General features: G+C 40.5%; 1 protein-coding gene across 1 annotated transcript; it reads right to left on the bottom strand.

Annotated features, from left to right (window-relative positions):
• Positions 1–9,699: 9,699 nt before the first annotated feature.
• On the bottom strand, positions 9,700–56,191 carry LOC142099232 (dimethylaniline monooxygenase [N-oxide-forming] 2-like). The gene is made up of 9 exons (XM_075182474.1): positions 56,126–56,191; positions 45,453–45,589; positions 42,548–42,736; positions 36,208–36,370; positions 30,464–30,606; positions 26,260–26,459; positions 23,630–23,976; positions 21,265–21,337; positions 9,700–10,501 (listed from the first exon to the last, which is right to left on the bottom strand). Exons 2-9 carry the CDS (start codon positions 45,582–45,584, stop codon positions 10,069–10,071), a joined length of 1,680 nt encoding a protein of 559 aa, XP_075038575.1. The 5' UTR covers positions 45,585–45,589; positions 56,126–56,191; the 3' UTR covers positions 9,700–10,068.
• Between the last annotated feature and the right edge of the window lie 6,737 nt (positions 56,192–62,928).

Raw genomic sequence — 62,928 nt, 5'->3', positions numbered from 1 at the left:
TGTGCTTCTTTTTTATTTATTTATTTTTCTATTCTATATCTAGGAATATCCAGTGGAAGATTACAGAGATCCACAAACGACACAGGATAAAATTGAAGTATTGTTTATTTACAGCATGTTATAGATTGCACACTGTTTAGATCTATAGGAGATATATACAGAGCTTGAACAATTCTTTAGATTTTGTTTTTGTGTGTATGTGTAAATTTGGGTATGATTTACATTAGAAAAATTCAGGCTGCCACTGACTGTGGGGCACTGTAAAAACTTGTTCACAATAAACAAACAGTGTGGACATAGACAAGCAGTACAGGAGAAGCTGCTGCATTTCAAGGGGGGATATGATGATCCCTTTACTCTTGAGTTGAAAATTAGCATCCAGGCTAGTAACTGCCACTCTGAGATGTTGTAAATTAAGAAGGGCAAGTTCTGAAAATGTAAGATTATCGGAACTTGATAAATTATGCAACATTACAGTCCCTATAGGAACCTATGGACACTGCATTTCAATACGATAAGACTGGGACCACAGCAAATTTATTTTCATAAATAGCATTGTAAGTTTTCAGGGGATTTTCCCCTTTTAGGATATTGATAAATAGGCCCCAAGCCTGAAACTGTTGAGTTAACCTGTTTAATAAAAAAAACTTTGGAGCCAGATAGTCTAAGCATAATAACTAAAAACAGATACCTGTTGTGTACCTGTTATGCCCCTTGTCTGGTGAAGGGGACAATGGGGCATTTGAGTAGAGTAGACACTGACCTAAGGCTAGAGGAAACATTGTAGTTCTCAACCCAATCATGGCACTGGTATTTGGGCTTCTCCTATACTTAAACTTCACCATAATTCATTTTAACTGTTTCCTCTCTTAGCCTTAACTCATTCCTCATTCTTTTAATTTCTGCAGTAGTTGAGTCAACTCCAAAACATGATTCAATGGTTTTATCAATTTCATGATTGATTTGTTTGACTAATATCCGTATGTGTCCTACTATGACCACAAAGACTATCAGTTTAATTAAATGCCTGAATAACCTAAATAAAGACCACCCTTAAGGGTTCCTTAACTCTCTTTGTATATCCTTTAATTTCTTAATTGATTGCTCATTGATGTCATGATAATTTTGGGTCTCTTTACTTTTACATGCTGGATTATTCCCATGAGACAGGTTATCTTCCAAATGTTTGAACGGGCTACTGGGGGATGCATCGAACCTCTTTGCCATGTTTTCTTGTCTGTGGTATTACGTGAGGACTTGGGGGTGTGAATGGTATAGTACATGGGTTTAATGGGATGCGCTTGTGGCCTGAAAATCCTCTGTCCAGCAAAGATTTGCAACTTTTCACTGACATTGCAGGAGCAGTGGGTTTTAGCACTTGACAGGGGATTGGGGTGCTGCGGGTTGGACATCTAACCTGTCCTGCTCAAATTGTTTCCTATTGTTGTGGCGTTGGAACTTTGGGCTTCTTGGGTGTGGTGCAGGCCATTAACAAGCAGAGGGCATCTTCCCATTATCGTCCTCCTGCGACGATTAATTTTCCATTGCTTGCAGTTTGATGTTTGTTTTCGAGCTTGGCATGTCCTGGAGGTTATCAGTGTGCTGGCTGAGGCCCTGTCCCGTGGGCACTGGGATAGATTTAGGGCCTTAGCACCACTTGCATCTCTCATTGGTATGCATTGTCCTGCTTCTGTCTGGCAGATTGTCAAGCCATCATAGAGGGCCTAAAAGAACTGTTTCTTGCTCCCCACACTTTAAAGAGGTATATAGTTTCCTGGAAGGAGTAGTCCTTATTTTGGGATCTATATTCTGGGCAAGGTAAAGGGTTGCACCAGTGTAAGTTGTTCTTCATTTGGGCTAAATATTGTGGCAGTAGGTCAAGTGCTGCGATGGCTGCTTCCTTAGCAGGCAAATCATTTTTATGAAGTTCTACAGACAGGTTAATCTGTCTAAAATATTTGTCATCACTAAAGCTTTGAAAGGGTAGTCGCACACGTGTCCTGTCCAGCCAGATCAGAGAAGGCTCATTGGTCCTGCGATGCTGGAGTCCAAGCTGGGAGTTATTAAAGAGGTTACTACTGATGGTTTTGATAGTTTGTTGTTTAGCATTGGGTATGCTATGTTGTTTTTTTGGTACTTTCAGGATTACCAAGTTTATTGCCTCCACCAAGTTGGCCCCATCCCAGTATGCTTGCCAAATACATGGTTATGTTTGTCATATGCAAGGTCCAGCTGTCTAAAATGGGCCTGTTGGGCAAAGGGTGGTGGGTTACCCTGTCTCTTCAAGGGAATGTTTTGATCTCCCCATTTACTATTGTTGGGGAGTTTGCTTGGGTTCGGCCCCAGGTGGGGGTTCACGGTTGTTTCACCGGGATCTTTCCCCCTATCAAATTAAAAGTTCTCTTTCGTCCTCAAATAAACATTGGAGAGGCTGTAGTTGGATAGTCGGTGTTTTGGCATGCATTCCTTTCAGATTGGAGGCAGCTGCATCAGTTAGATTCCCACTAACGCATTTCGCCCTTCGACTTATATCTCTGACGAAGTCTCCTGACGAAATGCATTGGATAGAATCTACACAGCACCCACACCAGAAGAACAAAAGAATCCCCACGCCACCATCAAGCAAAATCCACCCCCTGCACCAAAGAACAACTGCGGGAAAGAGCAGAGAAAGCCAGCAGACACATCAGTGGAACGCACAGTCATCTGTGCGCTCCACCTGAAACCCGGAAGTTCGACATTTGGAGCGCATAGTGTGTTTCAAGTGCCGCGTAAGGAAGCCACTTGGCCAAGCTACCCCAGCGCCCAAGGAACAAAGACAAAGCCCTGCACCTCACAGAACTCCACCAGAAGAAGGAGACGGGCATTAAACACAACTGCTTTTATAAGAGCAAACATTATAGAGAACGCCTACAATTACCGCTTTTTATAACCATATATACACGTTGCACATATTTTTTCACCTACACCAATTACAAGAGTTAATATTAAATAACCTGCACACTACATAGCATCCCACACAACAAACCTATTACCCTCATACACACACCACATACAACTACTGGCTATAAACGTTAGCTCTCAGAAAGAGACAAAAAACAATTACTAGGAGCGATAAACAAAGAGCTATAGACACTGCTATAAACACTGCTATAAAGTCGTAATTGCATCAATTCTTTTGTAGCACCCTCTGACACACACTCTTCATTTGATCCCACAAGTGAAGAGGAAGTTTTCTTATCTTCCGACTCTACCTCCTGTCTATTTGATCCCGTACCCTCACAAATTGTTAGGTCCCTGTCTATGGAGCTCATTCTGCCTCTAACTAAAGTCTGTAATCTCTCTCTCTCTCTCTACTGTACCTTTCCATCTCTATTCAAATTCGTATTCTGGAAAAATTTAATTCTGACCAAAACTCTCTCAAATTACCGCCCCATGTCTCAGCTCCCATGCCTCTCCAAGCTTCTTGAGAGAATTGTCTACACTAGACTCACACATTTTCTTACAGCAAACAACCTTACTGTATTCTCTTCAGTCAGGCTTTCACACTCCACAGAGACTGCGCTGACCAAGGCTGTCAATAATTTGATCAGAGCAAAAACTAAAGGCCATTACTCTCTTGTAATTCTCCTGGATCTCTCTGCTGCATTTGACACTGTTGATCACTCTCTCCTCATACAAATGATTCAATCCCTAGATCTTGAAGGCACTGTCCTACCGTAGTTCTCTGGATCCACCTTTGCTCCGCTTCCTTTATCAGTTTGAGTACCACAAGACTCAGTCCTAGACATTTCTATTTCTGTTGATAACATGACCACAAATCCCACCCAGCAAGCTCGAAGTCTAGGTGTAATCATTGACTCACAACTATCCTTTGTTACCCACATCAACTCTATGGGGTACATTTACTAAACTGCGGGTTTGAAAAAGTTTCCTATAGAAACCAATCAGATTCTAGCTGACAGTTTGTAGAATGTACTAAATAATAGTAGACTCTGATTGGTTGCTACAGGCATCATCTCCACTTTTTCAAACCCGCAGTTTAGTAAATATACCCCTATATCTAAATCATGTTACATGCATCTAAAAAACATTTCCAAAATACGCACATATCTCACACAAGACACTGCAAAAACTTTAATTCATGCACTCATCATCTCCCGCATTGACTATTACAAGTCCCTCCTTACTGGTCTTCCCCAAAAAAGACTCAAATCACTACAATCTTTTTTGAATGCAGCAGCTAGATTGATTTTCCTTGCAAATTGTTCTTCCTCTGCTGAGCCACTCTGTCAGTCTCTACATTGGTTGCCTGTTTTTCAACAAATCCAATATAAAAATTTTCTGCTAACATACAAGGCCATCAACAAAATTGCACTGACATACATCTCCTCACTTGTCTCAAGATATGTCCAAACTCGGCACCTTCATTCTGCACAAGATCTGTGTCTCTCTTCCACTCTCATTATATCCTCTTATTCCCAGTTACAGGACTTTTTCGGACTGCACCCACTTTGTGAATTCCCTCCGTCATACAATAAGACTTTCTTCTAGTCTTCAAACCTTCAAGCATTCTCTGAAAACCCACTTCTTCAGACAAGCTTATAATATTCCTCAGCCACCAATTTAATCTCCCTAGGTTACCCTATTACCATCCTCTACACAGCTAACACAATACAACAACCCTCTAAATCCATTAGAATTATGACAACCAGTAGCGTATGTGCTTGGTTCACACCAGGATTACATCAGATTAATTTACACCTCTATTTTCAATCATTTTTTATTTTTTATGTGAAATACTCAATTGCTATTATGCGTCACTAAAACCTCTCTAATACAGCTGGCACAACTCTCTGTCCCATGTATGAAATAAAACTTAATCTTATATATAAAAATCATTGATCTGTTTGTTTATCTGGTTATGCATTTGGACACCCTTGCACTGATTGGGATGAAACCAATGCAAGGTGTTCCAATTGGATCCTGGCCAGGTTTTAGGGGGTTAGGGTCCTGGGTGGACCTCCTATTACTGTATGTTGGGCAGAACTTTGACCCGGGGAGCCTGTTGTGTGCTTTCCACTGGATGGATTTGGATGAAAACTTCACAGAGGGGTGGTTATTGGTCTGGGATGCCTAATGGAGTGGTTGGGGTCCGTGTCAGACCTTCTGTTGGTATACACTGGGCAGAACTTTTACCCGGGGAGCTTGTTCTGGGCCTTCCACTGGATGGATTTGGATGACATCTTAGCTGCTTGTTATTTTTAAAATGTTGACAGTTAGATCCAACGCATTGATAACTTAATAATTTAAAGATTTAAACCCGGGCAACGCCAAGTACTTCAGCTAGTATCTAATATATCATGATCAATCAAGAAATTGCATATCAGATCACCAGTGCATTTGCAACCATCCAATCAGAAACGTTTAGCTAGCGCTAGCAAATTACGTCAGCATCATGTATTTGCACCTGCATTCCAGCATCCGCAAATTATATGACTTCTCAGGCATAAATGCATCTCTGTGCCAAATAAAATGCTTGTACCTTTGTAAAGAAAAAAACACCTCTCTAATAAAGGTGTAAGTTTACTGTAGAAAAACATAAAATTGGCAACATGCCATTCTACCCAAAATATTACCAAACATACCAGCATCAGCTATCTCCCTTCTCTCAGCTAGATCTCAGCACCTGCAATCTACACTGTCATCATATCCACCCTCATCAGTGTGTACATCATCTTCAAACAACATTAATTCATCCCCGATGGAATCCACCATCACAGAAGTCTGTGTACTTTGATGTAATTGCCATTAATGGCCTTCTTCATGGAATTTGTAGTTCATTATACGGAAAATAACTGTCACAATTTTTGGGCAATTCTTTTAGTCCAGACCAAATGTCAAAATGTTGTGCAGACTCCTCTGCATCCCCACTGGGTGTCTTGGGAAAGCTAAGTTGTTTCCTAGCAGCAATTTCCAGAGAAACTGAAGGAGGAGGCGTCATTGTGTCATGTGCCACTTGAGCTGTCAGCTTGCTGACCAGGAGCTCATTGCATCTCTTGAGATCTGGGTCAGTTGGAAAGAAAGAAAAGACATAGCTCTTAAACCTAGGATCAAGAACAGTTGCCAAAATGTAATGATCCAATTTCAAGATGTTGATAAGTCTTGGATCCCAGCGAAGCAAATAAAGTACTTAGTCTACAAGTCCAACATGATTAGCGGAATTGCTTTGTTTCATTTCCTCCTTCAATTTCTCTGGCTGCTTTTCAAAAAGTCTACTTAGGGGAATCACTTGACTCAAGCTAACAGTGTCTGCACTCTCTTCACAGGTGACTGCTTTGAGTGGTTTCAGCACCTTGCACAACACGGAAATTATTCTCCACTGCGCTGGACTAAAGTACATTCCCCTTAAATTCTATTCTTCTTGCAGCTGCTGCATTCTCCTACATGCTGTTGCAGAATCCCAAAAATGTTCACTAGAGTATTGAAGCAATGACAAAATTACCAAGGCAGCTCTTCTATTTGAGTGTATATTAGACCCTACACTTAGCAGTGCAAATTCAGAAAAAAAGCCTGCAAGGACTAGTCTATTAGTATTTCAGCGATGACAAACTTTGGGTGTGTATAACACCCTACACATTTGGCGCAAAATCAGAAAAAAAGCCTGCAAGGACTTGTATATATTTGTATTGCAGCAATGACAAAAATAGCAATGGAATTCTTGTCTTTGGGTGTATATAACACCCTACACTTTTTGGTGCAAATTCAGAAAATAAGCCTGCAAGGACTTGTATATTTGTATTTCAGCAATGACAAATTTAGCAATGGAGCTCTTGTCTTTGGGTGTATAGAACACCCTACACTTATTGCTGCAAATTCAGAAAATAAGCCTGCAAGGACTTGTATATTTGTATTTCAGCAATGACAAAAGTAGCAATGGAGTTCTTGTCTTTGGGTGTATAGAACACCCTACACTTATTCCTGCAAATTCTAACAAAAAGCCTGCAAGGACTTGTATATTTGTATTTCAGCAATGAGAAATTCAGCAAAGAAGCTCTGTGCTTTGTCACTATATCCTACCCCTTCTGTATCCCTCTCTCAAATGGCGCTAGATCGCTGTGGAGGGCGGTATTTATTGATTCAAAAACTTGCGAGATCCGAGATCCGACGACGTCACGATGACGTTTTGCCTCATTTTGGAAACCGAATAGGTGCGAAAGTACCGGATCCCCTAAGTTCGGGTTGGTTCGGTTTTCAGGAAACCAAGCCAGCCCATCTCTAATTATAACCTCCTTTTTGTTCTTTAGCTCATTACATCTCACTGTATGAATTGATTATGAAGCAGAAAGCACTGTCTATGAGAGATTTACAAAAATTAAAATATATAGACATTTCTTATCATAACTGGCTTATACCTGCTAGCTGGGCAGCACTATAGGTTTCAAATCACAATCCAGTGCTTATATTCTTCTAGCAACTCCTGGGACATCAGTTCTATTGATAAAATGGGGATTTCTTATGACCACAGCGCTGAGGGCATGGAAAATTTACATATTATAAATATCCCTAGTGGATTAATTATCTAATTATGCACCGGGAGCTATTCCTGTGAACAGTTAGTTAGCGTTGTTCTATATGATTGTGACAGGATGGACCGCCTAATCCACCTAGTCTGTTGAGTTGCTGGGAACCGGTTCGGCTTGCCTTGCCACCGTCCCATTTTCTTTATCCCAAATGCGCCTCTAACCACAGTAGGAGGGTGTTATGCTGCTGCCACCACTGGACTCCTTTGCGGCGCCCAGAACCGCGTCCTTCTGGGTAACTCTCACTGCTAATGTACCCCCATGCTAGTACACCTGGGCTGCTACCCCTGACCTCTTGCCTTCAGATCAGGGTTGCTGTGGATGGTTCCACCAAGTCTATTACACTGGCCAGAGCTGCAGGTAGCGGGCAAAGCATTGGTACTGGAATGCTGGGTCCCAACCTCAGAACAGCCAAATAACGGATTTGAGTTGATCTAATCTGCAGGCCACAGGAATTATAGCAGGAAAATAGGCGTCAAAACAGGTTTCTTAGGCGGTTGATGTTTTTTAACACAAAAAGTCCTAAAAAGGATAGTTACACACTCGTTTGAAGTACTAGTGATATCCAGAAAGGCATAGATGGAATAATAGATTTCAGTGCAAAACAGGTTTCTTTTTATACACAGAAGATGAAGCCAGGGACATGTCATGTGCAAATTGATCTGACAGCTTTGTCAGAAGGAGATGCTTACATATGTGGACATCTATGTCGGTTGGAAGGAAAGACATTACATATGACTACTTAAACCTAGGATCAAGCAGGGTTGCCAAAATGTAGTGATCCAATTTCGAGATGCTGCAAACCCTTGGGTCCTGGTGAAGTGAATAAAAAAACTTGATCTGCAAGGCTGACATACTTTGCAGAATCACTAAGTTTCATATCCTCCTTCAGCTTCTCCATCTGATTTTCCAGTCGTTTGATTAGGGGTATAACTTGACTCAGGCTGGCAGTATTTGAACTCATATCATTTATTACAATTGGTTTCAGTAGCTTGCTTAAAGCAGTAAGGATTCTTCAATGTGCTGGAGTAAGGTAACATGACCCCCCTCTCCCAATCTCATGATTTGATGTGTAGGTCTTGATGGCTTGTTGCTGTTCCTCTAGTCGCTGAGCATATGTAGTGTGGAATCCACCTTATTACAACCGTTTGCTTCAGTTAGTGGCATGGCAGATGGCATTTTTTTTTTTTGCAGCCACTGCAAATTTTCCAAATTAGATAAGCACTATTAGCGGTCTCTTTCTTTATATGGAATGGAAAAATGTATTTTGGATGCTTATGAAGCAGGATCTATGGAGACACAGCTCAGTCATTACACAACGCTGAGTCTTAATCAACATCTTGTAAGTGCTTGCACAAAACGTTGTGGAGTCGTTGATGCGATGTGAAGAATTGCTCATTTAAGTAGAATTCACTTATTACATTTGAAGGGAAGAAAATGTATGGAATATATTTATGAGTGATTTTGGTTAAACTGTATTGCACTATTATATATTTTTAGTTAGCTTTCACATATATGTTTCGCGGAAGGAAATTTGATACTACGGATCTCAAGACTTCTAATTACAAAACGTGGATTCGATATAGGATTGTATAGACCAGGGTTTCCCAAACCCAGTCCTCAGGGCTTCCTAACAGTGCATGTTTTCCATATCTCCTTGCTGGAGCACAGGTGTATTCATTACTGACTGACACATTGTAACAGATCCACAGGTGGTCCTAATTATGTCACATGTGATCTGGAAAACCTGCACTGTTGGGGAGCCCTGAGGACTGGGTTTGGGAAACCCTGGTATAGACTATATAAGGTCCTTCATCTAGAAAGAAACTGTTTTTGTTTACTGTTTATTTATTAATTTTTTAGATATTGGAATAGTGTTTGCTGATTTGGAATTTCACAAAAAGTATTGCAATTAGCAGTGCTGTCTCCATCTCCAATTCTTAATTTTAATACGTGGTTTTTGGCTCACATATGAATCAGATGCCAGGAGATAGAGGGCTGCCACTGATTATATTTGCGCTTGTTCACTAGTGATATTTTTATAGAACTTCATAATATAGTTTAAATCAAATAAGAGTTTGCATTATTTATTTTTACAAAAAAATGTCAATCATTTTATTATCAGTTCACAGTAACAGGACTGTAACAGAGCATCATGAAATCATCTTACATTTAAAATGCATTCTAAGCATTAAAACCAAAGGTAATCAGACTGATTCATTTGTGCTACAAAATATAAAATTTGAGCTGTCTTAAATGTTTCTTTTCACAGGCTGATATCATACAACAGATCTGTGTTAATAATTGGACATTTTTCTAGTGCCCAGTAGGCTCTTTGATAGGAAGCTTGAGTTTAAGTTGGGTTCTAAAATAGACTCCCTATTGCTGCCCCACTTACCCCCACACAAAAAATTCTTAGATCTTTTCTGATTTCTAAATCTTGACTGTTATTTGCTATATGCTGATTAATTGATGACTGATACATTTACATGGAACTTATGCTGATAGTTGGAAAAATCCTTGTCCAAAAGGACCCTCTGAAGCTCAGATATCCATTATGTTCTGCCTTTAAACTGGCCCTTGAACAAAACCACAGGGCCGTCAACAAAGAGCACATGACCAACAGCTTTTTACAGTTTAACCAAGGTTGGGGTTGTTCATGTAAAATGCGGGTCTTGGTTGGTTTTACTGTTCTCTCCCACTGTGTGAGGATGGCATTTCTGGCTCCAGACCATTTCCCAGTCCCAGTGAGTCGCAACTGGTAAGGTGTGCATGGCCCGAAGAATACCTGCCATGCCAGTTTTGGGTCTGTGAGGAATAGATATATCATGTTGGGCTGGATTCCAATCTCTTTAGAAACATCAGTAATGTAATCAATATAATGGGTCTGCAGAACTTGAGTCCTCCCCACACCAAACCTAAATAAAACAAAAACAAAATATCAATATTAATAGAAGATAATGTAATGTACAGTATGAAAACAATTATGCTATTATTGTAGAAATCTTGCACCGTTATATTGTTCACACCATCTAGTCTTTGCTAACCACCTGTATTGTACTTATGGGCTGTTACTTCTTTCATATTGTTTAACTGTATATTGACCCTGTTTTGTTTTTTACAAGTTGAAATTTGTACAGAGGCTAGTAAATAGTGTATACTACATATGCAAAAATGATCACATAATATTATGCAATAGAAGTGAAATGCATTCAGAACTTTTGACTAACTTAGACTTTACAGTCAGCTTATACAAATACATGCTACAAATGCAACATCTTTTTATGTATTCCTACCTTATGTGCTTGAAATGTGCATATATATATATATATATATATATATATATATATATATATATATATATATATATTATAGTATATTCTCATTATGTGACTGATTTAGAGTGAGCACTATGCCAATTTGTGTAATGTATTTTGCGAGAAATCACTCTACTCATGCCCGCACATGCACCCATGTGGATTTGTTTCAATCTGCCACTTATTCCAGTCTGCCTCTGTAGATTTGGGCTGGGGGCATTCTAATGTAGCCAAGTACATTAAGGACGTTTTAGCAATTGTGAATGGATGCAGAACGGAAAAAATAAGTATATACACTTTAGAATGCCGTATTATTTGGGGATGATTGGGGACAAGTGTAAATGGAGGATGACAATTATGACAGTCTCCGTCAATATCGAAACACTTGTGTTTGGCTATTTGCAATTGTATCGCTGAAGCTGACTAGTGCTTACTTCTTTGCTCAGACATATATTATGATGTTGTGTGTGTGTTTAAAGAAACCTTTTTTTTTTTTCTTGCACACGATATTGGGAGTTGTTTCTGCTGTATTAGAGACATTCTTTCAAATTGTATTGATCTGTTTGAGAGGGATATAAATGTCTGTGATGTGTATCTGTCGCAAACTGGACACATAAGCTTAAGATTTTTACAGCTCAGCATATGGGTATATATATATATTATAGTTCATCCACAAGGGATCTGAGTGCATCCTCTGATATATATATGGTAAATAAGAGTCTCTTGGCAAATAAGTGTCCATCTGCACTTTCATTCAGGTGAAACTTTCCCAACTCTACCTACATCATCATCATCAGCTATTTATATATCGCCACTAATTCTGCAGTTTTGTACAGAGAACTCGCTCACACCAATCCCTGCCCCATTGGAGCTTACAGTCTAAATTCCCTAACATACACACACACATACACACAAAGACCGAGAGAGACTAAGACTGGGTAAACACTACAGCTTTTTCAGCTGACTATTGGGTCAATTGAGCGATGAACGACTGTTCGAGCCAATATCACATTAGTGTGTATAGTTGAACAATGATCGGCAGACATTCCAAAGTACCAATCGTCGTTTCATTTGATTGTTTCGCAGCACTATAAATCTTGTTCCAACCACCTTCTGATCCTGCAGTGTGTAGAAATCTCACGACCAATTGCTCAACCGGCCGCCGATAGTTCCTCAAACCGAGACTCCTTTCTGGGCAAATAAGCTATCAAGTATTTGTGTGCTACATGAAAAAACAGGCAGTATTTAACTTATGTGCAAAACAGAATACTAATTTGCACCCCTTGCATTGTAACATGGTTTTGTCCAGGAGACTGAAATAAGAAGTTTCTCAAGTTAAGATCCTTAACGAATCAGGCACTACGTTCTTATATATTTGAAGTAACTCCAGGTAATTTTTATCCAGTTTGTGAAACTTTTTCTTAACATCATTGGTGTTAGCCTTCAATTGTTTAAAATATTCAACTTTATCCACCACACCTTTTCTATCACCGGAAGTACTATAAATATTAGTGTGTATTGCCTCCTTCTTTCCTTCCGAACTTTCATCAGCTACAACGATGGTGTCTATGTGAAGATTATAAAAGACATTATTATTGAAGATTATTGAAGACAAATATTATAATTATTTTTAACGAAGAAACTGGCGTATAACAAAAAGCTGTACTGCCTGTACTGTGAGAAGCCCCTCTTAAAAATTGTCCGGCCCATGGAGCACATTCACCGCAATGAGACTGAAGTAGCCTGGGCACTGAAATTCCCGAAACACTCTAAAGAAAGGTGCATGCAATTGGCACATATTCGCAATAGGGGCAACTTTGCACACAATGCTGAGGTAATGAGGGCAGGCCATGGCGTTCTGGTCCCATGCAAACCTCCAGACAAAGAGATGGATGCTGAAGGCTTCATGCACTGTGTAGCCTGCCAGGGCTTGTTTGCAAGGAAATACCTGTGGTGACACATGAAGAGATGTAAGCTAAACCGAAGGGGCAACAAGCTCACACCTGGCAAGAACAGAGTCCAGTCACTGTGCGCCTTTGCTCAGCCTGTTCCACCTGACATCAGTGATGGCTTTTGAAGCTCTTGAGTGACATGACCCAGGATGATGTCTTACTCGCAGTCAAAAATGATCTATGCATCATGCAGATGGGACAGCATCTGTTAAACCGGGTCAGATCAGATGTTGGCAGGCACGAGTACATCCGTCAGAAGCTTAGAGAAATGGGCAGGCTACTGCTACAGGCCAGAAGAGCTACCCCTTTGGAGAGGATGATAGACTTTACCGCCCCATCGTACTTTTTGCACATAGTAGACGATGTGAAGCTGGTAGCTGGCTATGACGAGGAGACAGGTACATTTAAGACGCCATCGTTGGCACTCAAGATCGGGCATGGCCTGCAAAAGATAGCTAGTATTGTAGGGTGCCGTGCCATGATGGAGGTCTGCACTGCTGCGGTTGAAAACAAATTGAACGAGTCTCATTGGCTGCCTTGAAAACTCTTAAGAAATCCAAGTGGAACATGCCTCAGCTCTTACCTTTCACAAGATATGAAAAAGATGCACTTGTACCTCGATGATAAGCAGCAAGCCTACCGAAATGGACTATCCACCGAGCTAACGGTTAACCACTGGGCACTACTTGCAAAAGTCACCCTGGCATAGGTGATCATGTTCAATCGAAGAAGGGGAAGTTTCACAAATGTTGCTGACTACCTTTTCCTCAAGAGATACCCTGGATCACCACGAAAATGTGTCCCTAGAGCTTTGCGAGGTTGAGAGGAAGCTCTGCCGGCCCTTCACTCGCATTGAAATCCGAGGAAAATGAGGAAGAACAGTCCCCATGCTGCTGACACCAGCCATGCAAGCTGCAATGGAACTTCTCACAGAAAAGCGTGACAAATGTGGAGTGGATAGCCAAAATGTCTACATGTTCGCCACACCAACTGCCTTGTCACACTTCAGAGGTTCCGATTGCATACGACTGTTTCCCCGAGAGTGTTTGGCAAAGCATCCCCACACGCTGTCTTCCACAAAGCTTTGAAAGCACATTGCCACTCTCTCGAAGGTCCTCAACCTAAACGACACAGAACTGGATAAGTTGTCAGACTTCCTTGGGCACGACATCAGGGTGCACTAGCAGTATTATCGCCTCCCAGAAGGTACCCTTCAACTCGCTAAGATCAGCAAACTGTTAATGGCTCTCGAAAGTGGCAGACCGGCCGAATTCAAAGGCAAGAATTTGGAAAAGATGCACATTGATCCGGACGGTAAGTGGAAAATCTGGTGTCTGATGTATGCTTTTGACTTTTACCTTGGTCATTTACATATCTGTTTCTTTTCAGAACCAGTCAAGCTACAGAGCGACATGTCGGATGATGAGCAAATCCTCTGTGACAGAGGGACAAGTGGCCAAGAGTTTAGTCGACACTTCCACGTCAAAAGAGAGGCGGTGTATGGACCTGGCAACACGGGACCAGTGCCAAGCCATGGCTTCCACAGGTAGTTGTAGCAAACAGTTTTGCTAGGCAGAAGAACTTTGCCTTCTCTGTATAGCCAAATGGACCACTCTACTTCCTTTCAGGTTGCAAAGAAGTGCGGAGGAAATCCTGGGACAGAGAGGAGGTTCAGACTGTGGAGAAACACCTGATGAGATTTATACAGATATGCCGGGTACCTGGAAAGCGAGACTGTGTTGCGTGCCTCATGGCTGAACCATTCATACTCAAAGATCGGAACTGGTTGGGGGTGGAATTCTACATAAAGAACCGCATAACAGCTTTAAAGAGGGATCAAACTTGTTGAAATGATGCAAAGTGGTTGAACAGGACTGTAGCGTCCATGGCTAGGTGTCGGAGTAAGCGGGCAATGCGGATGTCCTCAGATGGTCAGAATACACAAAACTTTCCCTACCATTGTTATTATGTGTTAATTTATGTATGCAGGAATGTGGAAAATACATGACACTTTCCCCATCTTGCAGTCCGTGTCAGTACTTTATGCAAAGTCAAAGTGTAAATCTCACATGGTAAGTCTGGTGACAAACCACTCCTACACATACACCTATGATTGTTCTGTCGACAGGACATTAGGAAAGGGGTGTCCCTACACGCCATGTACCAGACATGAGTCCTCACGATGCAATAAAAACAAGTGTGTGTGTGTGTGTGTGTGTGGAAATATGACAATATATATTGTTTATTATTTTTATGAACTAATTTGCCATGGTATCTGACAGAAGTGTGGAGCTCATTAAGGACTTAATTGAGGCCTACAGAGCTTATACCTTCTTGTGGAAAACAAAATCCAAAGAATATTCAAACAGGCAGAAGAGGACTACAGCTTTAGAAGAAGTTGTGAAAGTGTGCTATAATGATAATGTCTCAGGAAGAGAGCCCTGGGTGATGGATACACGTGTTATCCTGGTTTAGCACTGGCAAGGTGCGGAGTCTAAGAGGTCCCTTTGTCTTCACCAAGAACCGCCGTAAGGCAGGATGGACTGTTGCGGCCGGGAACACACAGGTCGCAGCCCTCTGATCAGCCACTAGGCGCAACATAACGGAGAGAAAGGAAAATCCGAAAGCAGGTCAGCTAGCCGAGGACTGGAACACTGGCGGTAGTGAGCTGCAAAATCAGAATACAGAACGGAAGTCTAATAACAGGCCGGGATCTGGTACACAGGCAATGGTGCAGTAAAAAAAAATCAGGATCCGAGACAGAGTGGTCAAAACAAGCAAGAAAAAATATGTAAGATAGCGCAAACCTCAAATCGGCACAGTTGTTTAATAATCACATATATAAAACCAATAAAAATCAATATCACCGTAAGCATGCATGCAAGATATTCCAATACACACTGGATTAATTATAGACAATCATTAGTATGAAATACACATATGGAGTTATTAGTGCAGCTTAATAATTGCCATTGCAGCACCTAATACAAGAGGTTGAATCATAGAGTAGAGTTCACCTGGGTTCCAGGACACCATGTATGATATAGATGAAATGTCATTGTATTCAAAAGAGACTTTATGAATAGAACCACACAACCGTGTGTGTTGTTGATGACGTCCTCCTTATTGTCTCCTATGTCAACATACGGGACCTAGGCGGCATGTAGCGCTATAAAGTTGTGAATGAGCTTGTATTTCCAGCATGTGTGCTGTGCTCGGTATCTTGCACTCACCGCTTTAAGCTCTTCTATTCAATGTTGGAATTTGTCAGCCCGCCTGCGGCACTGATTGAATGTAAAGGCATAAAGCGCTAGGTAGCTATGAATGAACTTGTATTTCCAGCTTATGCGCTGTGTTTGGTATCTGGCACTCCCTGCTTTGGGTTCTCCTATCCAATATTGGAATCAGTCAGCCCGCGTACGGTACTGAGGTGATGTAAGGGCGTGTGATATCAACCCGTGTGTCGGAGTCAGCGTCCTCCACTCGCGGCTTGGAGATATGCCCGTATATGCTGGGAACAGACCAAATGTAACAGCATGAATGGTAATAAAATTGCAGTCCTACCCCGGGGTATGCAGAATAGAGAATGTCCGGATCTTCAGATCTCCAGTGTATAACGTCCAGTGTGTGCAATCTGCAGTCTGTCTGACGCGTTTCTCGGCAATCTATTGCCGTTTCATCAGAGGCAAGCAAGGACTGGTACACAAGAGGATAACAGGCAGAAGCACTATCCAAGAAGGAATCACAAGGGAAGCCAAGGACAGCAGCAATATAGCATTATAGGGAGTCAGTCTGGGTATGAATACCTGTTGCTCTGACACAGCTGCAATGTCAGAGTGAGCTATATATACTCTGCACATTTGAATATGCCGCCTCCCAGTCATGATCATGTGACCACCCGAACCTGGAAGTGCTGACCTCTACAGAGAGGCAGAGAACATCAACAGTAGTGTGGAGCAGATAAGTTTTGTGCCTTCCACATTATCCCAGAGTAAATGTCAAGTGGGTAAACGGAAGATACAAAATCTGTGGACTGTCTTTAAAAAACAACCTAAAATGATTGAGGCTTTCAAAAAATCAGGGGCAGAGGCTGAGGATGTGTATGTGCCCAAATTGTGGTATTTTGACCACTTGTGCTTCACCCGTGATGAGGAAATTGCTAGACAGTCCACCTGCAACATGGAGACAGAGAGTAATTCCTCACCTGAACTTCTACAAACAGATGACATACCGGCAAGTGGAACAGTAAGTGAAACATACAACATTGTAATTACATAAAATATTTATTTACTTACATGTACCTCACAATACAGTTTACAAGCATACAATGCTACTGGCCATACACTATACAATGACATTCTACCAGGACACAGCACCCTCACCATTAAAATATTCTAAATAGGCCTCCCTGTTTAATTTTGCCATATGAATGGCATTTCTTACCTGGGATGACTCCACTGGTGTCAACCCTACAACTTCTGCTACTTCTAGAGAGTTCTCCATATTGCTAAGCATACTGCGCACACTGGGGCTTTTACGTTTAAGAAAACTGTGTAGGACACAACAAGCCATCACCACCTTGTCTACTTTTTCTAGACGCAGATTTATAGCTGAATGAAAACTTCTAAATCTGTTGCTAAAATACCAAAAGCATTTTCCACAATGTGCCTAGCTCTTAACAATCTATAGTTAAGGATCCTCCTTTCTGTTGACTTATTTTTTTGCTGATAAGGTTGTCATACATTGGTGTGTAGTGCAAACGCTTCATCCGCTCCGAAAACAAAATTTAGTCCATATTTCGTGTCACTTTGTGTTGGAAAATTAAGCTCATTATTTTTAGGTTCGGCATGGAAAGGAGTCTGCTCCAATGTCCCGCCATCTTACGCCTTCCCATTTTTTCCAATGTCCACAAATAGGAATTCATAATTTGCATCCACTCTAACTATCAGAATCAGGCTGAAGAATCCTTTATAGTTGTAGTAATAGGATCCACTTTTTCAGGGTGGCATAATTCTCACATCAATGCACCACCACAGTTTGAAAAATTCCAAAGGCTTTCAAAATCTTCAACAATAACTTGCCATTGTTCAACCGTTGCAAGAAACTGAAAGAGAAAGATTGTTGAAATGTGAAATTGGTACATGCATGTAATATTATACTAACTAGTTTACATTCTGTTTTCATTACACAGCCTGCTGTCTTATATGAAGCTGTATTCTGTGATGTAGCAAAGCAACATGGCACAACAACGCAAGCCAGCCAGCTGACAGTAGACAGCCAGGAGATCACAGATCTACCCTCACAGCCACAAGGAGTTCAAACTGACGAGAGGTAAAAAAAAAAGGGTCTTTGATCAAGAGCAAAGTGATGCGCTCACTTGAAAGATGAGTCTGCAACGAAATGCAAGTAGAGAAATGCGAATAGAGATGGAATGTGCCAACAAATTGACCCTATTCTGTGTATCTGTTTGTGTGTGTGTGTGTGTTAGGGAATTTAGACTGTAAGCCCCAATGGGGCATTGACTGATGTGAGTGAGTTCTCTGTATAGCGCTGCAGAATTAGTGGCGCTATAAAAATAAATGGTGATGATGATAAATGTCTGGTGTATAACATAATTTGTAGGTCAACAAGAGGGGATATCTCACCAGACACTGTATTAACACAATCCTCCCACACAGGAGCAAGGACATTTCAGGTCGACCCAATCATATACATTTCGGCCACTACCACTCCACAAGCAACTTCCCGTCATGGGAGGCCAATCTGTTACCCCACCAGCCTACAGGACTACAGCCTACACAATTATGCTACAGTATACAGGGAATCCATCCCCATTGGAAAATAGTGAACATTTGCATTATGAAAAGCTGTGACCCCTGTTTTATTTTTAGTACAGTTTTTATATGGTTTATGTGTTTATGTAATATGTTTAGCTTCTATTTTAATAAAAATATATATATTTTTAAAAAACAGAGTATTTCTTTTACCAACCTTCATAAACTGTCCACGCAGAACTTGATCTATAGCGTCACAGGTGTCAGGTATTATAAAACCCAGAGCTTGAGGTGAAATTGTTGTGTTGCATTTGAAATCAGCCAGTATCCTTCCCGTGGCCAAACATCTCAGGGTGGCAACCAGTTTCTGCTCTGTGGATATGGGTCTCCTTAAATGGGTGTCCTCCTTCTGAATAAGGTGGGTCACAAGTTGGAGCAGCTCCTGGAATGTGGGTTCATTCATCCTCTGGAAATTCTTAAAGTCATCAGGGTTGCTGTCCCGTATCTCCTGTAGCAGGGGCATATGAGAAAGAGTGTCTCCTATGGAACCACTCTTTGATCCAATTTTTCTCATTCTTTCCCTCCAGGTCTGCACTTGCAGTGTTCTTGCCATAGTGAGTAGCAAGAGACCACGAGCTTGCTGGTGTTCAATTTTGGCCATTATATTAAAATAAATCTTAAAATAAACCATAATAAATGTGCAGTTCCATACAACGTACTCTATTCACAAAGATGTGGTATAGAATCAATGGCGATTAATATTTCCTTTTCCCGAATCTGAGTTTGTGGAAGTTTTTGCCGGTGATGTTCAGCCTTTTATTTAAATTTATTTGGCATATTGCTGCAGAGAGGCCATATATCTTTTCAGTATGTATGGAATCACAATCTATTGAGATGATGTTATGTCTGACAAAAACCACTGGCCAGACAGTTAGTCATGCAAATATTGTTTAAAATGCATATAATGTGTACACATGTATTGACGGACTGATCGAAAATTCAATTGCTGGCACAATCGTTGTAGATAACACATTGGTTGGAAATTTCTGTAGTGTGTACCCAACCTAAGATTAATTTAACAGCAGCCAATTAACCTACTGGTATGTTTTTGGAGAGTTGGAGGAAACCCACGCAAACACGGTGAGAACATACAAACGCCACACAGTTAAGGCCATGGCCGGGAATCAAACTCATGATAAAGTGTTTTTTCTTTTGAAATGATCAAAAGGTAACAATTGCTCTTATAATTGTGGCAGACATTGTGGACATTTCATGATGGTCTCTACCACAGACTGATTAGCTTGATTAAAGAGTTCTACTCTGCTATGCGTTTTGAAGGTTATTTTCTTCAACAGGCTTTAATGAAGCACTACACCTCCAAGAAACCTGCTTACATGTAAATTATTCACTGACCCCTGACCCCAGAATTATTTGAAGCTATATATTACATAAAATAATTACATAAAAACATTAACAGGGTATATGGAGATAGCAATATACATATTGTTGTAATGATGTACATAATTGTTACATATCCTTCAAGCAATAATTTGGGTATATAGCTATAAAAGAAACAAATTAACCGCACATTAAAGATATAGTTTATGTCGTTTTTAATAGACATGAGGACCACTTAAGTAGCCACTGAACCCTTTACTTCAGAGCGTATGCGCATAATACAAAAGCTGATAGTTGGGTACATGATATAAATACATGTGTTAGAAAACACTCCAATTGTCTACCTCTGCGAAACTATAAAGTAGTCCACATACACTACACTCCACCCTTCTTAGACAAGAAATGCAATATTAGACACAAGTATATTCACTACAAATATCTACATATAAAAATGGCAGTAGTCCATAAACACATTGGGCCTGATTCATCAAGGCTCGCATTCTGAGCGCAAACTGCACTCAATATTACGTGCATGCATTTAGGCTTTACGTTCTCCCGAATTAATCAAGGCATGAATCTCAAGTGTTGGTAATCGCAAAATCGGGGGGTAAAAAAGCATGTGGTCCCCCCGATTTGATGAAAACCAGTCCCCCTGACATAATGACAAAGCAGACCCTGAATTCCCTAGGGAATGGGGTCTGCAAAATAAATGTGCGGATATCCCCCTCTAGGGACACCCAGCCCCATGCTGAAAGCACAAGGGCTCATCCCACACCCCTGGGCAGTGGGTGTGTGATAATAAAGTGTGAAAGAAAGAGAGAAAAAGATTAAAACACTATTTTACTTTGTGGAACTACAAGTCCCAACCACTCTTGGGAGCCAGAGCATGCTGGCACTTGGAGATCCACAAAAGACAGTATGCCCTGACGTCCGCTGAGTCATGTAGTCCCAAAAAGTTAAATTTAAATAATTAATACTCCTCTTTTAAACCACATTAGTTTAATAATAATAATAATAATATTATTATTATCATTAATAATAATAATAATAATAATAATAATAATAAACTAAACTAAAGTATAGAAAAAATCAGACACCTTGTTTACACCAAGTTTCATAGTTTATAGCGTACTGGAAATTTAGGTTACATGTAGGTATATATAACTTGAAAAATTCATAAAGTGCCATAAATTGAAGTAATTGTTTTGTAGGTAAGTCTAGTTCTAAATGTGTCTCATACCATTTGTTATTTCCATCTTTGCTTTTTGCAATATAGCTCTCCATCTTTCTCACCGGTGGTAGATAGGCAGTACCTGGAAAAAAAATAATTTTTACTTATAAGAATAGATAGCAAGATACTTTAAGTAAAGGTAACATTATAGAAGTCTGAATAATTACCCATTCAACAGAATTAATTATAATTATAATCACCTTCTGCTGCGTGTGTTAAACACTGATAGAGGTCATATACTGTAGATATTGAAATTATATACTTAGGTGGGCATATAATAAAAAGAAATATGTTAAGATCGAGGTTATAATTAATTCATTAAAGTAGCAAAAATGAATTAATTAAAGTAGCAAAAAACACTGTAGGCTACTATAAAATAAAAATGACTGAGAAACCATCTTGCCATCTTAATGGGGATGTCAACTATCTGAGATCCTCCGCTCCCTGCAGGCAAGCAATATTGCATTTTCATTCTCCTAGGTCACATCCTCATTCTATGCTATCCTCATTCCATCCTACATCACAACAGAACATTGTGGCTCTAATCCACAATATCTAATACACCATGAAAATAAGACCAAATTTGAAACACTTCAAGAGCTTTATATTCTGACCGCTCCTTCCCTCATGTATCTTTTTCCTGTCTCACCAACTAAACATGGCATCATAAGTTAGCATGAAATAACCTAAACCTCTCTATACTAAGAGAACTATCTTTTTTCCTGGGATGGAACTCAAAAGGCCTAGGTGCCGCGACAATGTTGGAATACTAGTCGAGATGGGGGTGGCTCGGCGGGCCTCAGTAGACTCAGTCTGATACATAAATGCAGGGGCATGATCAAAATCTTTCTAAAGTAACAGCAAATATGACCTGGCGAGTCATTAGTAGGGGTTAGTCAGCCGCACATTATGGGATATCCGCCATATGAACAGGTGTATGGGGCTGCAGAGCCGGCAACTGCCAAGAGTATTACATTTCCATTCTGCACAACTGTTATACATAATAGTCCTGAAGCCCTTTCAAAGAAAGTGCAAAGCAGCAGCTCAATTTAAGCCTCTAGTAAGGGTGCATATGTTCTATTATAGTATTAGTTAGTAATTATTTTCCTCTCCATTACTGTTTTCAGTGCCTCCAGGAGAAAAGAAAACTAGGAAAACTCAAAGCAGAGTGGAGCTAGTATTGGATTATGATGCCAGTATGTGCAGTAATTATATGTCGCAGACCTGTGAAGATATAGACCATTTAAAGATCTTATAAATTGGATGATGAAAGCCGTTGCAAATAAGGAAGACCTCAATGCATGCCTAGGAATGAATAGCCAGGTCTCAGATATATTTGGCACCTGATAATATACAAGTACCCTCTATTTATGATATAGAGGAGTATATAGATAGATATAATGAGTTATGTGAGAGTGATGAAGGGTAAATAATAGAAGGATCAAGGGCTCAAGGTCCTTTAATTTGGAAACAGTAGAAGTCCTACTTAAACATGCATATATTGCCTGGTGGAATATAGATAGATAGACTCCACTCCACACATCATTTCATCTCATCCTCTCAATAAATTATATTTCAAAGTTCCAGCATGGTACTATCTTAAAGTGTGTATCTTATCTTGCACAGGAGATTCAGTGGTAGGACTCACAAGTTACAAGTACACAAACTGTGGGTAAGGGGTACACAGGGCCTAACTATCTAATAGGCAGACTAAGCCTCAGCCCAGGGTGCAATTCTTTTGTGGGAGGTGGGTGCACAAAACTTTTTGGGTGTAAAATTATGACAGGGAGAGGTATAAAGTGAAATTCATTTTAAAATATACGAGAAAAGTTGTTCTCCAAAGTAAATAGTGAACATGAAATAAAAATGTAGTAAGGATTCAATCTTGATGTTTTCCCAATGTAAAGGCTGAAGACAATCAGTCATCCTTGGGCTTCATGAAATGAAATGTATAATGACTGCGCTCTTATTTAGCAAAAAAACAATAATGGTCGCATTCCTTGTGCATAAATCAAGTAGGGCTTCATTTGAGGATAAGTGAGTAGGGGATACAAAGATGGTGACAGCCCCTCTCCACCTTCACATCTTCAAAAAAAGATTTTAATAACCTCTGTAATATGGACACTTGCCTTGCCTGTGTATATATTAAGGCAGATTGAAACAGCAAGTTTTGGAAGGTACCAAAATGTAGGAAATGTGTAGTTTATGTAATAGATTAAATTTTAATTGTTCCCTATGGTAGCAAAATGTCTAGATATATAGTGCCTACGGGCACCATCAGACCTACTAATCCTATAAGGCTCAGCCAGCATAAAATGCAGCATCCCTAATACAACATACATTCCAAAGCTATAAAATGTATTTCCTCACTTACCCTTAAAAACTTTGGTGGCCCAACGAGCCTGGAGTTCAACAGTTGGCATAATAGGCCCAAGAGGCTGGACTAGTCCTAGAAAAGCAAGTGTTGGCTTTTCCAGATAAATTGGAAATATGTATTTATACAAACACACATCATTGTCCTTAAGTTTGATTATATCATCATCAAGAAAGGGAAATGTTGAGCTGTATCCTGTAGCAAAAATTATTTCATCCACTTCAGATTCAGTTCCATCTTCAAAGATGACAGATGTTTTAGAGAATGATTTAATGCTGGGCTTCACCATGATTGATCCCTGTAGTATTTGACTCGGGAGGTAATCATTTACAACAGGATGCTTAAGCCTTTTGAGAAGAAAAAAAAAAATCAGTATTTCAATTTAAAATTAGACATGATAAAATATTAGGAATTAGGTAACAATGTACATAGGAGTTTACAAATAATATAAATTATATTATATAAGTACTGCCTGAAACTAAAATTACATGAATATAATCTAAATGGTGAAATGCAACTGAAGAGAAAGAAGATGTGGGCTGTGTGAAATTGTGTTAGGTGAAGAAAGCAATGGTGACACCGTGGACAATAGGCTGAACAAAGGTAAACTTCTCTGAAAACATTTTCAGGAACTGCGCCCGTTAGAGAAGAAGTGCAGTTCTAGGGAAGAGGAACAAGAAATGTTAATCAAAAGGTACAGGTATAAGCACAGTAAACATATTGGAAGAGCACTTAGATATAAAGTTCCATATGTTGCAGATTACTGATACATTTTTTGAGATATTTGGATACATGTAAAGGACAAGTTTTGGCTAGTGACTAGAACAATGACAATATATACACAAAATAGACTTTAGGCCCTCTACCATCATACTTTGCCCCACCATGTAAGAATTATTATTTAAAGTTTTAGTTTAACACTCTCGGTCAGGATAAGAGCATAAATCTGATATGATGAAATAGAATACTGAATGTCAGGCCCCAAATAAAATATTGCGTTGATACATAAATGAGCCTGATTTCAACTCATAAAAATGTTTGACCAAATGTTTTTTAAAAGGAAACAATTAGCCCAGTAGGAGGCAATTAGGTTGAGCAAATGCTTTTGTGAGGAGACCTGCTTAAGATATACAGATCACAGACATCCATTGTTTTTTATCATGTATTCCACTTCCTAATTGACTTCCTTTCAATAGGTAGTGTAAACACAATGAACCACTGAATGTAAATGAGAGAGCCATATGCCTAGGTGAGAATCTTGGAGACAAAGGCCACATTTGAAAGCCTATACAGGTATATAGAAATATGGGCTTCAAAGCAAAATGTCTTCATAGTTCATATTTTGGGAAATCTGAGTGCCACTCCATAGCAAGGAGCAGAAATTACATCAGAGTTGTGAATGACAGGTACTGGCGGTATCCGGGAATAGCTATAATCACATATCTTTGGAAAAGGTATGTCACATTGTCATAATTCCATCATGTTTGGTATTTAAATGTGCATGAGATTATGACCTGTTTATTGAAGGGGGAGTTATGTCTCTGGGATATATCTGAGAGAAGCTACCAAAGTTCAAAACTTTAGAAATCATTTTGAACAAACCCTAGGTGACACCCAGGGGACATTTCCGACACCCCCAACTTTAACATCCACACTGTCCCTGTGAATACCGTCCCATTTCATTTTGCTTAAAAACCTGTGTTGTGAAAGGACAAATTGTCAGACTTGAGGGAAATCAATTCACATTAATAAGCTGTCCATCTTCCAAGCCAATTTCCCTTGGCCAGAAAATGCAACTCATGTAAGTGCTACTCTGAATGTAACACCTTTTATTTTAAACTGCTTTGCTTGTGTATGTTATCTCAATCTATTAATTGTTTATTAATTATTTTTTTATATCTGAATACACTGTACTTTTGTATATTAAATCTATAATTGAATATGTTGCGTCCTTGATACTCTAACAAATCCATTAGCCTGTTAAGAAATAGCTGGACCAAGTTAACCCTTTGAATGCGTGTGATTTGTGACACATTTGATTAACCAGCAGTGTGTGTTTGCATTTACATTTGTGTAACAGTTTGGAGGTGTGAAGAATTAATCCTTTGTTTCCTGATGTGGGTCTTGCTGGTCTGTGGGCAGCTAGAAGCCTTGTGTGCCAGTGTGGGACAGTATATGGGGATCCTATTGCCCGTATTCAATAGGTGGTGGCAAACCTGAATTGTGTGGAGGGTGTAAGAGCGCTGTTTGGGGGCAACTCAGTAGGTCTATAACATGTGTGGTAGGTAGAGAGAAAGACTGTGGGCTGGAATCGTATGAGACCTCATACAGCAAACACCCAAAGTCACGGCAGCTGGGAGCGTGTTTGTGATGCTCTCATTTGAGGGCCATGCAGTGCAATGATGTGCAAAGAGCACCATGAGAATTTGAAGCATATTAAAACACTCAACCTGATTCCTACTATACTTATATTTTCAAAATAGATTTCATTATTTCATGTACAGTGAACAGCAATGAGTGTATTTTTTTAATGGTTATTTTTAGGAAGGATATAAGAAGGATATATTACAATTACACTCTATTTATAATCTCTGTGAGAGCAAACCTAATAATAGTTTAAATTCATCAACCTGAATTTAGGTTCCAAGCCCAGGTTTGCATGGTCAAACCACTTTTTCATAGCCATCTCACTTATCTTGGCAGCAAGTGATTTTGGCATCATATTCTTGATCCACATTGTATAGCGTCTTGACAGTGTCATGTCAATAGGGAAGCCACCATAGGAGATTCGACTGACCACCCAGGATCCATGTCTGGTACTAAGATAAACCTAATGAACATAATATTAAAATAATACATATTAAACAATAATATGGCTGTAAGTATAAGATAACATTAACTTACAACTGGTTCTGAAATCAGAACTCATTGATTATTAGATTTAGCTTCTATCTCTGTTTTTACATTCCTAGGTTACATCTTCTATATACAAAATAGAGTATTTTCTGCTAAAACTGATGCACCCATGTAGCCTCTTGAAATCATTACTGAAAGCATGTTTAAAATACTGCAAGAGTTACAAAGTTCTATCCCCATGAGGTAACAAGTTTTATTTTTTAACGGACATGGAGTACAAAAACTAAAGCTACCATCCATGTTCTATTGTTGTCGTCATGTTATTATTCTGGTTTCCTCTTTTTAAATGGCTATTCTTTGGTATGGTGAAGAAAAGGACTCCTTTGTTCTGTGCTCTAGTGCACGGAAAGGGCATTTACTACAGTCTACTGTAAAGGGGAGTGATCGGGGCGGGGAAGGGTTGTGTGGCCGTAAACAATGTACTGTGTTGGCTTGCCAAACTCAAGCGCACACAGCTATGGCGTCAGCAAGCTCTACGGCCATGAGAGTAACTCTGTCTTTCTGCCGTTTCTCTGGCTCCAGCTCTGGGGCTAGTTTAAGATAGCCGGCAGGTCAGCCGGCATTACAGCCAGCCGATCCGCCATCAGCCATCACTATAAAGTGTCAAAAAATATTAATTTTATTTTCTAAAAAAAGCATTTGGTCCCCACCTCCTAATGCTATTAACCTTAGTGCTGCCAGTGCAGTGTTGGTTTCGGCAAACTCAGGGAAAAAAAATGCATGGGGTCACCCCAATTTTACAGAACCCAGCATTAGGCCAACCAGCCAGGGTGGGTGGCACTATAGCTGGGGGACAAGCAGCAGGGGTTTCCCTGCCATAGTGACAAGCCAACCCCAAGCTGTTCAGTACGGGGCTGGATTCCTTAGGGAGTTGGGTCCGTGAAAAAATGTTTGGGCCCCCACTCTATGAAGACCCAGCCTGTGCTGAAAGCACTAGGGCTCTTCCTACAGAAACATATTAAATTGCAGTTTTAGAAACCTATGAAATCAATGGAAATAAATCATTTCCATTTACAATTCAGGTGTAAAAACAAAACAAATAACATATTTATGCCTGTCTGATGGTAAAAACTAGAGATGCTCACTGACCCCCGTGTTTTGGTTTTGTTTTTGGTTTTGGATCTGGATTACCGTCGTGTTTTGGTTTTTGGTTTTGGTTTTGCAAAACCGCCACCGCCATTGCGTGTTTTGGTTTTGGTTTATTTGGTTTTGCTTTGCTATTTTGTTGGAAAATAAATGTTTTTGGGCATAAAATAACCAAATTTAGTGCTCCACCTGTTTCTTGGATAAGTAATATAATTGTAAATCCCTTAAATTATCAAAAAAACAGTTTAATTCCTGGTAGGTAGGCCTTCATTTATTCTACACACAAACCAGACTGTCTTCCTCTTCATCTATGCATATTGGCAATGCAGCCATCGTCCTTGGGTGTATATTACACCCTACACTTATAGTTAAATATCTATAGAAATGGACCAAGGCAGTTTGGTTTCTGTCTCTATAGCGCCCCCCCCCCCCCCCCCCTCCCACCCTCCACTTGTAGTTGAATAGAAAAAAAGCAGCCTGGATAGACTGAACAATATAAAAAATAAATGGACCAAGGTAGTTTGGTGGCTGTCTATGACCGACCTCCACTTGTAGTTGAATAGAGAAAAAGAACCTTGCATAGACTGTAGAATTAGAATATTAAAAGAAATGGACAAAGGCAGTTTGGTATCTGTCTGCATCATAAATATCAACATCATCATTAGCGCCCTCGTCGCCTACACAAATCTCCCCCTATCCTCTTCTAATTCCAAAGTGGCATCATCAATTTGTGTATCACCGGCTACACTCGGGCTGTTCAGGCACACATCAGCAGGACTGCTGAAAGGGCCCTTCTTTATGTGTACACTAACAGAATGCTCACGATTAGACATACTCTAATGGGATTAGACTCTTCACAGGGATTGGCCTTAGTGTTTTCTTGCAGCTCGGCTTTCACACGTAACAGTAGTTGTGCACCACTTTTGGAATTCAAATTACTTGGTCTTGCAAATTCTATAGACAAGCCTGCTTGTCTTCCTCTTCATCAATGACTCTTAGCAATTGAGCACTCGTCTTATGAGTGCAAATTAGTAAAAATACAGTTTAATCCCTGATAGACCCGCCACCAACCTTTGCATGTTAATAGTAGGATTGGTTGCAGTTATGGTCAAGGTCACACATTTTTTTAAAAAATCTTTCAAACCAGCCCAGATGTTAAACTGTTGTGCTCTGCCCCCTGCGTCATCCCTGCTTGTGTTTGGAAAGGGCATATTGGTGCCAGAACCTCACGTGCCAGAACTGCTGCCACTGGTGCCACACTGCTGCAGGACTTACACAATCAACCGCATCCTCATCGTCAGATACCCAAATCTCCCCCACATCCTCTTCTAAAGACAAAGTGTCATCCTAACTTGGTGTATCACCAGCTACACTCGGGCTGTTCAGGCACACATCAGCAGAACTGCTTAAAGGACCCTTCTTTATGGGTACACTAACAGAATGCTCACTTTTAGACATCCCACTGTTGGATGGACTCTCCACAGGGAATGGTGTCATTTCTGATTCAGAGCAAACATTATCCTCTAATGCTTTACTGTTATCTTGCAGCTCGGCTTTGACGCGTAACAGTAGTTGTGCACCACTTGTAGGCTCGGTAACATTTTTGGATCTGCCACTAATAGAGAAAGGTGAAGGCCTCATTCTCTCTTTGCCACTGCGTGTGTAGAATGGCATGTTGGCAAATTTATTTTTATCGGCAGTTAACTTTTCCTCAGTTACACTTCTTTTTCGCTTCAACACGGTAATTTATTTTTTGGGTGAGTGTTTTTTTGCCTGATTTCAAAAGACGGTGTAGTTTGACATCGCCTTTCCCAGATGACGTACTGGGAACACTACCATCAGGACTGGTGACAGAACCTGGTTGCTCATTTTGCTCATATGTGGACTGCTTTGAATCCATTCTGAGCCCAAATCACTTGTAGTGCTACAAATTGTTTTTGACACTGATGCCAAATAGGACTTTTTGGACAGGCAGAAAAATTTCTGCAAAAGAATGGGGGACACCCCAAAAGCAAATGGGAGTGCTAAATATATTATTTTGACACTGCTGCAAAATAGGACTTTTTTGACTGCCAGATACATTTCTGAAAAAGAATGGGGGACACCCCATGGAGTGCCAGAAACTGAACAAAAACCCTCCTCTCTTCTCCTCTTACTGCTGTAACAACTGATTACAATGGTATTGAATACAATCAATCACTGTCCCTGCGCTGATATAGCCAGTGTGACCTAACCCTGCTTTCTCCCTCTGTCAAATGGCGATGGATTGCTGTGGATGCTGGTATTTATGCTTTTCAAATCTTGCGAGAACCAAGCTCAGAAAAACGAATACGTCACAATGACGTTTTGCCTCGATTTCGAATCCGACTGGGTGGGAGAGTACCGAGCGTGCTCGACTCGGTTCTCGGATACCCTAAATTCGGTAGGATTCGGATCTCGGGGAACCGAGCCCGCCCATCTCTAGTAAAAAGCAACCTCTTCCATTATTTACTTAAGATTCTATAATAGAATGTATAACAAAATGTCTAGGGACAACTAAGAGCTAGTTGCTAAAAATTACTAATTTATTTCTGGAATCTTTAAGTAAAATTGCTTTCCTATAGGAAAACCTCCTGGTAAGATAGCAAATGCTGTAGTTGCTCTCCAACTGTGATACTGCAAAACCCAGCATTCTTACAGAGAATACAATACATTATAGCTCATATCAGCTGGTGATCCATAGAATGCAAAAGTATGGCCAACAAGTTAAAAAAAATTAAGTGATCCAAGTCCCATGAACAGGACCATCAGAAGTACTTAAAATAGTTAACCCTTTAAAACAAGATTGGCAACCTGTTTTGCAATATGACTGAGCTCCACCGCAATATCTCCAGCTGAATTTCCAGTCCCCACAACAACCACAGTCTTCCCTCTGTACTCCTCACATGTTTTGTAGAAACGGCTGTGAATGTAACGACCTTTGAAATTTTCTATACCTATAAAGAGAAATTACATCCATGATGGAATCTTTACAGACTATTTTATATTTAATTTACAGTGGTTTATGTTTTCAGACTTTTACACTTCTAATTATGAATACATGCATTGGTAGAATTCTGGTGCATTGGCATTTTCTATGGTTCATTATTGTTTCTACCCTTGAACTGGGATTGAAGACCAAGTATTGAAACCTTCATATTGCAGAACAACATTATATTAGCTAAATGATGCATAGTCTGTCATTTGACTTTTACCTGATTTATTCTGCTGTCGTGGATCACAGACTTTGGGCTAGATTTACTAAATCGCGGGTTTGAAAATGTGGAGTTGTTGCTTATAGCATCCAATCAGATTAGAGCTGTCATTTATTTAGTGCACTCTACAAAATGACAGCTAGAATCTGATTGGTTGCTATAAGCAACATCTCCACTTTTTCAAACCCGCCGTTTAGTAAATATACCCCTTTGTCTCTGAATTTCTACATATCTCTTAAGGAAGCTATTGGAAATATTATTCGCAACTATGAGAACAGTAGGGATTGTGGTTTTGTCAACGCACCCACTGCTTGGTAGACCAATTTCTGCATGAATGCACATTCTTTTATAGGAAAGTGCATGGGGTATATTTACTAAACTGCGGGTTTAAAAAAGTGAAGATGTTGCCTATAGAAACCAATCAGATTCTAGTTACCATTTATTTAGTACATTTTACAAAATGACAGCTAGAAGCTGATTGGTTGCTATAGGCAGCATCTCCACTTTTTCAAGCCCGCAGTTTAATAAATCTAGCCCCATGGATTTACGCGCCAAGATGGTGACATTTGGAGAGGTTCAATATTGTTCATCTTGTGAAGAAAGGAGCTGGGCATATTGGGAAATCCTTACTGAGTGGAGATAGGCATATGCATGTTCCCATATGCAAATATGAAATCTGCAAAACATAATTATTTAAATAAGATTCAAGGGTAGAGAAGGCATATTTAGGAAGGTGGTCATGGTTTAGCAGTGGGCCATGGAGAATAAGAGAAACCAGAGAGTTTTGTCCCTGCAATTGGACTTGTTTTTTATGTCTTCAGGGTTTGTGGCTACCATGTCTCAACATATATTTTCCAGGATTCTCTTTTTGTATTTCTAAGTGCACTTTACATGGGAAAACATTTTTATTGGTACAGACTGATTAATGGATAAACATTAATACAAAAGTGTTGCATGTAATAAAACAGACCCAATTTCCCCTCACTCTCATGATTAAATAAAGTAGGGGTGTGCACCGGCCACTTTTAGTGTTTTGTGTTTTGGGTTCTGATTAACTTGAGGTTTTGGGTTCTGATTTGTTTTGTCAAAACACCTGACGAAAGGTTTTGGTTCTGATTTACGGTTTTGGGTTCTGATTTATTTTTAAAAAAGCATAAAAAGTGCTAAAATCCAGTTTTTGGGTTTTTTTTTCACTCCTACGCTATTATTAACCTCAATAACATTCAATAACAATTATTTCCACTAATTTCCAGTCTATTCAGAACACCTCACACCTCACAATATTGTTTTTAGTCCAAAACGTTGCACCGAGGTAGCTGGATGTCTAAGCTAAGCGACACAAGTGGGCGGCACAAACACGTGGCCCATCGTAGGTGGCTGTGTAGGCTTGAATGGCCTTTTTCTGCTCCTCCATCCTCTGCAGCATATATAGGGTGTAATTCTAGCGCGTCACTACCTCTTGTTTTCGATGATGACAGGGCATTTTCATTATTTTTGGATTTGGCAGCAACAGTGAACGTAGTTTAATATCTGATACGCAGCTATCTGGACTGCGTAGTGGAGTGGCCCCGGTACCCAGTTTGGTACCGGGGCCACAATACCTCCTCCAACTGATCTGAATTCCACTGCACAGATGGCTGCTCCTACATCCTCTGCAGCATATACAGGGTGTAGTTCTAGCGCATCAATACCTCTTGTTTTCGATGATGACAGGGCATTTTCATTATTTTTGGATTTGGCAGCAACAGTGAACGTAGTTTAATATCTGATACGCAGCTATCTGGACTGCGTAGTGTAGTGGCCCCGGTACCCAGTTTGGTACCGGGGCCACAATACCTCATCCAACTGGTCTGAATTCCACTGCACAGGTGGCTGCTCCTACATCCTCTGCAACATATACAGGGTGTAGTTCTAGCGCGTCAATACCTCATTTTCGATGATGACAGGGCATTTTCATTATTTTTGGATTTGGTAGCAACAGTGAACGTAGTTTAATATCTGATACGCAGCTATCTGGACTGCGTAGTGGAGTGGCCCCGGTACCCAGTTTGGTACCGGGGCCACAATACCTCCTTCAACTAGTCTAAATTCCACTGCACAGATGGCAGACACCGGACGCACGTCTAACACCAACATAACTGTGCCGGTGACATGGCCTGCAGGAATATCTCTGATGGAGATAGAACTAGGCCCCATAGAGCACATAATGCCAAAAAAAGAGTTGCAAGATGGAATTGTCCTTGGGCCCTCCCACCCACCCTGATGTTGTTGAAATAGGACATGCGCACTTTAACAAACCAATCATTTCAGCTAAAGGGCCTACCAAACTTTGGCTGAAATGATTGGTTTGTTTGGACCCCCACAAAATGAGCTGGCAAAGAAAAAAAAAAGGTGCAAGATGAAATTGTCCTTGGGCCCTCCCACCCACCCTTATGTTGTTGAAATAGGACATGCACACTTTAACAAACCAATCATTTCAGCGACAGGGCCTACCAAACTACTGTGGCTGAAATGATTGGTTTGTTTGGGCCCCCACACAAAAAAAGCTATTTATCTCTCCCTGTACAAACTAAACTGGCTCTACTGAGGCAAGATGTCGTCCTCATTCTCATCCTCTGATTCCTGGCCCCCTTCAGTGTGTACTTCCTCATCCTCACACATTATCAATTCGTCCCTGCTGGACTCCACAACCACAGGTCCCTCTGTAGTATCTGGAGGCCAGTGCTGTACTTGATTGAGGAATTGATAATTCATTTTTATGAACTTCATTTTTTCTACGTTTTGCGGAAGCAACCTCTTTCGCCGCTCACTGACCAGGTTCCCTGCTGCACTAAAAACTCTTTCCGAGTACACACTGGACGGAGGACAACTCAGGTAAAATAGAGCCAGTTTGTACAGGGGCTTCCAAACTGCCTTTTTTTCCTGCCAGTAAAAGTAAAGACTGTCTGACATGTCTACTTGGATGGTGAATGTAGTTTGAGTTTTAAATAGCAGTACCTAGTATTTTTTGATACAGCAGCAACAGTGAACGTAGTTTGAGTTCTAAATAGCAGTACCTAGTATTTTTTGATACAGCAGCAACAGTGAACGTAGTTTGACTTTTAAATAGCAGTACCTAGTATTTTTTAACTAATTTTTTAATATTTTTTTTTCAATTATGTTTGGATAATTTTTTTATAATTTTATTTTTTTTTTTTTTAATTATTTTTTTATAAGTTTTTTATAAAAAATGTTTACATTTTTTAGAACTTTTGGATAATTTGAAAATAACAATGCCCTTAGCAGAACAGAGCACAGGACACAGGCAGCACCACTGGACTCAGCAGAAGAGAGCACCGGACAAAGCACAAAGCAACACTAAACTGAAAAGCAGGACAGGAGCTCCCTAACTACAACCTCCCTCACAAGTGATCGCAGCCAGAATGAAGATGGCGGCAGCGAGCAGTGAATTTATGACATCCGAGTCTCGCGAGATCCGACGCAAGACTTGGATGTCATAGCCTCGGTTTGGCTTCATTTGCCGCCCGGAAGTTCCCGAACAGTGCTCGGATCCCGTCGGATCCGCACTGTTCGGGTAGGCTCGGATTACCGAAATCAGAGCCCGCTCATCTCTAAAATAAAGGCCCTAAAAAAGATTCAGGATGGATTTTAAATTGACATTTTACTCTTTCGCCATGATTTTCTACTAGGAAAAATCTAAGCCTGATTTAAAGCGTGCAGTAACAGCCCTACTTCTTATTCACAAGGCATGACAGTCGGCCGCTGAATATTTTGAAGTTAGTAGTAATATACTGTTACTGTATCACCAATTTTTACACACAATTTGTAATTAGAACAAAATAGTTTAGACAACTCTCCATAAAGATCACCGAACTGAGGATATATTTTCAAACTTACTACTCCTGACATGCACATATTCTCAATATCTAACTTAGCTTCAGGTTACCAGCTCCACCTGTCACATGTTGAAATAAATACATGTGTAAATAAATGTCTAGTCATCATGTATACAAACTATATACTGCACAGTTATAAAATACTGATAGAAAAATGTTGAAAATTTCAATAAATAAGATCTGTAAAATAAACGGAGAAGGTGTCAGTAGCTGATGTTGGAAAACATCTCACAACCTTATTGTGGGTGGGATCATTTGAGGGACATATTTAAATCTACCCCTTTAAGACAATCTTTCATTGTTGCCCTTTGCATGTTTTAATATTCCCCCCCCCCCTTCCCCCCAATCTCCCGAGCTACCTCTTGCCAAAGTTGGCAAGTATGAGTTAGCCCTAACTGAGGAAGAAATCTAATTGTATGTGCCATTATTGTTGTTATATCCTGCTCTGGCTTAAGCCTACATTATGTTCTGAATAATAGGAATGAGACAAAGCTAAACGTGGCATTAGATGGCACGAACTCCAACTTTACAACTAAATAAAAAGTTTGTGTAATTAAACTGGGCTCTGCGCCATAAACACTGCAATAAAGTAATGACATATTCCACTGTGACTCAGGTATCTGAAGTATACGTACATTCATTTTATTTTCAGTGGAGATAATTTATTGTGCCCTGTAGAGGTCATATCAACTTATCTGTCTCTGTTGCCTTTTTATAAATCATTGGTAAAGGCCCTTATTTTATTGAAGCTAGTCTTTTTCCGCTCCTTTCTGTTTTTGTAGTTTTTTACTTAAGTAAATACAAAATATACAATTTAATTTTATATAATATTACACAGTGCTTTTTTTCATACCAATCTTTCTGGTAATTTGTCATATAGTGCAAATTTCAGTTGCTTTTCTTACAACACTACCCATGTGCTAGTAGACCTAATAATATGATTGAAATGGTGGGTGGATGAACACCTGTGGCCTGATTCATTAAGGATCTTAACTTGAGAAACTTCTTATTTCAGTCTCCTGGACAAAACCATGTTACAATGCAAGGGGTGCAAATTAGTATTCTGTTTTGCACATAAGTTAAATACTGACTGTTTTTTCATGTAGCACACAAATACTTGATAGCTTATTTGTACACTGAAATTTAAAGTTGATATTTGTGTGCTACATGAAAAAACAGGCAGTATTTAACTTATGTGCAAAACAGAATACTAATTTGCACCCCTTGCATTGTAACATGGTTTTGTCCAGGAGACTGAAATAAGAAGTTTCTCAAGTTAAGATCCTTAATGAATCAGGCACCTGGTTTTTGTGCTAATTTACCTAAAAGTCCAAGTTTTCATATTGTTTTATTTGTTTTTAATCATGTTCAGCTAGTCATAGCATTAAGTGTCTTTAAAACTGTTCTCTACCACAAAAATTGGTATATAATTAATTATAATACTCACCCGGAAAACAGTGTAGTGGCAAATAAGGATCAGTATAATGGCCATTGCAAACTATCACAGCATCAAAAATGGCTGAGCACATATTGCCATGATTTTCTATTAAAACATCCCATTGTCCTGTAGTGGCAAAATCTTGGCATTGCTTTACACTGCAAACTTTTGTCTGCACACAATTAAGAGAAAAGATTATGAGCATTAGTGAGACATGGAATTAAAACAACAGTTGATGATTTAGTATACATGTGGGATTCTCATCCAGACGGAAACTGTAAGAGCAATGGTTAAGGTAAATTATATATTTATGTAACCACGCAGTTTCATATATATATTATATTACTCTATGTTATGTTCTCTGGGTAACATCCTGGGCTCTTCAGGCTGGAGCCTGTGATGTCACCCATGGGCACATTTTCTGATATATAAAATCATCATCATCATCATCATTTATTTATATAGCGCCAACATATTCCATAGCGCTTTATTATCAAGTTAGATAATAACTTGATTGTGAGTGACAGTTATCTATTTTGGGATCTATAATGGAAATCTTTATTACTACCACTATATGATTTATGATGCCCACAATAACACAACTATCTAGTAAGATTTTGTTTTAGCTATATAATTATAAATTAAATATAATTATGTCTGCTATTATATATAGATCCAGGCAAATGTACTGTATTCCCTTGCACTGTTTAATGTGCACATGGTAGTGACATCACTAGCCTTCATTTGTTATATTTGACATTTCTCTGGGACTAGTTTATAGGTTTGAATTATTAACTGTCGTAGACTCTATGGGCCTGATTCATTAAGGAAAGTAAGGCAAAAAAAGGAGTAACTTTGCTACTGGACAAACTATGGTACAATACAAGGGGCCCAAATTAGTAATTAATATATATATATATCTATAATATAAAAGCCTAGTGGCGTGTGTCTGTGTGTGAAAAAAAAAAAAAACAAGCTGCAGCGCCACCTGCTGGGCGGAGTTATACACTGAACTACTAAATTCTTAGTGTGTGTGTGAAAAAAAAACTCAGAAAGGGCTGAAATTTGGTATACTAAGATGTTTTTAATTTGTTAATTTAATTTGTTAATTGTTAAAAGTGTTTATAGAGATTTTAAAAAAATATATATATATTTCTTGAAGGAGAGGTGACAGTTGGGAGTGGTTGGTGGTTGCCGGGGGTGACAGTTGGGAGTGGTTGGTGGTTGCCGGGGGTGACAGTTGGGAGTGGTTGGTGGTTGCCGTGGGTGACAGTTGGGAGTGGTTGGTGGTTGCCGGGGGTGACAGAGCGAGAGTAGTGTGATACTCAGGACCACTGAGAGAGATCCCTGTGTCTGGATAGACATCTGGATAGATGTGGCGATAAAGATGAAGGATGAGGTGATGGAAAAAAATGATGAGGTGGTGACATGTGGACAAAACCACGTTAAAAAAGGGCGCTTGCGTCGGGAAGTAACGCTCTTCCCCTGAGGAGGCCTGGGCTAGGCCCAAATGCATGACAAGAACCTTTTTAACACCTTAAGTAGCTTGATTTGACTAGAATGCATGAGTATCATGCACGGGTTAACTTGTATATATATATGTATATATATATAGATATATATATGTATATATATATATATATATATATAGATATATATGTATATATATATATATATATATATAGATATATATATATATATATGTATATATATATATATACATATATATATATATATATATATATATATATATATATATATATATATATATATATGTATATATATAGATATATATATGTATATATATATATGTGTGTATATATATATATATATATATATATATATATATATATATATATATTATAGGGGTTCAAATGGCAAGTTTTATGTTTAAAACAATGCAAACAAGTAAAATTGATGGCTATATACTACTATGTTTACACTAGTTTGTTACATAAGTCGCCTGGCGGTTGATTTTACATTAACTGTTCCCTAAATGCCCTTATCAAGAGTTATCTTACCTAATAAATAAAGACACTTGACACTTGTTTAGTGAAGAAATGTCACAAAATTTTATTGACAATAAATTAAAGTGGTGGTAAATAAAAAGCACGCCCATTCAGATACCAGCCATTCCAACACTAAAATTGTGTCTACCAAAAACTACTCAGACACTTCTAGGCAGCAGAGCCCCTACCTTGTTTGGCTCAGTACCTAGGACCCTCCCAAAAAGGCAGTGCCCCATAACTCCCTAATGGGGAGTGTTACTAACGATGACCCTCCCTTATAAAGGACAGCACTCCACTGCCACATGAATGTGTCATTTATGGCTGTTGATTGACATGCTTTTCTGCCACTAAGACCCTTCTGAAATAAAAATTATCAATTACACAATAATGCAATTGGATGATCCATCTTAGGGGACTGGGTGGGTGGGGATTTTTCCAGTGGCAAGAGAGAAACCAGCCTATGCATCTTCTTATAAAACCTCCCCAGCTAAGGCCATCCCCGAAACCTTTACTGATTGACTGGCTAACTATAACAGTCCTAGTAATATTAACTCTTGAAGGGCTCAACTATTTCTTCTTCACCACAACCTGGGAAGTGGTTTAGCAACATCAGGCTGGTATGAGCTGAGGGGATGAGAATCTGCACAGAGAGAGGAAGAGACAGGGACCCAGGACATAGGGGAGGAAGTCCTGGGACCCCCCTTATAATCTGGGGAGCTGATCCATCGCCTGCTGCCACTGGGAACCATAGTACAACAACACTGACATAATACTAGTGATATGGGGCAGATTTCAGGGATAATTTACCTCAGAAAGTGACAGGATGATAGAAAGGAGCAGCACACAGGGAGTGTGTGTCAGCATCCAACTGAGAGATATTACCCACGCAGAGCATGTGAGACAGATATTATCCACGCAGAGAACGGAAAAGAGATATTACCCCCGCAGATGAAGGGTGAGTGAACACTGCTGTGAGATAGATGAGGGTGAGCTAGAGAGCCACCATTTTGGATGTGACTGCCCCATTAATATTCTGTCCATGTAGCCCTTAAGAACTGTGTAGGAGGAAACAGGAAATATATATAGGAACTGTACATATTTATCACTGCAATAGTTTAAGAATGTGCTGGAGTGAAGAAGGCGTGTAAATAAAGAGTTTATTTGAGGGGAGGGGTATGCAAAATAGAGATAGTCTGGCGCCCAAATTAATGAGACATTTGATTGCACTGCACCAAGTTACATCACCTATGTCCTAACATCATCACAGAGACTCTGTAAAAATAACCTGCATGTGTGGGGACCCTCTGGTCATCTACATCCATGCCAGGAGCTAGCCAGGGCTGAGAAGGAGATGCACTGCCTAAACTGTGAACCTCAACACTACACAGTGTCAGGGGGTTACACAAGTTTAGTTAATATTTTTAGAATTATAATTTTCACCATCATCGTCATTATTTTTCATTCCACCCAACCTTTCCAATTTGAACATTTAGACATTATAGACTAAGCTCTGATCAATGCAGACCACACCCCTTAATCAGTCTCCAAAGACAGGGACCATTAGTGGGTTTAAATAAATAATACAATTGTGCACTAGTGTTTTTTCTTAAAATAAAGCAACAGCTAGTATTATTCAGGGACAAATGGTCCTTTGATGACACAGTTTTAGATACATTAGATATAAATGTACACTACTGGTCGAAAGTTTTAGAACACCACATTTTTCCCGTTTTTATTGATATTTAAATAAATCAAGACTAGTGATTAACCTAAAGCAGTACAAAGGTAACCCTTGAAAAAGTCTCCGTTCGAGATGAAACGCGTTGGGTCACCTTTTTGACTCATTCCAGTATCCGTGGACAGGAAGTGACTCTGTGCTCCACTGTGGAATGCATCTCACCCGCGGATTCCGGCATACACGATCCGACTGTTGCAACCAGCCTGCCTGTTCTGGAGTTCCATTCTGAAGGAGATCATTGGACCTTGATTCTCATTCATCCAGCAACGCTTCCACGCCGTTTACCAACACTAGCGTGAGTTCGGTGGTGCACACTCCGGTCATTACTCCATTTTTCTATTTGTATTTTAGTTAGCATTTCATGCTGTGCATGGTTTCATTGTAGTTTATTGTTATGGCCAATATTGGGTCTTATTAAACTGCTTTTTAGTTAACCCCTCCTGGTCACATACGTTTGTTCAGTCTGCAATTGCATTCCTTACTACAATATTATTGTGTACCAATCATAGCACATATTACCAGCTGATATCACCCTCTTTTTCCTTCTTTTCTCTTTTCCCTCCTATTTTCTCTCCCCCCTCCCTCTTTTCCTTTCTTTTCCTTCTTCTTTTTGAGGTTTATCCTGACAAACGTGGACATGTGTGGATTTCTGGATTGATCCCTAATTGGTTTATACTCCATTGACAGCAATTCCATATCCTGCAAGTGTTTTTCAGAGACTTTGTGTGTTTTTTTGTGAACTCATAGAGCCAAGGATTTTTTTGCTTTTTTTGCTTTTTTTCTCCAATCAGACTATCTTACAGTTCAATCTATGGTATGCATTGATACACCACCTTTATTTTTGTCATATCCAGCCATTGTATGTGATGTGTTTTATTCATTCTGCTGCAATATTCACCCCTTTTCTTTATTAACACTTCGCGAGCGCAGTTGGAACATATTTATTTGTACAGTACAAAGGTAAGCAGAAAAATGCTAGAGGTTAAAAAAAGTTTAGGGTAGCAAAAAATGAAAAAATAATGTTAATTTCAGAGCTATACAAAAAGATATTTCGGGAAACCAGTAGAGGGTTAACAATTTACAGTTGTTCTACAGCAATAGAAGTACATTATGCTTTAAAATTTGATGCAAACAACTCCTATAGGTGTCCAAACTTTTGCTGATTACTTGATTATTGTTGAAACAGACTTTAATTATATCCTCTGAAACATTGCTTGGACAATATTGTAATGCAGGAACCAGGATGGCGAAAAAAAGGCAATTAACAAAGGAAGACAGACAGACCATTTTAACCTTTTGTTTAGAGAAATTGCAAAGAAATCCAAGGTGTCAGTGAGTACAGTCTCTTACACTAAGAAAGGGTACTTAGAAACTGGATGAAACTCTGACAGGAAGAGGTCTGGCAGACCCAAAGCCACAACAGAATCAGAAGACAAGTTTCTGAGGGTTAACAGCTTGCATGATCTGCAGTTTACAGGACAGCAGTTTCAAGCACAGCTTAACAGTGGTCGAAGTAAGCAAGTCTCAGTTTCAAATGTGAAGAGAAGACTTTGAGCTGCAGGTTTGATATTTTTAGTGGCAAAATAATGCCATTGCTTAGATGGCAAAAATAAGAAAAAGAGGCTTACCTGGGCCATGAAGCACCGACTGTGGACTATTGAAGATGTTCTTATGGAATGTTGAATCTAAATTTGAATTCTTGGGTTCATCACGTAGGGTTTTGTACACTGTCAAGCAGGCAAAAGGATGGTTTTTCCATGTGTAACATCAACTGTCAAGCATGGAGGAGGAAGCATGATATTCTAGGGCTTTTTTGCTGGATCCACAGTTGGCGACTTGCTTGGCGTTGCACTCTGAACCAAAAGGGCTACAGCATCATTTTGCAGCACCATACAATACCCTCTAATCTATGCCTAGTTGGTCAATTCATCCTCCATCAAGATAAGGACCCAAAACATATCTCCAGGCTACGTCAGAGCTACCTTTGAGGAGAACAACAGATGGTAGTCTGCAAATCCTGGAATGGACAGCAAAATCTCCAGACTTAAACCCCATCAAGCTGGTTTGGGATGACCTGGACAGTAGGATGAAAGCAAAGCAACCTACAAGTGCAACACATTTGTGGGAACTTCTGTGACAGTGTTGGAAAGAACTTCTCAAATCATATTTGATGTCTGTTGTAGAATGAATGCCATTAGTGTGTTTGGCAGTTATATCTGCAAAAGGTGGCTACTTTGAAGACTACAAAATTTAGAATAAATTTTGTTGAACAAAATGATTCTGTGATTTCATTTTTGTCTTCAATTGTTTATTTGTACTTTACTTTCATTTCAGAGATACATTGAGACATTAAACTTCATAAATTTCAATAAAAACTGAAAAAATGGGAGTGTTCTAAAACTTTTGACCAGTAGTGTAGATTGTGTAAATCATGTCTTATCATTAGAGCCATTAATATGTTTACAAAAGATACTGAACAAACTTGTATTTGAAAATGTTGCTTTGAACACCTTCTTTATATCCTTAAAATGTCCAATTACTTGTCATTTTTAACTATTTATTTAAGATAAATATATTGATTAGCCAAAACTCATACTATTACCTGAAGTTGAATGTATTTCAGCAGATCGAAATACTCTGCGTATAGATGGATGTATTCTAAGACCTTGGAATGATGCAAATATACAGGGAAGTCCTGTGGCATTGGAAAATCACTGTAGCACATCATCTCTTTAGAAGTATTAGTGAACACGGATTTGTAAATACTGGCTCTGCCTTCTTCCACGGTTTCCTACACAACATAGATACATCGGCTGTTGTAATTTTGGTCACTTGTTGTACATGTGAATTTTGTGGTAATTCACAATTACATATGCAAACATTTCCATAATTTAACAAAACGTACAGTATTTTGAAACTAACTTCTTGTCTGAAATGGACTATAATGTGTGATATTATACTGGAAATATAGGTTACAGGGAGAGACTGTTCCTCAGAATGAAGAGAATGATGTAGCTGACTGCAATGTTAGGGGAATTTAGAACCAGCAACATTTGGCTAACAAGGCCAGAAGTATTGGTCAATGTTACCACAGCACCAGATACATGTTTACAATAACAGGAAGGAATGTAGAGGATTTTAGCCATCATATTTCTGTAATGATGTCTTTCTGTAGGATAAGCATGGTTATGACTGCTTCTTCTCTTACAGGTTTATATATACATTCAGTATTCACTTCTGAATTGAATATGTGCTAGTTTACAGAAGTTGCCATAATTTTCTCATAGCTGACCTTCATCTGTTAAAATATCAGTGACCAGTATATCCAGAGACTATTACTCTACCACTGAGAGGGTGTATATTTGAGCTCCTTTCCAAACAATTGGGTATGCTTTATGTGCACATTTATTAGATTGCCATAGGCTATGTAGCCTGCATGAAATATATGTCATCACTATATTTATTTGTTCTGGCCAGGACGCTATATTGCATAATTTGTTAATATATTTTTCTTATGTTAATACCTATTCCATCCAAGTAATTTTTTTACTTGGATCCTTGCACAATACATCTCTTGCGCCAAGGGAGATACTGCTTGAATTTGACTTATAGGGAATATAGGAATCCCTCTCCCCACCATCTGTCTATGTGGCTGCACCATTTAGGAGTGTAGTTGACCCATTCTGTATAATTTTTATATGCATTGACTGACCTCCAGTTTTGAGTCTTCTTCTATCTCTTCTATTGCTGATTTTTTCTCTCCTTATGTTTGAATTAGTTCAATGGTATACTCTGCTTTTCAGCTCACAGTTCAGAAGCATATCAGCTAAATAGACTTTTCAGAAAAATATCTTTACAACAGTTCACTACATGTTTTTATCTATATTTATTACAATTTGTCTATTTTAATACATACTGCTTCCTGAGCTATAGTTACATTTTTATAGTTACATTTGTATGAAGCTCTAATTTCTGCAAGTCACCGAAAATCATTTATCCCGATTTCAGCTAATGGAAGCTAGAAACTTATACAAGGCTGGCGCTACCACTATGCAAACTAGGTGGCTGTCTAAAGAATCAACATGTTGGGAGCACCTAAAACACTGAATAAGATCATGTCATTACTGTTACCCCAGCAATTAACTCTCCCAGCATTTCTTGTGACTCGGTCAGTTTCCTGTGATTCATTCCGCAGCACTTACCATGGTGTGCAATTTGGCAGGTCAGTGCCAGGATTCTTTGATCCTTCCTGCAGTGTACATTCCAGCAGGTCAGGATTTAAAGGTCTTGCAACAATTTTGCATCTGGTCTTGTAATCAAGAACTCTATATAATCTGGCTGAGTCTGACACTCCCTGGCGGATAATTCTGTGTAATCTGCCTGGAGTAAGCATCATCCTGTCTTTTCCCGGGCCAAGGTCCTGGCTTGCTCATACGTTGCTGTTGGATTTAAAGCATGCTTTTTTGCCTTGGACTACTTTACTGCCTCCTGGCTAGTGATTTATGCTCTGGACTCCTCATGTGACTATAATTTTGAACTTACTTTTTGTAATTCACAGCAAGTATCTGTTATGTTCATTATCTTTTGCACATTCCTTCGCATTGTATTTTGCTTAGTGTTCCCTCTCTTGCATATAGACCCATATATTCATGTTTTGTTCTGGCACATACAATAAACATATTTTATTCACATCTTCTGTTCTGTCAAACCTTATAGACTCTAATTAACAGATACCTCACACTGATTGCCCAGAAAGGAGAGGCACGATTAGCGAGCTTCCTAATTAGCGGATCAGTATTCGTACAATGGCAAGAAAAAGTATGTGAACCCTTTGGAATTACCTGGACTTCTGCAGAAATTGGTCAAAGAATGTGATCTGAGTCACAAGAACACACAAACAAAATCCAACCAATTTATGCAGAAATCCAGGTAATTCCACAGGGTTCACATACTTTTTCTTGCTACTATATATATATATATATATATATATATAATTATATAGCCTTGTTAATCCTAAAAGTGTAATTATTTACATAAGAGTGCCTTAGCCTCAGCTGCCAGCATAGCAGCATTGAAACTGACATTATCTTCCTCTGCACAAGGTAGTAAGTGGAAGTGAAGGACTGAACTGCACGCAGCACATGCTCAAATTAATTTAAATTGTTAAACAGACACCTCTCTATTACATTGTCAGCCAGTGAGGATAGGGATGTTTAATGTAAATCCCTGAATGGCGCTCAGCACTGGGGGAAGGCAGACAAAATAAAAACACTAAGTAAGTGATCTGAGAAACAAAATGTTGGCGCGCCAAGCAGCCACCTAGATTGCATAGGGGTAGCAGTAGGCCAGGCTTCAATCCATTCATTCAGCTGACCCTCATTTGATTGCTGTACAGCGGGATCAAAGAAAACCAAAAGAAATCAAAATCAGAACATGCATAACATAAGATATGTGTTAACTTTGATTTCTAGCTAATAAATAATAGTATTAATATAATGTATTCATACTGTAAACTTCCAGAGGCCTCCAATGTCATTACTTCTTTCAAAACATGTGGGCTCCAGACCATCTTCCAGGCAACATTTGATAGCTGTAAGTCCACTGCACCCTGCACCAATTATAGCCACTCTCTTAGACATAGTCCCTGAAACATTAAAAGAGACCGTTAACCTACATTTGTGAAATTAATGTAATCCTAGCATTTTAATTGCATTACAGACATCTGCTTGAATCTGCACTTTTTTTTATTTTTATAGACTTTTGTATAGTACGCTTTCTACTATGGGTTAGTAGGTTGTCCTAACCATAAAATTGAAACTAATCTTTAAACATTTAAATATGATTTTTTTTTTATGTTTATCTAAAAACTGAAAGGCACTATTATAACTAGGGATGTGCACCGGCCACTTTTGGTGTCTTGTGTTTTGTGTTTTGGATTCGGATTTGCTTGAGGTTTTGGGTTCGGATTTGTTTCGCAAAACACCTGACGAAAGGTTTTGTTTCTGATTTAAGGTTTTGGATTCGGATTTATTTTGAAAAAAACATAAAAAGTGCTAAAAACCAGTTTTGTGGGGTTTTTTTCCACTCCTACGCTATTATTAACCTCAATAACATTCAATAACAATCATTTCCACTAATTTCCAGTCTATTCTGAACACCTCACAATATTGTTTTTAGGCCAAAAGGTTGCACCGAGGTAGCTTGAGCACATAATGCCAAAAAAAGAGGTACAAGATGGAACTGTTCTGGGCCCTCCTTCCCACCCCTCGCGAGATTCGATGCGAGACTTGGATGACAGAGCCTTGTTTTCATTTTTTTGCCCGCCGGAAATATCCGAACAGTGCTCGGATCTCGTTCGGATCCGCACTGTTCAGGTGGGCTCGGATTAGTGGAATCCGAGCCCGCTCATCTCTAATTATAACTTAACATTCCTCCTTTTTATACCTGTGAAATTCCTGGTTAATATTTATCAGCACACAAAATAACTGGCTGTGAAGATATCCTAGTGGGCTCATGTTGTGTTTTATTATAATATATACTGTATATTTGATAAATTGTGTTTTTTAACATTGTACATAGTTCTTAAAGCTAGTCGCTCTTGATTATAGTTGCATGCACTTTAGTTTTCATCCTTACCTGCCTGGTCCTTGAAGTCATTACCAGAGAGGCTTTGCTGTAGATTTAATTTTTTGGAGTCTTGGTTATCTGGCCAGCATAGAGCATAAGCTCTCTTGGAAGTATGAATTCATTCTATACTTTCAATCACTCTTGGACAGAGCCTGGAACCAAATTCTAACAGAAAACCTATCATTGATCTTAGTGCATTCACTGGGAGTGCCATTTAAAACTCCACTCAGACAATATATAGTGCTACATATCATAATAAATGGAATTTATATTATTATGGCCCTCATTTTGGTGCCAAAGGACACCATCACCAGGACACAGTATAATTTAATAGGGGAAAATAAATTTAAGTTAATATGGTGTTCAGCACCATTCATTAAATATGTATCTAAGTGTAGGGCTGCCTTTGACATGTGTATGTGCAGGACCAGATTCACACTGGGACTGATGTTTGGTTGATGACTGACTGTTTTTAAATGCCAGATGGGCCATCTTCAGAGAGCCCGTGGTGTTGAAGGTTAGTTGGGAAGGGAGGCACTGACCAACAGTAGTGTCCCAATTATAACCTCCTGCTTCACTGCACTGCTCTTGCATGGGAGCAATGGGAGAAGCTGCTGATTAAAATTAAAAAACACATTTTCTCTTCCCTGTACTGATTGGTCAGAAAAGGAGCAGAGGAAGCATGTATTATTTTAATTACCCTCCAAACACCCTTTCCCCGCAGCACTGTGCCTCAGTATGGCATACAAACATGATTTTACCTCCACACAACATGTCATAAGTTCCCCTTCATCTGCATACCACACATGCCTCTGGTAAGTATGATATTGGAGAAAATTATATGATATTTTCTGCTGACCCTATTCAGCTTGAATTTGTCATTCACATATAACCCTGTCTCTGCAGTCGGCATGTCTGAGACTTCCCAGAGAGGTGTTATATTTCACTGTCCTGAAAGAGATATTTTCAGAGGTTTTCACGTTTGCGAACTGCCATAAATGATAAAATGGGCTACCATAGATCTAGGCTGTTATCTACCAGCACCCTATGGGTCGTTTAACATAAATAAACACATTGATTTAAACAGCTCCTCTGAACCATGTCACACTATTCTAGGAATTAATTCACAAACACATATTTGCAGATTTATATTCCTCAAAGATTAGCTTGCACATGACACTGATACCCCATTCATACTGCACCAAAATCCCGGGTCTTTCCCGGGTCGAGCTCAAACGAGGGGTTGCCTGCACTATGAATGGAAAAACCCGGGTTGCACAGAAAAAGAGAGAGAGAGAGAGAGAGAGAGAGAGAGAGAGATGACTTCCACAAATTGCCAGGGCACAGACATGTGCAGTATGAATGGAGTCAACCCGGGAAATTCCCGGGTCCGAGGTGCAGTATGAATGATGTTTCTGAGCTGGGACGCTCAGAGCCCCTGCAAAAACCCGGCTTCAAAAACCCGGGATATTGCAGGGGCGGCAGTATGAAAGTGGTATTACCTTTACCTACAAAGCCCTCAATAACACCAGCCGTTTGACTGGGGGCATTTGCCCCAGAGCTGTTTCTATATTATACTGCCTGGGCCAGGCTTAATTATCTCTGCTCTTCTCCACCAGATATTACCTTGCTTTGGTGTGGAAGAGGAGATAAAAGAGCTGTTGTTTAGTGCTGCTCACACACGGCAACTCTATGTGTGCAGAAGAAAATTGTGCAGAGCAGCAATGACTTCATTCACAGGAGTTACTGACATGTACACAGTCTCCTTCCCTCCACATGGATGAGCTACCATGTGAACATCTATGAACTGCAACCCTCTGATTCCCTACTCCATCAGATTCCAAAGCAAGGCAAGAGATGGTCGTAGAGAGGGGATTAAAATATGACAAGGGGGAGCATAGGCAAACCGAGTGGGGTTTCCTAGTGTTTGGAAACCCCCCTCCAAGCCTGCGGCACTGTATAATTGAGGTGGCTGAACCCTGCCATCGCTTCACATGACTCTGCTTGAAAAGGGAGAGCATTCCCCATGTATATTATGGGGATAGGAAGAGTTGGAGAGCAGCCAAGCACTGTCTAAAATTATAGCCACGCCCCCATGCATGCTGGTCACGCCCACTGGCTGCGTGGTGTAGAAACCCCCTCTACAAATCCTGCATTTGCCCCTGGGGGAGGTGGAATTAAATAACATTGTGAGGTTTGAGTGGGAAGGTTGTAGAGCATGATGCATGACAAGGGGAAAGTTGAGGGGAAATGATGCATTTTTGGGTGAGTATGCGTGGTATAATGTGTGAGATGGGTAAGGTTGGGGACACATATGCATATCTCTAAACGGTCCCAAATCTGATTGGACAGTCCTCATTTGGGGGAATTGTCTCAATGTTCTGAGCAACCAGAACTTGGTCCTGATTGCAAGTAGCTCCCTTCACACCTCAAAGCTGTACTTACAATGTAACTAGTGCTGTCAACAAATTAAGAGAAGGTTGATGTGTCGAGCAGAGCAGAAATCTTCTGTAATACACAGTAGTAGATAGAGCAAAAGAGGGTTCATTGGGGAGCAGACATGTGGGAGCAGAGTTAGTTTCATATATTGCACATGTATTGTAATATGTGGACCTAACATTCCCAGTTTTTAATACAGTGTATAGCTTGAAGTATCTAGACTAGCATTAATAATGTATTTGGTGAGTGCAGAGGACCACTGTCTTTTTGTTTACACAATGGTCACACCCCTCTTGCACTGCAGTTTTCATTAATTTTTTATACATTCAGGGCCTGTTTCATGTAAGGACATGCGTCCATTAGCATTACGTATTTTGCGTGAAATAGCAGGCGCATGCTCAGAAATGCACCTTACGTCAATGAATGCATTTGCATGTAATTCATGTATGAACAATGAATGACATTAGTGACAACCAACTTGAGGGGCGGAACTTGGGGAAGGAAGGGGCAGACTAAGGTAGGCAATGTACAGTATGGGCATTTTTATGCAAATGCAGCCGATTCAAATCCTGGGTTTCTCATAAGTACGCTTGGTTTCAGCCGTATCATTTGCACCAGCTACAGGGCAAGTGTAAGTGTAAAGGATTGGGCTGGTGGCCATAGCTACAATTACAGTCAGTACTTTCTGCCCCGGCTAGCTGCTGGATATGGGCAACCAATACCAGAGGACCCCCCCCCTGAATACACAGGTGTTTAACACAGTCACATGTGGGCATACTCTAGTGGACTGCAAATGAAATATTGGGCGCCAGGCCATCTCGGTTCAAAACAGGAAAAACTTTATTACAACTCCTCTTCTCCTCCAGCACAAAATCATAATGCTTGCAGGTAAAGGTTATAAGACCAGTTCAACTCCTCCAGCACCCACTTTGCAGCAATAAAATATTTCTGACAGTTCACACACCCAATGTTGTAGGAACAGTCATTACACAGCACCACCAGAGCCAATCATTTTCACAGTAGACAGTAGGCATTGTCCAGAAGTTCTTGCACTACGCTTGTGCACACCATCCTTTTTATCAGGGACTCTCTTTTCCGACTTTTAGCCACGCTGCAGTCACACAACGAAGTCCCCTCAAAGTATGGCAGGTACTTCAAAGGGGGCTCCTGCTGCTACTATATGGAGTAATTCCCCGCTATTCAGAGACCTCTCTTCATCCCTCTGCTGAAGCTGCCTTAAGCTAATTGCGGGAACCCTTCCAGATTATTTTATACTTGTCACATATCCCAGTTGTCAGGGACTTCTCCTTCACCATCACATACTCGTAGTCACACGCTGACTCACAGTACTCCCCTGACTGCAGGGTCCAACTGTACTGCTTCACATGGCACTCTCCCTCCTGCTTAGGGAACCATAACTCAGTCTCACAGGGTATCTGGCCATGAACTCTCTTCCCGGTTGCTGACACTCCTCCGAACTATATCCAGTTGCTCTCTTCACTCCCTGCTATCACACAAAGTTTTATCTGTGGCTGCAGCTATGCACTCACCCCTATCCAGGGTCTCTGACTGCCATCCATAAATGTCTTTCTCTTTCAGGCACACTTTTCCAGCAGCATCTCATCCAAAGACTCTACCTTTCTTCTGGCCTCTATAGTGGGAGACTCTCCCCCTTTTGTCCACTATCATCCAGGGGTCACTCTCATGTAGGGCTGAACCCTCTCATGCTCTCACCTGCACTGGTGCATCTCCTGGTGGTGGGAATCCCCCCACTTCCCCTCTCTCTGGGGTTCTTTAATACCCTCACTGGACCCTTAACTTTGCGTCTCTTTACTTGCCCTAACTGGGCTCTTACTGCTGGGGACATTGTCCCCCTTACAGGGGTGCTCAAGAGGTGGGACTCTACTGCTATTGGACTGTTTCCTGCCCCTAGTAGGCTTTCTAGGATGTCCCCTGGTGCCTTGTGGCACCCGCTGCGCCTCTACCCCTTTCTCTTGCCGGGGACCTGGGACTACCTCTTCCCTCCCAGGTCCCAGCTAAAAAATGGCTCCCCTCTCTCGGTATGTATCCTCGTTAGCCACGCCCCCGTCCGCAGGTAACCACACCCAATCAACTGTTAGCTACACCCTCATCGATGACACGATCACTCGTGTCATCAGGGGGTGAAGCCTAACGGCAGCTCTTCTTACATAAGTACCAACTGATAGTGACAACTGACATGGCATAGTCTTTGTTTTAAAAACTACATATATATGCATGCCACTTGCTATCACAGTACATGTCTATGCAGTACCGTTTAGGCAGAGCATAAATGCACCCAGTTTCAAATCAAAGTGCATTTTGGGATCTGTTTTGATTTGAATATGGTTGGAACTACTCTCAAGTTCTGTGCTGTTTTTTAAAATGCGATCAATCGTAGTCAGTAAACAAGGAAAGGGTCAGCAAAAGTAGTCAGAATAATCAGAGAGCAACAGAACACAGCAGGCTAGTCTGAGCAAAGAGGAACTATAACCGGCAGGGAGGGCTTGTCCCTTCCTGCCTTATAAACAGATGTCCTCTAATCAGAACTTCTCCTGCACCGCAGGTATATCTATCCCAGCTGGGCTATAATTATCCAAGATGGGCGCACGCACCCGGCTGCCCTAGATGCCGGGGCGCGGCGCTGGGGGCAATGAGCGTCCCGACCGTTGCCTAGGAAATGACGCCCCGGTCGTCATGACGACGGCCGAAACGCCGAGCAGTTCCCGGAAGTGAGTCGCGGCGGTGGCCAGAGCCGCCGCGGCTCGTAACAGTAAGTTGGTCAGTTTAACATGTAATGCAATATGTTGAACTAACATTCCCTGTTTTTATTACAGAGTACATAAGAAAGGCTGCCATTAGGCTCCACCCCTAATGACACAGGTGGTCGTGTCATTGAAGGGGGCATGGGCAACGGCCAAAGGGGGCGTGGCCAACAGGGATAAGCACCAAGAGAGGGGAGCCATCTTCTAGCTGGGACCCGGGAGGAAGGAGGAAGGCAAAAGTGGTAAGCACCCCTGTAAGCAAACATGCTAGCCCAGTGAGGGCAGTTATGAACCCTTGTATGGGGAATGGAGCCCATCAAGGGCAGCAACAGCCCCACATTAGCCTGTGAGGGCTGGTAAGCAAGAGGGTAAGAGCCTTTAATTATGCAATAGAGCCCTATAGTAAAGAATAGGGTTGCAGAGGGGATCCCCACCTTCAGGGGTACCCCAGAAGTGGCACCCATGCAGAATGAGAGAGAGCATGGAGAGGTGCAGCACTGGTATGACAGTGGACAAGAGGGGGAGAGTCCCCCACTATAAAGGCCGCCATAAAGGTAGAGCCTTTGGAGGAGAAGCTGCTGCAGAAGCATGCCTGGAAGAGAGAGGCATGGATGATTATCAGCCAGAGATGCGGGATAGAGGTGAGTTAGTGGCAGCTGTCACGGGAGCACATTTGTTCGATAGCAGGGGGGAAAAGACTGCCCCTGGCTAGAGTCCCGATAAGTGTCAGCACCCGGTGTGAGAGTTCATGGTCAGATGCCCTGTTAGATTGATTCATGTGTCCTAAGCTGGAGGCAAAGTGCCATGTGTAACAGTACGGTTGGACCCTGCAGTTAGGGGAGTACTGTGAGTCAGCAAGTGAGTGTGTGACTATGATGAGGGGATGCAGATATATTCTATTTGACTCAAAACAAACAATATGACACATAGAAAAATGTTACAGCTCTATTGAGAGATAGTGGCAGATCCGGATTTGTAGCTGGATAGTGTCGGCATCAACTTCTTCTACTCTTTTGGAAACATCGTTTATTAAAGAACCATTGCTACAGTGAGGGAACCATCGCCATTATACCAGCGTGGGAAGGACATTCACCCTCGTAGGGAAAGAGCAGGGTAAGATCGCTAACTTTTTTCTGCCACTATCTCTCAATAGAGCTGTAACATTTTTCTATGTGTCATATTGTTTGTTTTGAGTCCTCCGTGCGCTGAATCACCTTTTGAAATTTACATACAATATATTCATTCAGCAGCAGGAAGTTCTTACATTAGAGAAGCGCCGATAATTTTTATTGCATATATTCTATTTGACTGTTTAAACCTCATTAGAACAAGGCTCTGGTTTGCCTTGAATAAGCTGTAAAAGCGAAACGTGCGTTGGCGTTTTAGCTCTGTGTGTCTGAATTTTAACACTATGTAGGTAACGCTTTTGTTACCTTCCCCATATCTAGAAAAATTGCATTACCATTTAAATGATATACTACGTCCGGGGATAGTTACATTTAGTAACATAGCGTTTCATTTTAGAGTCTTCAATTTGTATCAGACTCAGATTACTCTATCTACTATTGTCGAGTGATTCGATCTATTTTCAGATTCACTGAATCAAGACCAGCTAATTCAGATTAGATCCATTATATGCAATTACAATTTGAGATATCAGCAGTGGATAGTAATAAATATGGGAATCATAACAGTGCGAGATTTCATGGATAGCAAATCAGTCTATATGTGCTAGATAGATTAGATAATTCCTTGTGATTTATGAGATTTATACTATACTTCAAGATCTGAAAGTTATGGAGCTTTAATTAGTGACAACAATAAGCAACAGCACAATCCTACATTAGTGTTAATATTATATTCAATACTGAATTCATATATTTAATTGTTGACCACAGAGCTACATTGCAGTTTGATCTGCAATTTTATATATTTTTGTTTTTTAATATTTCGCTAGCTTTTTGGGTATAGGATGACCTATTACTAATTTTAATGAATACTAATAAAAAATATTTTTACCTTTTAATATACATCCATCCATTATCTTGAGTGCCCCTTTAGTCACCTTCTTTTTTCCTTTTTTTCTTTCAATAGTGATGCAGAAATCTCTGACAAATGGGATGTGCAACAAATATAAAATATTCTGAAAGTGTTCTCCAAGATAGTTAAATGCAGCTTCAGTGGAGAGATGAGGAGTGGTCCCTGGATAATGAGGAATTGCTCTGTACAGCAGCAGTAGGAGCTCCCTTGGAAAGCACCCCCATACTTAAGGGGCGGTTACTGCATGAAAGCAGTGTGGCTATAAGGTATGGTGCGCACGAGCATAGTGTGAGAACCTTTGGACCATTCCTACTGTTCCTATACCATTGGGTGTGTGAACTGTCAGATATATTTTACTGCTGCAAAGTGTGTGCTGGAGGGGTTAAAGTGGTCATATAACCTTTATCTGCAACCGTTATGCTCTTTTGTGCTGGAGAAGAAGAGGAGTTGTAATAAAGTTTTATTCTGTTTGAACTGGCCTGGCCTGGCGCCCAATATTTCATTGCACTGCACCACGCCACTGCACTAGAGTCTGCCAATATGTGACTGTGTTAAACACCTGTATATTCAGGGGGGGTCCTCTGGTATTGGTTGCCTGTACCCACCAGCTAGCTGGTCAGAACGTATTGACTGCAATTTGTAATATGGCCTACAGAGTATCCCTTCACAAGTATAATTTGAAGTAGTTAGAATGGCATTAATAATGTGAGAGCAGACATGGGAAGAAAACATGGTATGAAGGTCTTTTGGAAAGCAGGAAAAAGATGGGATAGACTCCAGCATTCACTGTGCAGAGGACCCCTTAAAGCACTGTACCGATTACCGAGAGGGATGGGTTAGGATAAATTTTAGGGTAAGAATTCTTTTATTGTTACCGTAATACTTGGATAAGTGCCAAGCTATTCAACTCAACACCATTAATACACTAAAAGAGCTTTAAACATTACTATTTTACATCTGCCTGCATGTATTAATGTTGTATTGTGATACCATTTTATCGTCTTAAACACAACTGATATATATACACATATATCAACCTTGTCTCTATTTTTAAACATTTATTTTGTTAACCAATGCCTTTATAAAATCTGTCTACTTATTCTTATCTGACCACACTTTATTATTGCGCTTCTTTGTATTTTATTGGCCCAATGATATATGCCCAGGGCCCCATTTTGTATAAAATCAGCAGTGTTTGCGGGCCATCCACCTATGTAGCTGCACATTTATTGACCTGCCTCCTGGAGGCTGCTTCATTTCATCACTCAGGAAGAGAAGTCACAATCAGCTGCCTCCTATACTCTTTACAGTGGCGCACGCCCCCCTCCGAGAACCAACGGTACTGTACAGCAGCCGCGGCGCTGTCAAAGAAGCGTTCGCGGCAGTGCTGTATTGTAGTACAATAGAGCACTGCCTCGGATGCTGCTTGACAGCGCCGCAGCTGCTGTAGAATTCAGACTCGCCGAAATGGAGCTGCTGCGCATGCGCAGCAGCTCCCTCTCGCAATTTTTTTTTTTTTCGGGGGGTGTGGGGGGGGAACCCCACCTTCTAAATCCTGCATTCGCCCCTGCTTTAACATGAAAAGGAAGAGCCCAAGACCATGACCTGGAGAACGAACTCCACCTGGCAAACTCCACACCAATGCAGCTTACTAGGATTGTCAAAGGAGTCAACCATGTTAATGGGAGTATCTAATATTATATTTACACGTGCCATTATTACACAAATACCCACTTTACTATGTATAAAGACCATTATGTCCTCAGTATTGTATATTGGTCATTAAGATCTTCTTTGTATTATATATCAGGCATAGGTTGCCAGTCCATCCCTTCACCTGAGATAGAGATGGCAAATTCACTAATAGAATTTAGCAATGAACTGGATTTCTTTAAACTTACTAATGGTTTATCTATGGAACTATAAGTAGTAATACACAACACATATATTTAAAACTACACTGCAAGAAGAAGAAAACACTAAGATATCTAAATTATTATCCAAGATATTTAGCTATCAAACTTGTTCTCTAATGTTGGCAGCATGTTTATAAACAACTTTGTCCTTAGAATATTCTTCTACTTAGTTTTATTAGTAAGAAAACTAATATTTATAATATCTATTTATAAAGTATAGTTTTTTTGTCAGGTGACAAAAAGAAAAGTTTCTTCTGATTTAACCACAGAACCATTATCTAACTAAAGGAATATAATACTTTATCAGTATGTACACACAATGTACAATCTTGTAAAACCCATAGACAAAAATATAATGATTTTCTGGTACAATACCTTATTATCAGCCCGCTGTTTCTTAATGAGAATGCCTCAGTTGCAGAAACACATGTAATGTTAATGTTAATAAGTAATCTGATACACTATCTATTGTAATGTTTATATGAGAACCTTGTGTCATTCTTATTATATGTGTCATCAGAATGGTTAACCATTTCTTGTAGTTTGTACTGGAATTGCAATGACATTTTTCTAAAGATTTTTATAAATATATACTAAATATTCTAAATTAAAGTTTGATACTTATAAAATAGAAAATAACAGATTTTTATTTTAGAAAATAAATAAAAATTACATTTATATCACCAAGATCATTTAAAGACATTTGAAGAAATGTTTTGTGAAATTGTGAATTTCGGTGGATAAGGTTTCGGGATTTTGAACAAAATATACTTTTTGAAATAATGTTTTGAGAAAAAAACGAAAAAATTTAAATTGAACAAATGTACATTATAAACCATTAAACATAATTTTAGATAAATTTGCTGAAAATAGAGGTATTAGTCCAAAATTTTCACACAAACTGAACCACAAGAGAGGCTTTTTTTGTCAGGGGTGTAACTGAATATATGTGGGTACAACAATGGGCTTTAAAAAGGGAGGTGGGCCTAACCAACTGTGGTCCCCATAGCAGCGGCACCCCTTTTTAATTTGGTAGTTATATCACATTTATTTTACCTATCATCATCATCATCATTTATTTATATAGCGCCAACATATTCCATAGTGCTTTACAATTGCCAAAACATAATTTTAAGAACCTGAGTAGGGACAGAATGATATACAATATCATTGTTTATTGGTGAGCAAAACAGATCAGATTTGTGTGTTTGGAAGTGTTAATTGGCAGATGATATGACTTTATGCACAATCCCTGGAAATTGAGCCCAGCGCCGTCTTAACGCATGGGCATGCTGGGCAGTTGCAAGGGAGCCCCACAAGCATAGCAGCCAGGGGCATAGGAATTAACATTTTTATTGCGGGAAGGCAAGGACTACTGTAGGGCCTGGAACCCATTTTTCTCACGTTTGGTATCTTGTTTTACAACAGTTGCAGCAGTGACTGTAGATATACAATGACTCCCAATCCTATGTATAATTTTGTCAGCCAACCCCAGTTTCATTGTTTATTTTCCTATAGAAATATATTTATACATTATTATTATTATTATTATTATTATTATTATAATTATTATTAGCTACCAATTAGTACAAAAGCTGCTAGAAAGATAAATTCAATGGTTCATCTTAAAAATTTACATTTTTCATAGTTATTAACCTAGTTTTTATTCAGTTTTTGTTGACAGCCTAATCTCATATGATTGGGAGCATTTTTAAATCTATAGTCACTGCCTCACTGGTTATGGTATTGTTGTAGCTGTTTTCAAAGAAAGAGTCAGATGATTTGAGAATAAAAAAAAAAATTTTATTCAAGCTTGCGTGATTCAGACTCCCTAGACTGGTTAGTGTAGAAGGTAATGATAATACATTTCTACATAAGTTTTATAAGCAATGATCTTGGCACCCTTGTGCAGAAAGGCGTTTAGCTTGGCATTTCCACTGATTGGTTAACTATTAATTATGTGCACCTCTACTTGAAATAATCACTAGTACAAGACAGTACGGCCTGGGGCAAAAGGGTATATTTCCATGAAGAATGAAAGTCATAAACATTTCTTGCAAAGCTTAGTTTCATTAAAGCTATAGTATATAATTACAATAATGGCTGCTAGACTCCATTTTGCAATCCAGACTAAATATTCAAACAATTGTACATCAGTATGTGCTATATATTTAAAATGCTATATCTTATGTTTGTTACTTGATGCACCACACCAAATTCAGGGTAAATGTAAAGTGAATAGTTGTTCATCATCAATACAGGTTATTTATTAAATGTTTATGAACAGAACACTTATAAATGGCTCACCGTGTATGTCCCCCTAGCTTCACAAACCTTTATAATTTAACCAACTTAACTAAAATAAACACACAGAGACATCTATAAGGTTGGCAAAAAAGGAGGTCAGAGTTTATTAATTTAAATAACCTTTAAATACCTTTTGGCAGACCCCTCCCATTGAGAATTCTAAAATCAACTTGTTTACAATCAGAGCAGACCAATCGATGGTAATGGCAGGGCATTAATCTGACGTAAATCCTCTCTAATCCGAATTACGAGCTCAAGAGATTTACCTTTTCTCAGATCATTACCCCCCGCATGTACTATCAAAATATTAGGCTTGCCGTTACAACTAATAAGCTGCGCCAACCAGGGCATAATGTCGGGCCAACACAGACCCCTTCTACCGAACCATGAAATATTAGAGCCAGCATGAGATGAAAAAACTGTTTTGGCCCTGGGGTGGCCGGCAGCCCAAAAGATGAAGCACCTTCATCTGCAGGTAAAAAAACAAGTGTCAGAACAACCAATATTCACATGCGTCCAGACAGATTAGTATTTTCGAAAGTGAGACACCACGAAGGACAGTAAAATTCAGACACGTAGCAAACGGGGGGGGGGGGGGGGAGCACACCACTTATCAGGAATTACAGCAGGGAAACCACGGGGGAAAATCCCTTTGCGCCCTTGTGTAAAAGCGACGAGCAGAGGAGCCCTAGGTAGCCCATATGAAGAGGAAACACGAGGGCCAAGGAGGAGGAAAAAGTGGAGGGTGGGGGGTGGAGTAGAAATTGAAAGTGAGGAGAAGAAACATCTGCTTGAACAAAATTCAACATTAATCAAACACAATAATATTCATGAAGCACAACTAGGCCTAACATAAGATTTGTATGCCGAGGACATCCTACGGCCAAGTGCCTTAATAGAGTCTGTGGATGCACCAGCCATGGCCGCGTACATAGCCACCCCAATCCTAAAAGAGTGGGTGCTGTACAGTGAACTATCAAAATCAAGGAAATGTATAGCCCGTTTCAATATGGCTGTAAACTTATATTTAGTCAATGGCGTACTGTCATGGTAAATAAGAAATTGCGAGGCCTCAGGTCTTATCAATCTAAATTGTGAGATTAAGCTAACTGGAAAAATCTGGTTATTCTGGTGTGAAGTTATGTGCACCCATGACCCCTTTCCAAACTGATCCATTTGAGACCTATTGATTTTGCAAGATAGCACACCGTCCCACAAAATAACATGCTTGGCGCGCAAACCGGACTCGCTATGAGGCCTTGCTCTATCTACCAACTCAGACACTCGGAAGGCCCCAAAAAACCCCAAGGAGAAGGCTGTGCGAAACAGTAGCACCTCGTATTCGTCTGAAGTGACCTGAACAAGGCTCTGCAGCAGCTTATGACGAATGGGAACCGTGATTGGAAGCCAAGAGTCCGCTGACGTAGACCGCACTTTCACCCAACCTTTTAATGCCTTAGGGATCAAAAAACCCTTTGTGACATCCAGTGACCTGTGTAATTGTGACATGAATGAGATGCCCGCTAATGTGGAGGCCATGCTAGATTTCCCCTCTGTCCCGCCTTCCCTCTCCGCTTCTGCCTTCTTTCTTCTCTTCCAAAATTGAGGCCATCAGACTGAACATCTCCTCCTCCCCTTCTCCCGCCACCCTCATCGCTTCACCTTCCCCCATCACCCAACTCTGGTGCTCCTTCAGCCCTACAACCGTTGAAGAAGTTCGCTCCTTTATTCTTTCCTCTCCTCCCTCTACCTGCCCTTTCGATCCCATCCCCTCTCACCTCCTTCGCTCTCTTTCTCCTACTGCCTGCTCTTACCTAGCACATCTTTTCAACCTATCACTCTCCTCTGGTGTAGTACTCTCCTCTTTTAAACACGCTCTTATCTCTCTTATCCTCAAAAAACCCAATCTTGACCCCACCTCTCTAATTATCGCACTATCTCTCTTCTCCCCTATGCCTCCAAATTACTTGAGCGAATTGTCTGCAGCCGCCTAACCAGGCACCTCATGGATAATTTCCTCCTCCGCCCCCTCCATTCTACCAAAACTGTCCTGGCCAAGGTTACTAATGATCTCCTATCAGCCAAATCCAAGGGTCACTTCTCCGTTCTCATCCTTCTTGACCTCTCTGCAGCCTTTGGCCTTTTCTGACACCATGGACCAACCCCTCCTGCTGCAAACTCTTCTCTCTCTCGGCCTCTCTGGTTCTGTCCATGCCTGGTTCGCCTCATACCTCGTTAATCGCTCCTTCTCTGTATCCACGTCTGGTTCTTCCTCCTCCCCCTACCCTCTCCCCGTAGGAGTCCCGCAGGGCTCTGTTCTTGGCCCTCTACTCTTTTCCCTCTACACTTCCTCCCTTGGTGCTCTCATCTCCTCCTTCGGTCTTCAGTATCACCTTTATGCTGACGACATTATACTCTATATCTCCTCTCCTGATCTTTCCTCCACCCTCCTCGCTTGGGTATCCGACTGCCTCTCCGCCATCTCCTCCTGGATGTCTAAAAGCGCTTTCTAAAAATCAATATCTCTTAAACTGAACTCATTGTCTTTCCTCCGCTCAGACTCCCATCCCACCATGACCTCTCTATTGTCGTCAATAACACCACCATCTCCTCTGTCACCCAACTTCGCTGCCTGGGTGTCACCCTCAACTCCTCTCTCTATTTTGCCCCCCACATTCATTCCCTTGCCCAAGCCTGTCGCTTCCAACTACGCAACATCGCCCGCATCCGTCCTTTTCTCTCTCAGGATGCCGCCAAAACTATCATCCATGCACTCATCATTTCCCGCCTCGATTATTGTAACCTCCTCCTCACTGGCCTCCCCCACTCCCGACTCTCCCCCCTCCGCTCTATACTCAAAGCGGCCGCAAGACTCATCTTCCTGTCACGCCGCTCCTTCTCTGCCTCCCCTCGCTGCCTTGCCTTACACTGGCTCCCCTTCCCCTACAGAATCCTTTTCAAACTCCTCACCACCACTTACAAGGCTCTCTCCAACTCTACTGCCCCTTATATCTCTAACCTCCTCTCCATTCACACTCCTGCACGCTCCCTGCGCTCAGCCAATGACCGCTGCCTCTCCTCCACTCTTATCACCTCTTCCCACTCCAGAATCCAAGACTTTTCCCATGCAGCCCCCCTTCTCTGGAACGACCTCCCTCGTTCCATCCGTCTCTCTCCTACTCTGTGCTCCTTCAAACGTGCACTCAAAACTCACCTCTTCCTCAAAGCCTACCAACCATCTACTTGACCCCCATCTCCTCCCTTTAGCTCGTCCTCCCTTCTCTCCTTTTGCCTCAACTGGCTCCTCTTGTGCCTGGTCTGTTTACCCTCCCTTAGGATGTAAGCTCATATGAGCAGGGCCCCCTCCCTCCTGTCTCCATACCTGTTCTTCCGCTCCGTCTTTACTGCATCTGACTGGCCAGAGTTTCTGAAGTATTGGTACTTTTTGTTCACTGTTCTGTATGGTTTCACCCTGTATAGTCTACTGTTAGTACTGTGTGCAGCGCTGCGGATACCTTGTGGCGCCTAACAAATAAATGATAATAATAGTAATAATAATAATTTCAAAGCCCATCGTGAATACTTATCCCACATAAAAGCCATAATGACCTCACTCTGACCTGAGTCCGACTGCTCCATGTGGCTGAGGAAGTGAGACCACTACTTCCAGGCTGCGCGATAGACTTGCAGGGTAGAGGGAGCAACAGCCTGCTTCTCAAGTCCCTTTATGCCGGCTTGCTGATCTGCAAAATACAAGAGGGACACGGAATGCCAAAACTATCGGCTTGGGGGGCCAAATTATGAAACCAACGCCATTGGAAACTGAATAATGTGTCAGCCAAGCTGTTCTGCACCCCTGGAACATGTCGTGCTTTAAACGATATGTCATGTTTTAGTCAGTGCAAAATAAGATTTCGCAGCAGGGAAATCGCTTGATGTGACGACGTGTTCTGTTTGTTAATGGATTGAACCACTCCCAGATTGGCGCACAAAAAAACTATGCGCTTGCCCTGCAATGCGGGCGCCCACAGCTCTATTGCCACCACAATCGGGAAAAGCTCAAGTATCAGAAGGTTCTTAGTAATACCTGCTTGATGCCAACTATCCGGCCAACGTTCCGCGCACCAGTGACCGTCAAGATACGCCCCAAAACTGAATGCGCCTGAAGTGTCAGTAAACAAGTTGATTTTAGAATTCTCAATGGGAGGATTCTGCCAATTTCGCCTGCCATTAAAGTCCCTTAGGAAGAGGAGCCAATTCTGTAAACCCTCCCTGATCTCTCGGGATAAGCGAATGGCCACGTGCGGCCTATTTCTACCAGCCGTGGCTCTCTGCAACTTCTTACAAAAAACTCTCCCCATGGGAATCACCCGGCAGGCAAAATTGAACAAACCCAATAACGACTGGACCCGTCGCAATGAGCATGAATTGGACCCCACCACCACTGCTATTGCTTCAGAAAGTTTGCTGCGTTTGTCGGAGGGAAGTCTACAGAACTCCGCCACCGAATCTATCTCTATGCCCTAGAATGACAAACGAACCGTAGGAGCCTCGGTTTTATCCGCGGCTATGGGAACACCAAGCACTGCAAATAAAGCTTGAATGGAAAACAGAGTATCCTGACATCCGGGAGAGTCAGGCGGGCCAATAACCAAGAAATAATCAAGATAGTGCGCAATCCACCTACAACCCGTTCCCGCCTGGATGAACCAATGTAAAAATCCACTAAACTTTTCAAAGAGGGCGCATAATATTGGTGAACATCGATCAATGTAGTAACCCCCGCGGTGTCTAAAACCCATATACCAATATGACTCCGGGTGAAGGGGCAACAAGCGGAACACCGACTCGATATTAATCTTAGCCAAAAG

Source organism: Mixophyes fleayi, chromosome 8 (assembly GCF_038048845.1).
Source record: "Mixophyes fleayi isolate aMixFle1 chromosome 8, aMixFle1.hap1, whole genome shotgun sequence".
Lineage (NCBI taxonomy): Eukaryota > Metazoa > Chordata > Amphibia > Anura > Limnodynastidae > Mixophyes > Mixophyes fleayi.
The sequence above is the reverse complement of the archived record's forward strand: the minus strand, read 5'-3'. Positions and strand labels throughout refer to the sequence as shown.

Bases quoted from the DNA above. Each gene is read 5' to 3' on its own strand.
- LOC142099232 (XM_075182474.1), bottom strand. From the start codon at position 45,584: ATGTCTAAGAGAGTGGCTATAATTGGTGCAGGGTGCAGTGGACTTACA. The intron at 36,371-42,547 runs GTAATAGTATGA...AATTGTGTGCAG, and splicing joins TGAAATACATTCAACTTCAG to ACAAAAGTTTGCAGTGTAAA. The intron at 21,338-23,629 runs GTAAGTGAGGAA...TTTTTTTTCCAG, and splicing joins GGCCACCAAAGTTTTTAAGG to GTACTGCCTATCTACCACCG.